Genomic DNA, 72,089 nt, shown 5'->3' on the forward strand with positions numbered 1-72,089 from the left:
TGTCGCTGTGATGCCGCACAACCCGCCCCCTTAGAAAGGAGGCGGTTAGCCGGCCAGAGCGATGTCGCAGGGCAGGTAAGTGCGTGTGACACTGCCGTAGCAATAATGTTTGCTACGGCAGCGATCACCACATATCGGCCGTACGATGGGGGCGGGTGCTATCGCGCTCGACATCGCTAGCAATTGCTAGCTATGTCACAGCGTGTAAAGCCCGCTTTAGTAGGCGTCATGACAGTGGCTTTGAAGAAGAAGAAAAAATGTTTTATGTATCAGGCTGTATTTTTAGCTTTGTGACACTTCTTCATTGTTTTGCTCAGCTTTCTTCAGGCCCCACAGTTAATCTGTGACTTATTTTGCTTTTACAGCTACGAGATGAAGAACTTTCTAAAGAGAGTCAAGAATCAAACTGGTTTTCTGCTCCTTCTGCGCTGAGAGTTTATGGTGAGTTCAGTTTACTTAAATGATGAATACAAATTCCAAGAAAAAGAAGAATAAAGTCATGAACGAAGTGCAAATCTGTAATAACTGGCAAACAAATTGCTGCCATCGCAACGTCCATAACATCAGAATAGTCGGCTTAGTTACAGTACAGACCAAAAGTTTGGACACACCTTCTCATCTCTAGAACAACTGTTAAGAGAAGACTTTGTGCAGCAGCCTTCATGGTAAAATAGCTGCTAGGAAACCACTGCTAAGGACAGGCAACAAGCAGAAGAGACTTGTTTAGGCTAAAGAACACAAGGAATGGACATTAGACCCGTGGAAATCTGTGCTTTGTTCTGATGAGGAGATAAGGTATGCAACACCAGTGACTATGTAAGGGGAATACATGGAATAGCAGAAACTGCTGTGTGAATACTGACTTGAAAAATCCAATAGCTACATGTAAGAGTGAAAATGTGAAAAATGGAATCTGCATTACTGCCATGAACATATGAATAAAGAGAAATTTAGCTACTGAATTGATCAATGCAATAGAGCCCCAACACTACGCCAAAGTATTTCTCTACGTTGGGGTCCCTAGCTTGTGTGTGTCCTCTCATGCAGTTAAAAAACTTACCGTGTATGGGAAGCTGAGACCCAGGCTATATATGCGTATAATGTGGATTGGCAATAGGTGTGTGGGGAGGGTTCACAAACGAAAAAACGAAAAAACTTAGAATGGTGTTCCAAACGTTATTCCTTATTGTTCTGATGAGTCCAAATTTGAGATCTTTGGATCCAACCACCGTGTCTTTGTAGAAAAGGTGAACGGATGGACTATACATGGCTGGTTCCCACCGTGAAGCATGGAGGAGGAGGTGTGATGGTGTGGGGGGGCTTTGCTGGTGACACTGTCGGGGATTTATTCAAAATTGAAGGCATACAGAACCAGCATGGCTACCACAGCATCTTGCAGTGGCGTGCTATTCCATCCGATTTGCGTTTAGTTGGACCATCATTTATTTTTCAACAGGACAATGACCCCAAACAGACCTCCAGGCTGTGTAAGGGCTATTTGACTAAGAAGGAGAGTGATGGAGTGCTACGCCAGATGACCTGGTCTCCACAGTCACCAGACCTGAACCCAATCGAGATGGTTTGGGGTGAGCTGGACCGCAGAGTGAAGGAAAAAGGGCCAACAAGTGCTAAGCATCTCTGGGAACTCCTTCAAGACTGTTGGGAAACCATTTCCGGTGACTACCTCATGAATCTCATCAAGAGAATGCCAAGAGTGTGCAAAGCAGCAATCACAGCAAAAGGTGGCTACTGTGAAGAACCTAGAATATAAGACATATTTTCAGTTGTTTCACACTTTTTAACTATTTCATTCCACATGTGTTAATTCATAGTTTTGATGCCTTCAATGTGAATCTACAATTTTTAGAGTCACGAAAATAAAAAAAAAATCTTTGAATGAAAAGGTGTGTCCAAACTTTTGGTCTGTACTGTATGTGGTGAGAAAATCCAAGATGGCCGTGTGGCAAATATAACCGAGAAATGGCTTTTTAAGAGTCTGCGAGAAGTAAAAGGTTCAGTTTATTAACAGTCATATTTTACGCTGCAAATATCTAGGTCAGTACCTGAATCTTGATAAGGACCACAATGGGATGCTAAGCAAGGAAGAGCTGTCCCGGTACGGAACGGGAACCTTGACCAGCGTCTTCTTAGATCGGGTGTTCCAGGAATGCTTGACCTATGACGGTGAGATGGTAAGTGCCTTGTGACACCAGACTTCAGGGAGGTCCATGCCAGATTCCTAGGTGTAGTTTATAGGAAACGTGTATGTCACATGCCAGGTACCAGTGTATAGAGTGAGCTCAGGAGCGGAGCACCACCATATTTCACAAATACAGGTTGCGTTAAACAGCCGGCATTTGCATGTAACAAAACACGTTAAGTGACGCTGCCCGTGGCATTTAAAGCACGCATTGTGGGGGCTGACCATTCTAGGCGGCCATTGTTCCCTGAGCGACTTGGCTGCCATGTCTGTACCCTTGTGAAGCCCAGATGATAAGACGTTCAAGTGCCCTAAAAGGAGACTACTTCATATTTTGTACATTAAAATACATAAAACATAATTTCTAATTATCCCACCTCATTTTTCCATTAAAAATAAAGACATTAGCTAGATCCCGACCATGCAATTACTATGCTCAAAATCTGGAGCCGGTGCTGATTGGGTTTAGGAATAAGATCGATGCCTGGTGTCGACTCCCGCCGTCTCTTATTAGCCGTACTAATCTACTAAAAATGGTGCTGATGCCCAAACCTTTATATATCCTTCACAACGCCCCAATATGGATTCACTGTAAATTTTTTCGTAAAATTAACACTCTGTTCTGGGAGCTCTTGTGGAAAAAGCAGAATTCGTCTTGAGACTCTGCAGAGAGGGAAGGAGGTGGGGGGGGTCTGGCAATCCCCAACCCATGGATTTATTATGTTGCGGCTCAGATACAGCACTTTAGGGGATGGGAAATGCAGGTGCTTCTTATAATCCGGATATAGCTTACCGAGTGGCACTGCAGCGGTGGAGCAGTGTCACAGCTGAAGGATGGTGGCAGGAGTGGGGCAATGCTGCGGGCCCAGGGCTTGGAGGAGGGGGTGTTGCGTGGATGCTATGCTGGCGCCATTGATCTCCGGGCAGTGGATGCAATGAGTTTCAGGAGAAGGACTGCGGAGGCAGCGCATGCGCAGATTGGGTTCTTGGCTCTGTGATATCTCAGTCTGTGCATGTGCTGCCTCCGCAGCCAATCTCCATCCACTGCCTGGATATATATGGTGTCCACATTGCACCACCGTGACGCCCCCTCCTCCCAGCCCTGAGCCATCGTGACACCACCGCTGCACCACCGCTGTGCCCCCAAAACCCACAGAGTTATATCTGAATTATAAAACAGACTCTTGGATTATAACACTGACATTTTTTTTAACATTACAATTTTTTTTTTCCTTTTTTCTTTCTCTAAATTTTGGGGTGCGTCATATAATCTGAAAATATGGTAAATTCTGGAGAAATGGGATTATCGTGGTGTGCAGATGCTGCAAATCGTCTTCCAGTACGAGCCCTTCATGCACTTATTGACCCAACGACCAGGGTGACCTGTGACATTGAGATATGGAATCACCGATATACTGGATCTGTTTTCCCCTCTTTTTAGGATTATAAAACCTATTTAGATTTCGTCTTGGCACTGGAGAACAGGAAAGAGCCGGCCGCTCTGCAGTATATATTCAAGCTTCTGGACATTGAGAACAAAGGCAGCCTGAATGTGTTTTCTCTCAACTATTTCTTTAGGGTAAGATGCCGGTTCTACTTGGCCTTTGACTTGAGTCTGGTGACTGTAACATCTATATACATATACTAGCTGTAGTACCCGGCGGTGCCCAGGATAGTAACTGTCTCTCTGTCTCTCTCCCAGTCTCTGTCTGTGGGTCGCTGTCTGTCTGTCTCTTTCCTTGTCTATTTATCTCTGTGTCTGTCTCTATATGTGTGTCTGTCTGTTTTGTCTCTTTGCCCGTCTATCTCTCTGTCTCCTTCCCCGTCTGTCTGTGTCTCGGTCTCTCTGTCTGTCTGTCTGTCTGTCTTTTTCTGTCTCTCTTTATCAGTCTCCCCACCGACATCATGTTACCTCACACATAAGCTTCTTATACTAAGTTTATTTTGTTTCTATAGCAACCATTGACAGTTGCTATTTATAGCCTGTAGCTCCCACTTCCATTCAGTTTAATAGAGGCAGGATTTTTGGAGAGTAAGTGCGGATTCCTTTAGCGGACACACACACACACACACACACACACACACACACACACACACACACACACACACACACACACACACACACACACACACACACACACACACCTTTATATATTAGATTTATACTTAATAATTCCATATCTTTACTCAATAGGCCATTCAGGAACAAATGAAGATTCATGGGCAAGATCCTGTCGCTTTTCACGATGTACAGGTAAATCCATAAATCCTTTATGCTGCAGATAGATCCATATTACGCAGAATGATCTACAAATGTACAGAATGTGTGACACTCTGTGATGATAAATAAAAGCACATAATAGAACATATCCACATACAGATGATATAACAAAAAGACTGACCCGCACATCCAACAGGTGTGAACAGCTGCTAGCTGAAAACACAATATAACTACAAAACACATACAGCTGCACTCTAGAATGCTAACAATGAATAAGGGAACTCTGGTATTGCATTACTGCTATAGGAATATTTTAAAAAAAGAGATACTTGCTGTATTTTTCATTTTATAAGACGCACTGGATTATAAGACGCATCCTAAATTTAGAGATATAAATGGGGTTAGTCTTATACTCCGGTGTTGTCTTACCGGAGGGGGGTGGCAGCGGTGGTGGAGCGGGGTCACAGGAGGCAGAGGCTGTGATGGCGGCAGGTCTGTGTTGGAAGCGGAAGCTGCGGTGGTTGTGTGGTGGAGCAGGCCGGTGCAGCGAATGTCCCAGATGCTCCGTCGGCGTTTCGGGCTTCAAAGAAATGGCAACCAGAGCGGCATGTGCGCTGACTGAGCTCTCATACAAGATCTCCATCTCTGCACGTGCTGACTCCGGGCACCATAATTTGAAGCCCGGACCGCGGACAGACCATCTGGGACACCCGCCGCACAGCTTACACTGCCAGCACAGCCACCACAGCCAGCCGACCACCCACACAGTGTGGCAGGCCGCCCGCCCGCCGGCACAGTGAGACAGCCGCCTGCCCACCTGCACAGACAGGCACCTGGCCGCCCGCACAGAGAGCCACACAGACAGCCCCTGCCAACTCTCACCTCCCGGTAAGTTATATTTGGATTTTAAGACGCACCCCTCATTTTCCTCCCAAATTTTTGGGAGGAAAAGTGCATCTTATATAATCCGAAAAATACGGTAACTTATTTATTGGTTAAGGCATGTGAGCCATACAGATAACACTACTTAATTTGTGACTATTTATTACAATTTTTAGGATGAAATCTTTGACATGGTCAAACCAAGAGATCCCTTTCGCATTACACTCCAAGATCTTATCCAAAGCAGCCAGGGGGACACCGTGTGCAGTATACTCATAGATCTTAATGGCTTCTGGACCTATGAAAATCGAGAAGTCCTGGTAGCCGCAGATGGAGAAAGCCCTGCAGACATTGAAGATACATAGCCATTTGTCGAAGAGACTACTTGGTCTTCATTATATTGTCCTTTTATTATTCATGGGCTTTTGTATGAATTCTATAAGACACCACTTGGGTGATCTCATACTCTTAAGGGTGCTTTACACGCTGCGATCGTCGGGGTCACGTCGTTAGTGACGCACATCCGGCGTCGTTAGCGACATCGCAGCGTGTGACACCAAGGAGCGACGATCAACGATCGCAAAAACGTCAAAACTCGTTGATCGTTGACACGTCGCTCCTTTTCCTAATATTGTTGGTGGGGCATGCCGCAGGTTGTTCGTCGTTCCTGCGGCATCACACATCACTATGTGTGACACCGCAGGAGCGACGAACATCTCCTTACTTGCGTCCACCGGCAATGAGGAAGGAAGGAGGAGGGCGGCATGTTCTGGCCGCTCATCTCCGCCCCTCCTCTGCTATTGGACTGCTGCCGTGTGACGTCGCTGTGACGCCGCACGAACTGCCCCCTTAGAAAGGAGGCGGATCGCCGGCCACAGCGACGTCGCAGGGAAGGTAAGTCCGTGTGATGGGTGTAGGCGATGTTGTGCGCCACGGGCAGCGATTTGCCCGTGACGCACAACCGATGGCAGGTACGCACGCTAACTATATCGGTACCGATATCGCAGCGTGTAAAGTGGGCTTTAGGGTGTAGAAACACGCAGGCTGCAGCTTTGTAATTGCATTTTTGGTTAATAGAGGCAAAACCCATAAAAAGAATTTGGTTGTAAACTTGGGAGAATGAACAGCAGAAGATAATGTTATGTTCCTATTTATTTTGTCTTTTTAAATATAGAAGTATAAATATTTTTTCCCCAATTGTGTTTCTCAGTTTTTGGGTATTTATAATCCTTTTAAATGGTTAAAAACACTTATATTAAAAATTAGTACAAATATGTGACCAAGCCTATATACATAGGTGAAGATCGGCTGAATGAGCATTTGAAGATTTCGGTCCCAATTAAAGTGCGTATCATCTCCGCTGTGGATATCTTTGCAAAAGAAAAAAAGCTCAGTAGACATGGACATTTCAACTTTTGCAATGGAATATGGGATGACATCCGCCGAATACATGGATACGCTGTGATATTCAGATCCGCAGCATGGGCTTATTTTTATACTGCAGATATCTTGAACAATGTGTGCAAGTTATACCGTATCTTTAAATTGCACACACAATGCTGGGCCTCTAAAATGCATTAGATTTTTTGCAAGCAAGTTTTGTTACGTGCTATTGTGTCTTTACAGGGGTTGCCTCCTGTTCTAGTCTTCACTAGGACATCGCTCCCCTGCTTCCTTGGTGGGGATTAAAAGTTTGGGTCAGCTACACAGCTGAGCTGTTTGTCGGTACTATGTGGCCTTCCTGTAGGATTATGAGGGACAGGGGCTCTGATGCTGTACCTCACGCTAAGGGACCCTAGGCTATCCCTAACTTCAGGGTTACCCCTAATGGTGGAGATGCCAGAGTCTTGTGCCTGGTTAGTTCTGGTCAGAAGCATAATCTAATTCCTCATCCCGGAGAAGGAAGGTGCAGCAGTGAAATGGAAACACAGATAAAGACAGACAGGGGGAAACCAAAACTCTGACACACTGCAAACTGACAGGAACTAACAATGAGAGACTCAGTAGAAGAGCAAGAGTAGGAAAGTAGCAACAAAATACAACAAGGGTTAACTGCACAACCACACTGAGCAACAGACAGTCTGGATCACAACACATCACTAGACCAGCTAAGATAAACTATAGCTGGCATAGAAAGAAGGATCTAGCCGGCAAATATAGGAGGGGAGCAGATGTGATTGGCTCCCCTACAACATGTGATCAAAAGAGACTAACAAGCAGAGATTAACTCAAGTAGCCTGCCTATGAACTACCACTCTGTTGGTCGACACCAGAGTCTGCCTGCACTGATTACAGACATCAGAGTAGTTATCAGGCGGAGTGTCAGAATCTGTAATCTGAACAGATCCCGTGGCCGCCATGACCGACTGCAATGTGTGTAAAAATCTCCGCTTGCTGAGGCAGCTTCTCCTCTGCACCTTAAGGCCCCGTTACACGCAACGACGTATCTAACGATCTATCGCCGGGGTCATGGATTCCATGACGCTCATCCGGCATAGTTAGCGACGTCGTTGCGTGCGACACCAACGAGCGGCCATTAACGATGGAAAATACTCACCTAATCGTCCATCATTGACACGTCGTTCATTTTTAAAAAATCGTTGATTGTTGAGGACGCAGGTTGTTCGTCGTTCCCGAGGCAGCACACATCGTTACGTGTGACACCTCAGGAACGACGAACTACAGCTTACCTGCGGCTGCCGACAATGAGGAAGGAATTAGGTGGGCGGGATGTTACGGCCACTCATCTCCGCCCTTCCGCTTCTATTGGGCGGTCGCTTAGTGATGCCGCTGTGACGCCGCACAAACCGCCTCCCTTAGAAAGGAGGCGGTCCGCCGGCCGCAGCGACGTCGCTAGGCAGGTAAGTCCGTGTGATGGCTCCGAACGATATTGTGCACCAGGGGCAGCGATTTGCCCGTGACGTACAAACGACGGGGGTGGGTACGCTCGCTAGCGATATCGCTGTGTGTAAAGCCCCCTTTACAGGGACGCTCTCAGATGGGCCAGCAATTCTGCCAGCGTCAGAGCAGAGATTGCGAGCTGTATAGCAAATATCTTGCGATTATGTGACCCTTCCCAAGTAGACTGGCCACCTCTGCCATGAGCAGCACACTACAGAAGTAGCTAATCCCCGAACAGAGGGAGTTTTATAATTTTTCTCTACATTCTGTGAATGACAACTCCATGTAAATGTACGAAAAGTAGTAACAATGACAGGCAGATAACATTTTAATGGATCTTTACCTTTTAGTGCCAAAGCAAATGTTAGCATCCTGCAGCCGGCTACCACAGCGGCTTCCACCTTTTCTCTAGTCTCCTATTTTATAAGTCTCCTCCTGAGTCGGTATCCGTGCCAATTCTATCTTTCACTTTAATTGGCCTTTGTTCTCATGCCATTATTAATGTGCATCTTCCATCACTGGATAGATTGGTTTTTGGTTTTTTTATGCACACTCAGACTTCATCAGACATATGGAAGAAACCAGTGCATGCTGCATTTTTATTTTCATGTGCAGATTTGATCCGATCATCCAATTGAATAAGATTCGCCTCAGTGCAACCAGTTTTTTCAAGAACAGAACTCAGACCGGAACTACAGTGTTGTGAACTTGGCCATTTACGGCACGGAGAAAATCAGTTTTATCATAGTGTCAGTAGGAGGCAGTCACAGGGCTGCACTCAGCTGTGTCTCTACCCTTAGGTTTGTTGTTATTTTTTTTTATTATTAATATCCCTTTTTCTTTCAGCTTCAGATTGTGATTGGGTAAGAGAGTGGAGTGGTGTCACTCTGTCATCCCACCTATAGACCCAGAGCACAGTGTGGGGTTGTCACTACTGTATCCTCCCTGGTCTGTCCGGCATGACCTTAACCCCCTTAACATATTCAAGACTGTTTTGGGCGCTCCATGTGATGGTTGTTGCCACCATTTCACTGCCTGCTTGCTCCCCAGAGCCTGACGGTGCAGGGACGAAAGCCAGAACCGGTACCTCACAGCTGTCTGACAGCCAACGTTCGTAAGGTCTGATGGCCATCTTCCACCTCCATTCTGTGAAGAGGATTCTGGGGTCTTCAGTACAGGTATTCCATTTTACCTATGTTTCAGCAGACAGTGGGGGCTCCTTTGTTAACCCCTTCATGACATATGACATACAGGGTTTGGACAAAATAATGGAAACACCCAACGTTTTGGCATCATAATCTTCGAACATGTTATAAACATGCAAACCGTGACATATGTTAAGGTTTTGTAGTGGATTATTTCTGTTATGTGATGTGCATGTAAATTAACTGTTTGTTTTGCAGAATTGGAAGAACATTGATGAGAGCCTGATACCAATGGCAGACCTCTCAAATTTTCAAAGAGGCCAAATTGTTGGTGCTCGTATGGCAGGGTCTAGAGTAACAGAAAGTGCCCGAATGCTTGGTGTGTCAAGAGGTACGGTCTCCAAAGTAATGACTGTGTTTGAAAGAGAAGGAAAAACGTCCGCAGCAAAGCACAGGTCCGGCCGAAAGTCGAAGTTGACAGAGAGACCGTCTGACTCTAAAGCAAATTGTGAGAGGGCATCGCAAGACCATGGCTCCGAAAATCATCGCTGAGCTCAATGAACACCTACAGAACCCAGTTTCCACGAAAACTGTTAGTTGGGAGCTGCACAAATCTGGATTCCACGGAAGAGCTGCAATTAGGAAAACGCTGCTCTCAATGACAAATGTGTCCAAGCGTTTAGAGTGGTGTAGAAACCTCCAGAATTGGTCCCTCAAGCAGTGGAAACGTGATATTCTCAGACGAATCATCGTTTACCATATTTCCGACCTGCGGCCGAGTGTACTTTTGGAGACAGCCGAAAGAAGCATTCCATCCAGACTGCCTTCTCCCAACCGTAAAACATGGCGGAGGTTCTGTGATGATCTGGGGTGCTATTTCCAGGAGATCCGCCAGGCCAATGATATCCTTTCATGGAAGAGTTAACAGCAGAGATTATTTAGGCATTTTGGGCGACCAAGTGCATCCCATGGTTCAAGCACTGTTCCCGGAGGGGAACGCCATCTTTCAGGATGATAATGCACCAATTCATACAGCTAGAATTGTTAAAGCATGGCACGAGGAACAGTCTAATGAAGTTGAGCATCTCATCTGCCCCCACAATCCCCAAACCTCAACATTATTGAGCATTTATGGTCCATTTTAGAGATTCAAGTTAGATGTCGAGTTCCACCACCATCGTCGCTCAAAGAACTGGAGGGTGTTTTAACTGCAGAATGGGCTAAAATATACAAATTCACACCTTGTATGAATCCATACCTCGAAGAATGTAGGCTGTAATCACCGCAAAAGGTGGACCTACACCATATTACACTAACTTTCTTTGGCGCTCCATTGGGAGACCCAGACAATTGGGTGTATAGCTATGCCTCCGGAGGCCACACAAAGTATTACACTAAAAGTGTAAAGCCCCTCCCCTTCAGCCTATACACCCCCCGTGCTGCCACGGGCTCCTCAGTTTTTATGCTTTGTGCGAAGGAGGCAGACATCCACGCATAGCTCCACAGATTAGTCAGCAGCAGCTGCTGACTATGTCGGATGGAAGAAAAGAGGGCCCATAACAGGGCCCCCAGCATGCTCCCTTCTCACCCCACTCTTGTCGGCGGTGTTGTTAAGGTTGAGGTATCCATTGCGGGTACGGAGGCTGGAGCCCACATGCTGCTTTCCTTCCCCATCCCCCTTAGGGCTCTGGGTGAAGTGGGATCCTATCGGTCTCCAGGCACATGAGACCGTGCTCCATCCACAGCTCCTGAGGACTCTGCTGGATAGGAGCCGAGTATCGTTCAGGGACATGGCCCTGCTACTTTGAGGTACTCTGTGTCCCCGTGGGGACCGCGCACAGCAACACTCCAGCATTGCTGGGTGTGCTAGTGCACCGGGGACCGCGGCGCTGACTGCGTTTGTGCCTTTACACACTGCAGCGTCGCTGAGTGTGTTAGTGTATGGGGATTGCCGCGCTGACCGCCGCTGCCATTGTTATCACTGCGGCGCGGCTGGGACTGTTAGTGCGCCGGGGACTTCCGCGCCGACCGCGCTTATACGGCGGCCGCGCTTATAACTTTAGTCCCCGGCTTTTGCGGCCTAGTCTCATTCTTTTCCCGCCCCCAGGCCTGCCAGTCAGGGGAAGGGCGGGACGCTGTAAAGGACGTCAGCAACTGAGGCTGGAGCATGCTTTGTATACTCCACCCCCCTCACTGTGCACAGTGGGGCACCAGATTCCCGCACTTTCTAGGGCACGCCCACGGCCCCCTCCTCTCCTCAGGACGCCGGCAGCCATTCCTGTCAGCTCTGCTAACGCTGGAGAAGGGAGACAAGCTCAGGGAGACCCAGGCAGGAATTCTGGTGACCACACAACCGCATTGCGCGGGCGGTAAGCAGCACCTAGGTGCTGGCCCCACTGGTGCAGAAGTGTACTTATAGATTATATGATTATAGGCTATACTTTACACTGTATGGTGCACGGTTGTTTTTGGCTATATACCCTCCTGTATTGCTCAGAGGAGACAACAGCATGTCGTCCACAAATAGCAAGGGTGCCAAAGCACAGACTTACTATGCTGCCTGTGCAGCATGTACGGCTATACTGCCGGCAGGTTCCACTGACCCTCATTGTGTGCAATGCTCGGCCCCTGTGGCACTTACTCAGCCGGAGCCTCTGCTAAGGGTGGCCCAGGGAGAACCACCTGTTAACACTGTCCAGGTGACAGGGACGGAGTTTGCAGTTTTTACTGAAAGACTTTCTGAGACTATGGCTAAGATATTAGAAGCCTTGCAGTCCAGGCCGGCATCTCAAGCCATGGGCACTGTGGAATCATTGCCCCCTGGTCCCCCTCAGTGGGAACAACAATGTTCTCCCGGGGTGTCTCATAGATCCTAGGGTGAGGTCTCTGACATGGAACGCAGTCCCAGACCGCCTAAGCGAGCTCGCTATGAAATCCCCTCGACATCATCACACTGTTCAGGGTCTCAGAGGGAGGACTCTCTGTATGATGAAGCGGAGCTAGCTGATCAGGATTCTGATCCTGAAGCCGCTCTCAACCTTGATACTCCTGATGGGGACGCCATAGTGAATGATCTTATTGCGTCCATCAATCAAATGTTGGATATTTCTCCCTCAGCTCCTCCAGTGGAGGAGTCAGCTTCTCAGCAGGAGAAATTCCGTTTCAGGTTTCCTAAGCGTACAACGAGTATGTTTCTGGACCACTCTGACTTCAGAGAGGCAGTCCAGAAACACCGAGCTTGTCCAGATAAGCGTTTTTCCAAGCGCCTTAAGGATACACGTTACCCCTTCCCCCCTGACGTGGTCAAGGGCTGGACTCAGTGTCCCAAGGTGGATCCTCCAATCTCCAGACTGGCGGCTAGATCCATAGTTGCAGTGGAAGATGGAGCTTCACTCAAGGATGCCACTGACAGACAGATGGAGCTCTGGTTGAAATCCATCTATGAAGCTATCGGCGCGTCTTTTGCTCCAGCATTCGCAGCCGTATGGGCACTCCAAGCTATCTCAGCTGGTCAGGCGCAAATTGACGCACTCACACGTACGTCTGCGCCGGAGGTGGCGTCCATAACCTCTCAAACGTCGGCATTTGCGTCCTACGCTATTAATGCCATCCTGGACTCTGCGAGCCGTACGGCGGTTGCAGCCGACAATTCGGTGGCAATACGCAGGGCCTTGTGGCTACGGGAATGGAAGGCAGATTCGGCTTCCAAAAAGTGCTTAACTGGTTTGCCATTTTCTGGCAACCGCTTGTTTGGTGAGAGATTGGATGAAATCATCAAACAATCCAAGGGAAAGGAAACATCCTTACCCCAGGCCAAACCAAAAACACCCCAACAGAGGAGGGGACAGTCGAGGTTTCGGTCCTTTCGGGGGGCGGGCAGGTCCCAATTCTCGTCCAAAAGGCCTCAGAAGGATCAGAGGAACTCCGACGCATGGCGGTCCAAATCACGCCCTAAAAAGACCGCCGGAGGTGCCGCTACCAAGGCGGCTTCCTCATGACTTACGGCCTCCACACACCGCATCCTCGGTCGGTGGCAGGCTCTCCCGCTTTTGCGACACCTGGCTGCCACAAGTAAAAGACCGTTGGGTGAGATACATTTTGTCTCACGGTTACAGGATAGAGTTCAGCTCTCGTCCTCCGACTCGATTCTTCAGAACATCTCCGCCTCCCGAGCGAGCCGAGGCTCTTCTGCAGGCGGTGGGCATTCTGAAGGCAGAAGGAGTGGTGGTCCCGGTTCCTCTTCAGCAACAGGGTCTTTCCGTCCTGTTTTGGATCTAAAACTGCTCAACAAACACGTAATGACCAGGCGGTTCCGGATGGAATCCCTCCGCTCCGTCATCGCCTCAATGTCCCAAGGAGATTTCCTAGCATCGATCGATATCAAAGATGCTTATCTCCACGTACCGATTGCTCCAGAGCATCAGCGCTTCCTGCGCTTCGCCATAGGAGACAAACACCTTCAGTTCGCGGCACTGCCGTTCGGCCTGGCGACAGCCCCAAGGGTTTTCACCAAGGTCATGGCTACAGTAGTTGCGGTCCTCCACTCTCAGGGTCACTCAGTGATACCTTACTTAGACGATCTGCTGGTCAAGGCACCCTCTCAAGAGGCATGCCAACACAGCCTCAACGTTACTCTGGAGACTCTCCAGAGTTTCGGGTGGATCATCAATTTTCCAAAGTCAAATCTGACACCGGTCCAATCGCTGACATATCTTGGCATGGAGTTTCATACTCTTCCAGCGATAGTGAAGCTTCCGCTGGACAAACAGCGTTCACTACAGACAGGGGTGCAATCTCTCCTTCAAGGTCGGTCACACCCCTTGAGGCGCCTCATGCACTTCCTGGGGAAGATGGTGGCAGCAATGGAGGCAGTTCCTTTCGCGCAGTTTCACCTGCGTCCTCTTCAATGGGACATCCTACGCAAATGGGACAGGATGCCGACGTCCCTAGACAGGAACGTCTCCCTCTCTCAGGCAACCAAAGCTTCCCTTCGGTGGTGGCTTCTTCCCACCTCATTATCGAAGGGGAAATCCTTCCTACCCCCATCCTGGGCGGTGGTCACGACGGACGCGAGTCTGTCAGGGTGGGGAGCAGTCTTTCTCCACCACAGGGCTCAGGGTACGTGGACTCAGCAAGAGTCCTCACTTCAGATCAATGTTCTGGAGATCAGGGCAGTGTATCTTGCCCTAAAAGCGTTCCAGCAGTGGCTGGAAGGCAAGCAGATCCGAATTCAGTCGGACAACTCCACAGCGGTGGCTTACATCAACCACCAAGGTGGAACACGCAGTCGGCAAGCCTTCCAAGAAGTCCGGCGGATTTTGATGTGGGTGGAAGCCACGGCCTCCACCATCTCCGCAGTTCAAGGTCATTGCCACCATGAGACAGGCTAGGAAACCAACGTCCGCCAAGATCTACCACAGGACGTGGAAAATATTCCTGTCGTGGTGCTCTGCTCAGGGTTTCTCTCCCTGGCCATTTGCCTTGCCCACTTTTCTGTCCTTTCTTCAATCCGGATTGGAAAAGGGGTTGTCGCTAGGCTCCCTTAAGGGACAAGTCTCTGCGCTCTCTGTGTTTTTTCAGAAGCGCCTGGCCAGACTCCCACAGGTACGCACGTTCCTGCAAGGGGTTTGTCACATCGTCCCTCCTTACAAGCGTCCGTTAGAACCCTGGGATCTGAACAGGGTGCTGATGGTTCTTCAGAAACCACTGTTCGAGCCAATGAGGGATATTTCGCTCGCACGCCTTTCGCAGAAAGTGGTTTTTCTAGTAGCAGTCACTTCACTTCGGAGAGTGTCTGAGCTAGCAGCGTTGTCATGCAAAGCTCCTTTCCTGGTGTTTCACCAGGACAAGGTGGTTCTGCGTCCGGTTCCGGAATTCCTCCCTAAGGTGGTATCCCCCTTTCATCTCAATCAGGATATCTCCTTACCTTCTTTTTGCCCTCATCCAGTTCACCAGTGTGAAAAGGATTTGCACTTGTTAGATCTGGTGAGAGCACTCAGAGTCTACATTTCTCGTACGGCGCCCCTGCGCCGCTCGGATGCACTCTTTGTCCTTGTCGCTGGCCAGCGTAAAGGGACACAAGCTTCCAAATCAACCCTGGCTCGGTGGATCAAGGAACCAATTCTCGAAGCTTATCGTTCCTCGGGGCTTCCGGTTCCCTCAGGGCTGAAGGCCCATTCTACCAGGGCCGTGGGAGCGTCCTGGGCCTTGCAACACCAGGCTACGGCTCAGCAGGTGTGTCAGGCAGCTACCTGGTCGAGCCTGCACACTTTCACGAAACACTATCAGGTGCATACCTATGCTTCGGCAGATGCCAGCCTAGGTAGGAAAGTCCTTCAGGCGGCGGTTGCCCACCTGTAGGACGGAGCCGTTACGGCTCTATTATGAGGTATTATTTACCCACCCAGGGACTGCTTTTGGACGTCCCAATTGTCTGGGTCTCCCAATGGAGCGCCAAAGAAGAAGGGAATTTTGTTTACTTACCGTAAATTCCTTTTCTTCTAGCTCCAATTGGGAGACCCAGCACCCGCCCCTGTTTTTGTGTACACATGTTCTTCACGTTGAATGGTTTCAGTTCTCCGATATTCCTTCGGATTGAATTTACTTTAAACCAGTTTATAATTTTTTCCTCCTTCTTGCTTTTGCACCAAAACTGAGGAGCCCGTGGCAGCACGGGGGGTGTATAGGCTGAAGGGGAGGGGCTTTACACTTTTAGTGTAATACTTTGTGTGGCCTCCGGAGGCATAGCTATACACCCAATTGTCTGGGTCTCCCAATTGGAGCTAGAAGAAAAGGAATTTACGGTAAGTAAACAAAATTCCCTTCTTTGTTGATGTTTCCAGGTGTTTTCATTATTTTGTCCAACCCCTGTATACGTTGTGTTGTGTCTCTGCCTTTGATGCGAACTCACACACTGAGCCCACATCTTTCCCTGCATGCCTTTAACAGCCATGAGTGGATCAGTGGAAATCCACTTGCCGATGTTAACAGTCTCTGCAATCTCTGATAGAAGGGTTTAACATGCACCGGCAGGGAAGCAGGTCATTTCCTCCTCCCGTGGCGGCAATGGGTTGCCATGACCACCAGAGGTACGTTCATAGCGTCATGACATCAGCATAACGAAAAAAAAAAAAAAATGAAAACCGCCAGACTCGTTTATTTTGATACCGCAACATTTCAGTAAAATACAATATGAGGTGATTTAAAAACATTGTAAAATGGTGTGAAAAGCGATATTTTTTTTCCTTTCTTTGTCGCTCCATTGGGAGACCCAGACAATTGGGTGTATAGCTTCTGCCTCCGGAGGCCACACAAAGTATTACACTCAAAAGTGTAACCCCTCCCCTCTGCCTATACACCCCCCCGTGCATCACGGGCTCCTCAGTTTTATGCTTTGTGTGGAAGGAGGAGTTATCGAGGTATTCTTTTACCCACCCAGGGACTGCTTTTGGACGTCCCAATTGTCTGGGTCTCCCAATGGAGCGACAAAGAAGAAGGGAATTTTGTTTACTTACCGTAAATTCCTTTTCTTCTAGCTCCTATTGGGAGACCCAGCACCCGCCCCTGTTTTCCTTCGGGCTAGTTGTTCTTTTGTGTACACATGTTGTTCATGTTCAATTGTTTCATGGTTTTCAGTTCTCCGAACATCCTTCGGATTGAATTTACCTTAAACCAATTTATAAGTTTCCTCCTTCCTGCTTTTGCACCAAAACTGAGGAGCCCGTGATGCACGGGGGGGTGTATAGGCAGAGGGGAGGGGTTACACTTTTGAGTGTAATACTTTGTGTGGCCTCCGGAGGCAGAAGCTATACACCCAATTGTCTGGGTCTCCCAATAGGAGCTAGAAGAAAAGGAATTTACGGTAAGTAAACAAAATTCCCTTCTTTACAAACTTCAGAATTTTTTTTCACTACTTAAACCCCCCTAAACTATACATGTTTGGTATCTACATACTCGTACTGACCTGGAGAATCCTACTGACAAGTCAGTTTTAGAATGTAGCGTACATACTATATAAAACAAAAAAAAACAACAAAAACATGGAATTGCAATTTTTTTTTTTTTGTAATTTCACCACAATTTTTTTCCCCATTTTCCAGTACACTATGGTAAAATTAATGGTGTCATTGAAAAGTACAACTCGTCCTGCAAAAAAAAAAAAAAAGCCCTTAAACTGCTATATTGACAGGAAAATAAAGCCGGCCAATCAGGCTGCAGTTCTTTCACAGCTCGTCAGGATCTCACATCTCTAGGATCGGGGTAAGCCCTGCCACGTTGGGGCAGCTCTTTTCTTTTGCAGTGTTTCCTCTTTATCATGCCTAATCCCAGGGAGGCTCGTTTTTGGCCCTCTGCTATTGTTACACTTTGCTTGCTCTTTCTGCAGTAAGAAATTTCCCTCCGGTCAGCTCTCGTGCCTCTGCCCCGATTCCAGTCCACCTACCATACAATATCCCCAGGAGCCCCCCACTTTCCGCAACTACTGTATGCACTCTCCCCCCAAGTGGGCTCGGTCCCAATTGGTCACTGACCTGACCAAGGTTTCTCAGATCCTGGTGTTGGTCTTAGAGCGTCTACCTAATGCCACCACTACAGGGGCTGCGTTCCCTTCCCAGGAGTAATCAGATCCACCCGTTTCTCCACTCCAACATGGTAGGTCTTGCAAGAGATCTAAGAAGCAAGCACGTACAAAGCTCATCTTCCAGAGTAGTATTCCCTCAATCTGCGTTCTCCAACACAACTGTGATTCAGAAGTCAGACCCCTAATCCGATTTAGAGTCCAATGTATACTTTAGATAGATTTCCAAGCTTTAGATAGATTTCCAAGCTTCGGGATATGGTGGACAATCTGATACTAGGAGTAAATCAGACGATCGTTGTTAAGGACATCAAGCCAATATCGTCTGAGCAGACTGTATCTTTCAAGGAAAAAAGGCGCCCTCAAGTATTCTCCAACTATGGAATTTTTGCAAATTTATTTGAACATCGGTAAAATGTCTTCAAAGGAAGAAGTGCATGGAAGTCTTATATCCCTTTACATCTAACATTCTTCAGAGATGGGCAGAGTCTTCAGTGGATCTCTCGGCTATCCACCAATACTATAAATCACTTTAACAGATGGGGCCTCCCTGAAGGACCCCGCTGACAGTCACACAGAGACCCTGGCTAAATTGGCCTTCGAGGCTGTGGGATCAGCGCTTTGCCTGTCTTTCACCCCTACATGGATATCCAAGTCGGTTTTGACCTGGGCTAAGCTCCTTTGCCAAGACATCCTTTTCGTTGCACCATTCTTCTGAGTTAACTGATCTGGAGGACCAAATTACCCACGCAGGAAAGTACCTCTTGTCTGCTTCTGTAGATGCAGCTAGCTGCTCTGCTCTCGCCTCTGGGAACATTGCCACGATCCATAGGGCCTTGTGGCTGAAAGCATGGAACATGGATGCAGCCTCCAAGAAGTCCCTTACCTGTCTTCCCTTCCAGGGATCAACTCTTCGGAGCGAAATTAGACAAGATCATCTCGGATGCCAGATTGAAGAGCACCTCACTTCTGAAACTAAAGCGTTCCCCCTCCCAAGAGGCATACAATTCAGTTCCACTCACCAAGACGAGTCTCCAGCCTGTCAAGAAAGGAGGATACCCTCTTTCAAACTGGTACCTTCCTGGTGTCCATGAGACTAATCTTCCAGATCGAGGCCCAACAGCTTTTCCTCCACATGATGGAGCGTACCCTCCTGGGTAACCTACCAGAGTGGGCAGTTGCCTTCTATCTTTCTGGGACAAGTAGGAGACTCTCTTTCAAGCTGACACCTTCCTGGTGTCCACAAGACTAATCTTCCAGATCGAGGTCCAACAGGTTTTCCTGCACACGATGGGGCGTAACTTCGTGGGAATCCTTCCACAGTGGGCAGCTGCCTCTTATCTTTCCAGGACGAGTGACTTTTGGAAGTCGACGATGCCTGGGTCTTCCGACGCTGTCTCCTACGACTACAAAATAGAATTTTCCAAATTGCCTCACTCTTGTTTTTTTTCAGTCTCGCCCTCCAAAAAGAACTCTTTCATCTTGGCTTCTTCAAGGCTATTTGCTTCAAAAGTCACTTGTCATTCCTGTTCCTATTCAAGAATGATTTTCAGGTTTTTGTTAAACCTGTTCATTATCCCAAAGAACAGCTGCTCTATGTGCTCCATTCTGGACTTCAAATTGTTGAACAAACGTGTCAGTCTGCGTCACTTCAGGATGCAGCCCTTTGGTCCATAATAGCCTCCATAGAACCCAAAGAGTTCAAGATTTCTCCTCTTCACAGTCCAGGAATCCAGTTTTTAGTTCACAGCATTTCCTTTCACTCTTGCCACAATGCCCAGGGTTTTTACAAAGATAATGGCAGCAGTCATGACCATTCTTCGGACCAAGGAGATTCTGGTTATTCTTTGTCTGGACGACATTTTATTCAAGGCTTCATCTCACTCAGCATGCCTCAAGGGCCTATAAATTACTCTGGACAGTCTTCAGCGTCTTGGTTGGATTGTCAACTAGACGAAATCAACTCTGATCCTGGCTGAGATGGGGAACTCCCAACGTTAATCTGATGGTGCAAAGCCAAAACCACATGGTCCTCTACATTAAGAACAGAAAGCCCTAAAAAGCAGTATATAGCATCATTACAGGCAGGTGCCTGAATTGGTCACCTAACCATCAGCACAAACTCAACCAAATCAATATTGATGCAGGAGGACAGGAGTTTAAAGTGCAGAAAAATGTATTAAGTACAAAAAACTAGTGATACATACATAAAAAAGTGGACAGAGATCATAAAAACAGAACACTAATTGCAGCAGCTAGAGTATTTGGCACAATGAACTTCATCTTACTATTTAAATAGCATTAAAAAAAAGAGAGGGGTATATAGTACATCATATAAAAGGTGGTATAGAGCATATTCAGGAGATCTAAGGAACATGTTTGTTCATCGGATTAACCCATATAATGGCTCTCAAAAGTGCTAAGTGCAATATCTATTATAATTTACGCCAACCGGGTAACCCACCACAATGACATGACCTTAAAGGTCAGACCTCCTATGTAGTACCCTATTGCCATGGTCCCCTACTGTGTATCCAGATCTCACAATCCCCCAGTGATGGACTTTGACACTCTGGCGATTCCCTAGTCCAAGGTCCTTTCTTCCTTTACCTCTGATCCCAGGCTGATCAGAAAGATCAAAGCAGAAGCAAAACCCTCCTTACTCGTGTCCCCAGACTGGCCAAAAGACTAGTATGGGGAGATCAAACTTCTCTCGGTCGTCCCATAGAATCTTCCAGATCTTCTCTTGCAGGGCCCCATCTTCCACTATAATTCTTAGTCGCTCAATTTAACAGCATGGCTGTTGAAACTGTGATAGTAAGGTCATTCAGATCATGATCAAGGCAAAGAAGGCTTCTTTCTCTCACATATACTATTGTACATGGAAAGCATTAGTCCGCTGGTGCGAAGCCAAACAGGCCATCCTCAAGACTTTCTTTACCCTCCCATTTGGCCTTTTTGCAGTCAGGCCTCAAAACTGGCTTGTCTCTTAGTTCCCCCTAGGGTCAGGTTTAGACACTTTCCATTCTTTTTCAGAAACCTCTGTGGCGTCTCGTCTTCAGATGAAAACTTTCCTTCTGGGAGTTGCACATTCAGTTCTTCCTTAGCGGCCTCCAATAGAGCTTTGAGGCTTCAATCTCATTCTGGATGTTCTTCAGAACTCTCCTTTCAAATCATTACAAGAGGTTTCCCTATCCTTCCTCTCCTGGAAAAGTTGCTTTCTTTGTAGCCATCACTTCCATCAGACGAGTGTCTGAACTTCCGGCTTTCTTGCAATTCTCGCTACCTGGTATTCCACTAGGATAATGTGGTCCTGCATCCAATACTATCTTTTCTTTCTAAGGTGGTTTCCTATTTTCACCTTCGCAAAGATGTACTGCCCTCATTTTGTCCATCAACATCTTGTCCTCAGGAGCAGTCACAAAACAATCTGGATCTGGTGAGAGTGCCAAGTCTCTACCTCTCCAGGACGGCACCTTTCAGATGCGAGGTTTCCCTGTTCATGATCCCTGTCATCACAGGGGCTTTCCTGCCTCCAGAGCCACCGTCGCTTGCTGGATCTGGTCTGCTATTCTTGAAGCCTATAGGACAAAGGACAGAGCGCGCCCACTCAAAGTCACGGCTCAATCCCTCACATATTGGGGGCTTCCTGGGCTATCCACCACCAGGCTTCTGTCTCGCACCATTGTAAAGCTACACACCTATGCAACTTTACAATGCATACCTTTGCATCTGACGAAGCGTAGGTATGAAACCTGTAGAACTTTGCATACCTTTGCAAAGTTTTACAGGTTTCACACCTACGTTTCGTCAGATACGGTCCTTGGTAGAAGGGTCCTACAAGCCACATTGGCCCAAGCTCAGAATTTGAGGTGGGGGTTTTTTTGTTTGTTTTTTATCTTCTGCCCACCCCTGTGACTACTTTAGGACATCCTATGGCTTCCTGTGTTCCCCAATGAATAAAAAAAAAGAAAATAAGATTTTGGGTACTTACCGTTACATCTTTCTTAGAGCCTTCATTGGGGGATATAGCACCTGCCGTTGTATATAGTTATGGTGTTTCAACTATGTTGTTTTTAAGCTATGCTCTGGTCTTACTGTTTCTTCTTCTATTGTTTTCTCATAAAATTAATTTAACTTTGTGCCAGTTGGTGGGTTTATACTGCTAGGAAGGAGCTGACTTTCTTGTCTAGTCTCAGCCTCCTAGTGGCGGCAGCATACACCCATGGTTTCCTTTGTCACCCAATGAAGTCTCCAAGAAATAGATTTTTATGGTGAGTACCCAAAATCTTCTTTTATAGATCGGCGAGTCTCTCCGCACCTGCACACCTATGGAGATAATCTACTGATAGGTCAAAAGGTTTAATGAAAAGTTTGTTTCAGAGTCTTTTTTTCCCCACTCAAACAGAACATAAATGTGGCCATAATCTAGAGCTTGATGGCCATTGAAAGGTCTATATATATAAAAAAAAAAAAAAAAAAGTCCCAAACTCAAATGACATCTTTTCAAACTGCATCATAACTTTTATTTACAGCAGGTAGATACAGCCACCTGAATCCACTAAGCACAGACGTCCGCAGGCTTCATAGGATGTCGCAGCATCCAATTTATTAATCGATGCAATAAATAAATACATATAAAATGTAGACGACCGAGTCTAATGTCACACTGCATTGTTCACAATTGACAAAAGTAAAGTCCAGCCACATGCCAGCTATGAAAATTTTACCTTAAAAAGCAGTTTTGATATTATGTTATAGTTTTTGCCAACATCCTATTATATAATGTAAGGTTTTCAAAGACCTGTTTGTTGTTGGCGAAGCCCAAATTTTGGTGTTATTTGCTGAAAATCTTACGTTAGTGTGCCGTGCCATTGGCCATTCATTTATGGGATCTTGTTTCGTCCAATATCCTGTCATCTTTCCTTGTTTTAATAAATCATCCTCCATCTGGGGAGTCCCAGCGATCCGAGGAACTGAGTTCTGCAGCACCATTATGGATCGAGCCGAGCTGTGCATGCTCAGCATTAACTCCAGCCATTGTCAATGGGACTTCTTAAAATAGCCAAGTGCACTGTAGTTTCCAGCAGTCCCATAGACCATGAGTGCAGCAGTGGTCGAGCATGCACAACTTGGCTACATTCAAAATGGAGCTGCAGAGCCACATTCTTGGGTTAGCTGGGGGTTTTGGCCACTGAGACTCTCCACTCCTCTATCCTATGGATAGGGAATAAAACTATTTGGGGGGGGGGGGTTGGGGGGGGGAGTAACCCTTTAATAGAACTAGAAGTGCCCAGTAGACTAATATAAAACTGTGCCATAAACGCACATAATTTGCTGAGAACAGGTGCTGCGGTGGAATTTCTGCAGCAAAATCCCCAGCAGGGTTTACCACTGCACATTGTGTTGCTGTTAGAGGGAACCGGTCACCAGAATTTGCTATTAAACTAAAAGAATCCCTTTCTGCAGCTCCTGGGCTGCATTCTAGAAAGGTTCATCTTGCTACCGGCCCCCCTTTCACACCTTAATAACTTTATAAAATATTACCTTTTGCTATGGTAATGAGGTTTGCTGGCCCCGGGGGCGGGCTTTATTTCGTCCGTTATCCCCCCTCCTGCCGCTGTCCGCCGCCCCCCAGTGTTTACATAGATGAGGCTGCCTCCCTCATGTTCCGCAGTGCTCCTGAAGTCTTGCGCATGCGCAGTGGCACTATTGCGGGACTGAGCATTGTTTTCAAATCGCGAGCGCCGGAGATGTTATTGCGCAGGAGCGAGATTATGGGCGGGTACTTGGATAACGCTGGTGATGACATTCACATTCATCACCAGCATCATCCAAGTATTCGCCCATAATATCGCGCCTGCGCAATAACATCACCGGCGCTTGCGATTTGAAAACAGTGCTCAGTCCCGCAATAGTGCCACTGCGCATGCGCGAGACTTCAGGAGCACTGCGGAACATGAGGGAGGCAGCCTCATCTATGTAAACACTGGGGGACGGAGAACAGCGGCAGGAGGGGGATAACGGACGAAATACAACCCGTCCACCGGGCCTGCAAACCTCATTACCATAGCAAAAGGTAATATTTTATAAAGTTGTTATTTAGGTCTGAAAGGGGGGCCAGTAGCAAGATGAACCTTTCTAGAATGCAGCCCAGGAGCCGCAGAAGGGATTCTTTTAGTTTAATAGCGAAAATTCTGGTGACAGGTTCCCTTTAAGGTGCTGATTTGCTGAATATTTCATCCTTTGCATGGCATACCTGAATTATTTGGGTCTGATTTTTTTTTTTTTTGTCCCATCGCAATGGCCAACCTATGGTTTAGGATAGGCGAACACTAACAAATGCTGTGGCAGCGGTGTCCTATCTACCCACAATATTACAAGCGTGGGTTGCTAAACCCGAAGGCCAGAACCAGACTGTAACTGCCATGTAAGGTTTGGGTATGGCCTACTACTTCACTAAAAGACATTACACCCGATCCCACTCTGGCCACCGCTCCATTAATCCGCTGTATATCTCTGGGTACTATTAATGTTACTCTGTTGGAGACAAAAACCAGGACTGAACAACAGAGATGAGAGGGGGAAGAAAAAAAACAAACAAAAAAAACAACCTAAAATAAATGTTATATATATTACGGTATATATTTATTTTAGATCACCAATAAATGAAAGGAAACGTAGCGCCCTAAAAAAATAAATATAAATATATATATATATTTCTTTTTTTTAGGGAGCTATGTTTCCTTTCATTTATTGTTGATCTAATATGTATATATTAGAAATACATAAAAATGACATTAGTGGTGAATGTATAGAAAGCATTAAGGAGCAGTTATGAAGCAATTTTTAAAAGATTAAAGTTAAAGGGGTTATCCGAGACTTGGCTAATTTGTTGCTATTGGGCTCAGAACGTACGGGCTGGTAGATGCTAATTACCTGCCTGTTCTGCCCAGCGTCGACCTCTGCAGGCTCTCAGTGGTCACAGACCACTCCTGCCGGTAATTCTGCTGCTTCATTTGAGGTCACGTAACAGAGCAACCTTTCCTGTTCAGCTCTATTCTGTTGACAGGCCATGACTGCGAACATCATGCTGATTGACAGCTGGATCCCCGCACTAAGACAGTGGAGATCTGACTGTCAATCCACAGGACTGCTAACATCATGCTGATTGACAGCTGGATCCCCGCACTAAGACAGTGGGGATCTCTCAATCAGCATGACATTGGGAGTGATGCTCCATCAAAAGAGCAGAGCGGAGTGGAAGAGTATAATCTGCTGCTCTTTTTTGTGATCTCACCTCAAGGAAGCTGCAGAGTTGCCGGCAGGAGTGGTCCATGACCACTAAGAGCTGGTGCCGGGCACAACAGGCAGGTAAATAGCATCTACCTACTTTTAAGTTCTTAGCCCTATAGCAAAAGATAGGCAACGTCCCACCAGATAACCCCTTTAAATGACCACTCTACCCCCATATTGTTATGAAGTCTAAAATTCTGTTCTGATTAGTTTTGTAATACAGTGTTAGGATGGTCAGAGCTCCAATTTTTGCTTCATGGCTACAAATTTGTTGTGTTAGTTTGTCATCCAGCAGCCACCACTAGAGGGAGCTACTGCATCCGGTGTTATTAAACTAAATGTGTAAATCGCATGAAGAAAGCTCCCTCTAGTGGTGGCTGCAGGAAGCCAGAATGTTAAGCACATAGGGATTTGGTGCTCTGCATCAGAAAAATAAAACTCCAGCTTTTACAAATGAAAGTAATCTGTTCAGAATTTAGAATTTTTTAAAAACAAACCAAACATATTTAATGGTGAACACTTACAGTGGGTCATGAGGAAGTCACATGAAGACATATACACGTGTTTAATTGGATGTTAAATATATAACACCGTAACAATGAGTACACTAAAATTTCACAAATGGCTGACGAGCCCCGACAACTTGTGTGGTCCCTTGAAATATTTCAATAATAGTAAGCAAGAAGCAACAACCCTGCGAATGTGACGGCTCCGGGAGGCTGAGGGCTATGATTTACCAGACGTTTGGGACTGAAGTAACATAGAAAGGCACAGTTTTGATTTTGGCAGGTGTTGCTTTTCCCCAAGACATCCAATCTCATGCTCCTAAGTCGGGACAGCGGATAGTTCCTGCTTCTGGGCCAAGTTTACAGAGTCATCTCCTTCCATTACAAAACTGATATTTACAAAGGAGCTGGCGGCTTCCGGCTGCTCTGACTGAGGGCTGGTCTCCTGCCCCTGCTGCTCCTGGTACTGCTTCTCCGCCTGCTCCGACATCTCATTCTCTTCTTCCTCCTCTTCAACCTACAAACCATAGCAATTAATTTTGGTATTAAACAGTAAGGCGAATTCTTTTATTCTTTGCATAAAGTTTATTTTACTATTCAGTGCATGTCCATATATCAATCTGCCCTGCATGGTTTATTAGTCGTCCTTCCTTAGAAGACATTAGGCAGGTACCAACTGCCGCATTCTCCGATCACCCTATAGATCCCGCTATTTTGGAGAAGCTCTGACCAGTCCTGCTCTTCTGACTGTTTTGCCTCCTAATACAGTGAGCTTTGGTGCAGGGGTCCACCCTAGATACTATTTTATGTGACTCCCCAAGTTAATCCCGCTAATTTGTGATCTCCAAAAAGGAACAGGTGAGATGGAGAGGTGTAATATTGAATTACCGTATTTTTCGGATTATAAGACGCACTTTTCCTCCCCAAAATTTGGGAGGAAAATGAGGGGTGTGTCTTAAAATCGAATGTAGCTTACCGGGTGCTGCTGGCGCACGTCAGTACGGCACTGTTGTGTGCATCGGCTCCACTCTGTTCAGCTCTCTTCTGTGCGCGGCTGCTATGTGCTGCTCGGCCGGCGGGCGGTCATTCTGACGATATCGGCGGTCAGGGATTCAAATAATGGCGGCTAGAGTCAGCGCCTGCGCAGACGGAGCTCTCAGCTCAAGCTGTCATCTGCGCACGCGCCGACTATGACCGCCATTATTTAAAGTCCTCACTGTAGACATCTTCAGAATGGCCCCGCACAGAGCGGCGGCACCGGCCCCCGCACAGAGCGGCGGCACCGGCCCCCGCACAGAGCGGCGGCACCGGCTCCCGCACAGAGCAGAGACTGCAGTGAGTATCTGGGCTGCATCACCCCGCTCCGCTGCTGCCCCCTCTCCCTGGTAAGACACCACCAGATTATAAAACAGACCCCATTTTTTTTTTTCTCCAAATTTGGGGTGCGTCTTATAATCCGATGCGTCTTAAAAAAAAACCCCAAAAAATACTGTATATAGGATTCCTCAATGTACAAATGGATGACTCAGTTTCTCCCTAAATGTCCCTCATTGTCGTCAAACTACTGAACTTAAAGGAGTTGTCCACTACTTTAACAATGATGGCCTATCCTTTGGATAGGTCATCAATGTCTGATCAGCTAGTTTATGATACCTGGCACCCCAGCCGACCAGCTGCTCTATGTTCCCGAGATGCTCAGTTCTGGAAGTGCCACGTCAACTGATAGCGGCCAGGTACTGCACATCTGCCTCTCATACAAAGCAATAGGTGGTGGATGTGCAGTACCCGGTCGCTATCAGAAGACGGGGCAGCTCCAGAACCGAGCATCGGGTCCAGATGATCGGCAGGGGTGCGGGGTGTCGGACCCTGGCAAATCAGACATTGATGACTTAAAAGCCATAAGTGGTAAAGTAGTGGACAACCTCTTTAATTTCAAGCAGGCCAATATATCTTACATTTTAAACATTTCGAACTTTCCCTAAGGCCCACGTGATTTATTTTTCGGGCTGTGCTTAATACAATCTATAAGTGACAAATAATTGTGATACCTTTTAATCCAATTTTAAAACAAATTTAGGAAATTTCAGTTAATTTCTCGCAAATTACCTATTTTCCCAGCTCCCTGAACCCTGCAGACTATTTTCACGGCATGTGCCTATGATTATTATTTCATACACATTAGATGTTCTTTTTTTCCTTTCTAATTCAATTATTCGTGTTCTTGTTCTGATTTCTTACATCACATTTTGGCAAATGTCAGTGGATCCTTCGGGGTTTCTGTCTGAACCCTGAAAAATAGTATTCGTCCAGATCTGCCAACTGGGTCATTGACTTTAGTGAAGCAGATGGAGTCGCTCTGCTGTGCCTAACCTCATTTTTGGCAACGTCCGCCTTTTTCAGGCAGGCACCCCCACCAAAAAAAAAAAAAACAAACAAAACTTTATGGTGGATTGCATTTTTGTTCTCACCCAAAAAAGGCGGATGCTGCCGAAAATGAGATGAAACTGAGCACAGAGTGACTCCATCTGCTTCATGAAAGTCAATGGATGCGTCAAAAAAACGAAATCCATTTTTTCAGGACTTCAGATGGAGCCATGAACGTGTGACTAAAACATGATGTGAACAGCCACACCCTCGGCCCGGCGGCCGCCACACCCTCGACCCGGCGGTCACATGCAGATGCAATATTAAGGGTGCTGCAGCAAAGAAAAGCAGCACGGTGGCTCAGTGGTTAGCACTGCAGTCTTTTGGCGGCTCAGTGGTTAGCACTGCAGTCTTGCGGCGGCTCAGTGGTTAGCACTGCAGTCTTGCGGCGGCTCAGTGGTTAGCACTGCAGTCTTGCGGCGGCTCAGTGGTTAGCACTGCAGTCTTGCGGCGGCTCAGTGGTTAGCACTGCAGTCTTGCGGCGGCTCAGTGGTTAGCACTGCAGTCTTGCGGCGGCTCAGTGGTTAGCACTGCAGTCTTGCGGCGGCTCAGTGGTTAGCACTGCAGTCTTGCGGCGGCTCAGTGGTTAGCACTGCAGTCTTGCGGCGACTCAGTGGTTAGCACTGCAGTCTTGCGGCGACTCAGTGGTTAGCACTGCAGTCTTGTGGCGACTCAGTGGTTAGCACTGCAGTCTTGCAGCGCTGGGGTCCTGGGTTTGAATCCCACCAAGGACACCATCTGCAAGGAGTTTGTATGTTCTCCCCGTGTTTGCGTGGGTTTCCTCCGGGTACTCCGGTTTCCTCCCACACTCCAAAAACATACTGATAGGGACTCTAGATTGTGAGCCCCAATGGGGACAGTGTTGCTAATGTATTGAAAGCGCTGTGGAATTAATAGCGCTATATAAATTAATACAATTATTATTATGGGAGTGGCACTGCTAAGTACAGCTGTATTTGGCTTTTTATATAAAAATGCCAAATGGAAAAAAAAAAAATTAATATGAATGTCTGCATTTGTGTTTCCTGCTATGATCACTAACTAATTGCTACAATCATTAATAATTCACATTACAAGATTCAATCATGATTCTTCATTTTCTCTCGACCGGGTCACTAATTTTTATATCTATGACCAACTTTAAATTCACAGCCTGAGGGTGACACGATTTATCACGTTACCTGTACAGTGGCCATCTAGGGCGGGGTGATTGGCTTTACATATTCCAGGAGTCACGATGTGTTTATGGACAGTAATAGACAGCAGGTGACAGTATGCGCTCATGTTCTGTTCCCATCCCCTCACAAGATCTCCTTCTCTACTCCCCTCTCATCTCCTCTTCCCACAATCGCATCCAAGATTTCTCCCGCGCCTCCCCCATACTCTGGAATGCTCTACCACAACACATCAGACTCTCGCCTACCTTGACAAGCTTCAAAAGGAACCTGAAGACCCACCTCTTCCGACAAGCCTACAACCTGCCGTAACCCTCAGTCTGATACAGCGCCGCACAATCAGCTCTACCCTCACCTACTGTATCCTCACCTATCCCTTGTAGACTGTGAGCCCTCGCGGGCAGGGACCTCTCTCCTCCTGTATCCTCACCTATCCCTTGTAGACTGTGAGCCCTCGCGGGCAGGGACCTCTCTCCTCCTGTATCCTCACCTATCCCTTGTAGACTGTGAGCCCTCGCGGGCAGCGACCTCTCTCCTCCTGTATCCTCACCTATCCCTTGTAGACTGTGAGCCCTCGCGGGCAGGGACCTCTCTCCTCCTGTATCCTCACCTATCCCTTGTAGACTGTGAGCCCTCGCGGGCAGGGACCTCTCTCCTCCTGTATCCTCACCTATCCCTTGTAGACTGTGAGCCCTCGCGGGCAGGGACCTCTCTCCTCCTGTACCAGTCTGTGCCATGTATGGTTTATGATTATTGTACTTGTCCCTATTATGTATACCCCTTTCACATGTAAAGCGCCATGGAATTGATGGCGCTATAATAATAATCTATACCCAGAAGAAATGATGGCTCTGAGCGGAGGAGACGCCCAGCACTTACCTCCTTCTGCATTCTGTAATATTCGTCAATCGCATACTGGTACTTCGGTGTACTAACACCCAAAACCGATGCTATTTTTTCTCCTAGAAAGTCGCAAACTGAGAGAATACAATTATATTTAAGAATGGGAAAAAAAAAAAAAAATAAACCCAAAAAGTCAGTATTACAGCAGCAAGTCTTACCCTATGGCTCGACATGAACATAACGCAGGGCAGGGGTCACCTCCAAAATGTACATGGAAAGCCTTAAAGGGGTTGGAAGAAGATGGAAACTTATCCTAAGGAGAGAGAACTGCCCCTTTAAGGCTCCGTTCACACGTCCCAGTCTGACGTGCAGGTTCTATCCTCTTATTTCTTTTGCAGATAGGACATCCATTATCGTACTTATGACCCTTTTTATACTCCCTTTTGGGGCAGGGGAGACCATCAGAGGACGTATGATTGTGATCAGATTTGTGAATCTATATCCACCTCTGTAATGTATTACTGTATGGCGATGCGGTCATGTGTAACACCGGGGGAAGGATGACTACAGCGGGGGGCCATGACAGTGGGATACCCCATCAGATGATAATGGTTATCCCACCCCATGGATAAATGAGCAGTGAAAATCGCGGCTACAGTGAATCAATGGCTCCAACCACGACTCTGCGCCTATAAATCCCAAGGTGACATCCGTGCCCGTTGTACACTTTGTAGGAGTGGCCAGCGCTCGTCAGGTTGCCCTGCACACGGGTCATGCACAAAGCACAGGAAGAAATTAAAGATTAAAACAATGGGCTCCTCTCGGCATTTCTCTGTAAGGTGTGTCTCTACAGACGTGAATGCTGCGAATGTGCCGGAAACATGAGAAGTAACAGGAGCAGCGGGAGTGACACTTACAGGGCCTCTGTCAGCACAGAATGACTGTACAAACCAAGCACAAGCGCTTGGTGCATCACGGCAGAGCTAATCATTTATATACTCCTTCCCACCTGCTTGTTTTCCCATCTATCTCCACCCTACCCTTATAAAGATGGATCCATCAATCAAAGAAGAGGGAGGTGGAAATATATGAAAAACAAGAACGGGGGGAGTTGCATTTTAACGATTAGCCTTGCCATGATACACCAAGCGCCTGTGCTTGGTTTGTACAGTCATTCTGTGCTGACAGAGTCCCTTTAATATCCTACGCTTACAATAGGATTGATTAGGAGGGGTCCTGAGGGCTGGACCCCTACTATCAAACACCGATTGTATGATTAAAGAATGAAGGCGAAGAACAAAAGGGACTGAGCTGTAGTACAGGACACAAACATACAGACACGCTCCTCAGACTGTGCGGTGTGTGTCCAGAATACCGCAATAAGTTCATTATTGGGTGTCTAATGGATGTATATTCACTCATGGTCAGCCGATAAATCCCTCATGGGTATGGACTGCCCTGTGCTGAGCTTTTGGTATAGGAATAAGACTTGCTTCCGGGTGAGAACTTATAGTCATTCGAAAGCACATGCTGCCGAGTAGCGCGTCGAGTCTCCAGCGCGTCGAGTCTCCAGCGCGTCGAGTCTCCAGCGCGTCGAGTCTCCAGCGCGTCGAGTCTCCAGCGCGTCGAGTCTCCAGCGCGTCGAGTCTCCAGCGCGTCGAGAGCCCAGCGCGTCGAGAGCCCAGCGCGTCGAATCTCCAGCGCGTCGAGAGCCCAGCGCGTCGAGAGCCCAGCGCGTCGAGAGCCCAGCGCGTCGAGAGCCCAGCGCGTCGAGAGCCCAGCGCGTCGAGAGCCCAGCGCGTCGAATCTCCAGCGCGTCGAGAGCCCAGCGCGTCGAGAGCCCAGCGCGTCGAGTCTCCAGCGCGTCGAATCTCCAGCGCGTCGAATCTCCAGCGCGTCGAATCTCCAGCGCGTCGAATCTCCAGCGCGTCGAGAGCCCAGCGCGTCGAGAGCCCAGCGCGTCGAGAGCCCAGCGCGTCGAGAGCCCAGCGCGTCGAGAGCCCAGCGCGTCGAGAGCCCAGCGCGTCGAGAGCCCAGCGCGTCGAGAGCCCAGCGCGTCGAGAGCCCAGCGCGTCGAGTGCCCAGCGCGTCGAGAGCCCAGCGCGTCGAGTGCCCAGCGCGTAGTGCCCAGCGCGTCGAGTGTCTGCTCCATTACAGTCAATGGCCCTGTCAGCGCATGCGTCTGAAACACGTTTTGCGGGGTGGGGGAGGGGCGGTTCGGACGAATGCCCCGACGGGACCACTGAACGTAAGTAAAAGTGCAATGTGAAAGGGGCCTTAGATTTAAAGTGCCTCTACCCTCGAGTGGAGCTGTGATGGCGCTACAAGCGAGTGTGACTACTAAAACTGCTGCGCTAAAGTTACCTATTAGTAGTAACCACCCCTCAGGAGGGGCACATTAGCTTTGAGGAGGAATACTTTCTATAATCCAGTGTGTACTGGTGAATGGGTGACATACCTGAAAGTGTGGAGGTGGCAACTCTCAGCATATAGAACCAGAGATATGGTCCCCATGTTAACTTTGCCTGCAAGAACCATAGAAAGAAAATAGAAGGTTGTGGGTTCAACAGCGATTTATATAATCCACTAAGGCTAGGTTCACATTTCCGTTAAATTGTATCAGTCACAATCTGCAGCTATGGTAAACAAAGGAATCCGTTTAGCGGATTCCGTTGTGTCCTATAGACTTGTATTAGTGGCGCATTGCGACTGATGACCTTGCATTGCATCCGCTGCGCCGCGGTCAGTCGTTTTTGGACTGACCGCTTAGCTGGAGAAACGCAGAATGTAACGTTTTTCGGGCTGTCAAAATTAACGCACCGCGCAGGAATCTGACAAGCTTGTAACGTTTGTCTATGGTGCTGGATTCCGTCGTAATCCGTCTTACAACGGAATCCAGCGCTGGATTCCGTCATGTTTGGCACACCCACTGGGCTGTCCCAAACACAAACGGATCATGACTGATCCGTCAAAAAACGGACGCACAGCGGATGTAAAGGACGCGACGGATCAGTTTTTCACAGGATTCCTGTGTAAAACACATCCGTTGCATCGGTTGACATCTAAAAAACAACTGATCCGTCACTGACGGACCTGACGGATTTAAAACAACAGAAATATGAACCTAGCCTAACAAGGAGGGCAGAGAACTGAAGACACAAGCCCGTCCCATCTTCTAAGCTTTGAATGATTTTGCAGAGAAGAAGCTGAACGTGCACAACTATTATAAAGACTATGGGACAAATTCATTAAAGGGAACCTGTCGCCTGATTCATGGTGCCCAAACCGCGGGCAGCAGGAGCCAGATCCTGACTGCAGAATTGTAGGACAGTATATAATCCTCTGAAGCGCTCCGTCATTTAAGAGAACATATACCTTAAAGATCTGGCCGAGGAACAGAGCTGGAGACGAGACTAATCCCGCGCCGCTCCGCCCTGGCCAGATTCTCCCAGCTCTGCTAAAAGTCATCGCAATAGACCGGTCAATCGCTTCACGCTGGAAAGAGTCGGCTGAAGAAGGAGCTGGACTATTTCTTCTGAAACGCCACAGACCCCTTGCTCCAATTTGTGCTGCCAGGCTCTAAATTAATGCTGCCCATGGTTCCCATTATGGATGTGCAGGTCAGTCTTAAAGGCTCGAGACCGCTGGAATAAGATGCCCCCCTAATGGGCGCAGGGTGCATAATTCAGCGCATCCTACAGCTGCAGGGCACCCCAGCCAGAAATGCTACTCTAGTCAGGGACTGGAGTACACTTCTGGTGACACGCCTCTAACGTAGCGGAAATATTTGTTAGAACTTCACCATGACCTGTTCATACTCTGGCCACTTTGGCAGAGCTGGCATCATAAATGGCAAACAGTGCAGCATTTTTGTAACAAATGAAGGGGTTTTAAGCCAGAAACAGCTTGAAAGCCCCTTCATAATCGGGGGCCATGGTGTTTTGTTTAGACTATAGTGGAATATGAACATATAAGTAACCGGCTCTCTGCTCTGTTCCTGTAATTGGTGGCCACCCTGGTAATAAGGCCCTGAATAATATGAGCATCTACGAGGGGCTGCTGATAAGTCTTTAGCTTTGTGATTTTTTTCTGTTTCTATGGTAACGAATGTTACATCACATGAAAGCCTTATGTGTCTAATATATGTTTTCAAAATTTTGTGTTTGTTGCTTATGGCAACAGTGTTCTACGCACGCGGGAAAACAAAATGGCGGAGTCTAATGCGATATTCACAGCAACTGAGAGCAGAGGAGGGTTAAAATTCTTGTTTCTGCAAGGAAAGTCCGCAAAGGACATTCATGGTGATCTGTCGCAGACATTGGGGGATCAATGCCCTTCATATTCCACAGTTAAGAACTGGGTTGCCAAATTTAGAACGGGTGACTTCAGCCCCAATGACGAGGAACGTCCTGGACGACCGAGAGTGGTTGTTGTTCTGGAGATCGTCGATGCTGCGCACAACCTCATACTGGAGAATCCACGAATTTCAGCTAAAGCAATAGCAGACATCATGGGGATTTCCCGTGAACGCGTTTGTGTCATTATCCATGAACAATTGGACATGAGGAAGCTTTTGCAAAGAGGGTCCGCAAATGTCTGACAACAGATCAGAGAAGCAGCGAGTGACAACTTCCCAGTCCATTTGTCAGCGTTTCCAAACTGGATGGACTGGTCACTATGGATGAGACCTGGATTTATTTGTATGACCCTGAAAACAAGTCAGAAGAATGGAGGTACAGGGGTTCTCCTCATCCAAAAAAGTTCAGGGTGCAAAATCAGCCACTAAGGTGATGGCGTCTGTGTTCTGGGATAAGGAGGGTGTGCTGCTAGTGGACTACCTTCAAAAGGGTTCCACCATCAATGCAAGGTATGACATTGAACTTTGGACCAATTGAAGGCACCTCTGAAGGCCAAAAGGTGCGGCAAGCTGTCCAAAGGAATCTTGTTCCTGCAAAACAACGCCTCCGCTCACACTGCACAAGCGACCACAGCAAAACTGGCAGAGCTTGGCTTCCAGCTGGTTCATCACCCACCTTATTCACCAGATCTAGCTCTCTCTGACCATCATCTGTTTCCAAACCTGAAGAAACATCTCAAGGGTACCTCACCTCATGGCTGCTACCGATGCCTGGTTTGAGGCACAACTGAAACCCTTCTTTTTGCTAGGCTTCCAGAACTTGGAATACCGATGTAAGAAGTGTGTGACATCAGTGGAGAGTATGTGGAATAAATGTAAAATTTCATCATCTAATCTCGTTTCTGGGTAAAGCCAAAGATTTAGCAGCAGCCCCTTGTATACTATTAGTAAACGAGCACAAGGATCCGACGTCATTGTCACTTACTGGGTCAACACTTGGTAGAAGGTCTCTTTTCTCCTGCAACTCTTCTTCCTCGTCCGTACTATACTCCTCCATGGTTTCACCACTAGCAAAGTGAATTATTCTTCGAGGAATCTTTTTCTTTTTCCGTACATCTCCGAGCTCCACACTTTCAAACTCTCGGTCTCCATTAACGACAACCTGCGTGAACAAAAAGACATTGTTGAAGCAGCACCATGCTATGAGACGGCACACGACACTACGGGGTCATCACAGGAGACGATCTGTTAAACACGGATCTCAAAAGCCCCTGTGACCGCAGTCGGAGCGTTACACTGCGGAAGAGGAACAATACCGGGATTACATCATCCAATAACCTCAATGAAGCCATTGTGGTAAAAGCAGCAACAAATGTGTCCAGTGTGAACTGCACATTCCAGTGATGGTTTGTTTGATGGTGACCGAACTGCGGGCCCACACTACCCCTGGGTGGCAGCACCGCGGGCCCACACTACCCCTGAGCGGCAGCGAACACTACCCCTGGGCGGCGGCAATAGCACTGCGGGCCCACACTATCCATGGTCGACGGAGACAGCGCAGCGGGCCCACGCTACCCCTGGGCGGTGGCGATAGCACTGCGGGCCCACGCTATCCATGGTCGGCGGAGACAGCGCAGCGGGCCCACGCTACCCCTGGGCGGCGGAGACAGCGCCGCGGGCCCACGCTACCCCTGGGCGGCGGAGACAGCGCCGCGGGCCCACGCTACCCCTGGGCGGCGGAGACAGCGCCGCGGGCCCACGCTACCCCTGGGCGGCGGAGACAGCGCCGCGGGCCCACGCTACCCCTGGGCGGCGGAGACAGCGCCGCGGGCCCACGCTACCCCTGGGCGGCGGAGACAGCGCCGCGGGCCCACGCTACCCCTGGGCGGCGGAGACAGCGCCGCGGGCCCACGCTACCCCTGGGCGGCGGAGACAGCGCCGCGGGCCCACGCTACCCCTGGGCGGCGGAGACAGCGCCGCGGGCCCACGCTACCCCTGGGCGGCGGAGACAGCGCCGCGGGCCCACGCTACCCCTGGGCGGCGGAGACAGTGCCGCGGGCCCACGCTACCCCTGGGCGGCGGAGACAGCGCCGCGGGCCCACGCTACCCCTGGATGGAAAGCGATAACTACAGTGCTGGGATCTACAGGTGATTGTGACTGACATATTCTGCACAGCACCAACAATCACTACAGACGTAGATGTAGCAGAGCTGAAGCGGTTGTCAGGGGTGACAGTGAGACAGTGCGCAGCAGGTGCACCACTATATACTATCACCACATAGCTGTACATAGATCCGCAGGTCCTGTATGGATCAGCTACAGTCACAGCACAGAGTCCAGATAGTAAGAGCAAACATGACGAGTCAGTGACAGCAAAAAACAGCTATATTCCCTCTAAAACCACGCACCTCCCCAGTAGCCATATTCAGGTCCAAACTGCAGCTCCCACCGCGGGTAACAACACCACGACGAGATGCAACGGCGCCTCCCTGGTGCGTCTATGTATGCGCTTCACGCCTCGTTTTCTCAGTTCAAACATTTCCTTGCGTTCCACGCCTCGTTGTATTACCTAAACTACTTCCGTGTATTCCAGGCCTCATTCTCATAGCCCAGGCACTTCAGTGCGTTCCACGCCTCGTTGGATTACCTAAACTACTTCCGTGTATTCCAGGCCTCATTCTCATAGCCCAGGCACTTCAGTGCGTTCCACGCCTCGTTGTATTACCTAAACTACTTCCGTGTATTCCAGGCCTCATTCTCACAGCCCAAGCACTTCAGTGCGCTTCACGCCTCGTTCTAGCACCGAAACAACTTCCTTGTCTTCCAGGCCTCGTTCTCATAGCCCAGGTACTTCAGTGCGTTCCACGCCTCGAAGTTTCTTATACATTCCAAGCCTCTTTCTCTCCGCTCCAAATCATCCGTGCGTTTCATGCCTCATCCGTGCGTTTCATGCCTCATCCGTGCGTTTCATGCCTCGGTGTCTCACGTCAAACGCTTTTGTGAGTTCCAAACTTCAATGTAACAGCTCAGCCACTCCCTCCCATGCGTTCCACACCTAGCATAACGCTTTCTGTTCACTGCCACCTCCATGGCTCTCTGTTAAAACGCTTCTCGGTGCTGTGTACAGAAATGCAGGTTCCTCAAAGAAAGGAAGGCGAGTTTGTATGGCCCTGTGCACACGCTGCGTTTTTTAGTGCAGTTTGTTGCCCTAACCTGCATGTCTTTCTTTCCCTAACAAAGTCTATGAGAATTTAGAAAGGCTGTGCACATTGCCTCTGTTTTCCTCGCAGGGTGCAGAAGAAAGAAGCAGCATGTCAATTCTTTCTGCGTTTTTGACCAGCGTTTTAGTGATTTGAGGACTCGCAGATACCCGCGATTGGTGGGTGTAACCGGGTTAAAATAAAAAACAAAACAGCTCGGCCCAGAATTGATCCCAGGTATGTGGCTGAACGACGGTCCCCATATAAGTCAATGGGGGCCAGAACCCGGTGCTTAAAAATGGTGGTGAAAGGGATAAGGGGATAGGAGGAAGTGCGTCATACTTACCGAGACTCCGGAGCGGCTCTAACTGCTCCTTCGGCCGCTCATTTCACTTGCGGGGCCCCTCATTAGCCTCATACATATTCACTGCTTTCCCCGCCCACCGGCGTCTAAATGGCTGCAGTCAGACAGCGTCCGCACTGTGATTGACAGTGTGTCTGACTGCTTGGAATCACAGATACTGTGTGCTGTGACACTGTGTGCTATTGTACTGTAAAAATAAATAAAAAAATTGGCGGAGGGTACCCCGTATTATGATACCCAGCACAGGTAAAGCATATGGTTACAGGCTGCAGCCCCCAGCCAGGCGCATTTCTTGGTTGTGTATCAAAACCGCATGCAGCTTTTTTTAAACATTTTTTAAATAATTTAAAAAACAATGTGCGCTCCCCTCCAATTTTGATACCCAGCCATGAAAATCCAGCTGGGGGCTGGTATTCTCAGGCTGAGGAGACCCGTGCTTATTAGTCCCCCCCAGCCTAAAACTAGCATCCTCCCAGAATTTCCATATCCATTAGATGTGACATTCCCGACACTTTACCCGACACTTTACCCGGCTCTTCCTGATTGCCCTGGTGCGGTGTTAGTTGGTGGTAATAAGGGGTTAATCACAGCTGCTACTAAGCCCTAGATTAGTAATATGAGACCCCCCCACTACTAATCTGTAAGTGAAAAGAAGTAAAGACAAACACTGAAAAAATCCTTTATTTGCAATAAAAGACAAAAGAGCAACCTCTTTTACCAATTTATTAACCCAAAACACCCCTTAAAGTCCATTGTAATCCACATGGGGTCCCACAACGGTCGCAGTTATCTGTGCTGGGTATCAATATACATTTTTTTATTTTATTTATTTTTACAGTACGATATAGACTCACATAGCGATTGCAGTCAGTCAGACACGCTTCCACTCAGGGCGGGGGCGCTGTCTGACTGCAACGAATCACAGACACCAGTGGGCAGGGTAAGCATTGAATAGGTATGCGGTTAATGAGCGGCCCCGGAAGTAAAATGAGCAGTCGAGGGAGTAGTTACAGCCGTGCTGGAGACTCTGTAAGTATAAGGCCTAAGACACACGGCGAGAAAAATGTTGCGAGTGGAGTGCGATAAATAATCGCATTCCACTATTCCAATATTAGCCTGTGTGCCCACACCCATGAGCGATTATTTTCTCAGCCCTAATCGGGCCAAGAAAACAATCGCACCATGCTGCAACTGTAATGCGATCATCGTTTCTTTCGCACCCATTCAAGTCATTAGGGCGAGAGAAAAATTTCACTGCACTCGCAGTACACCTGTGTACCGCGAGTGCACTGCGAGAATGGCAATGGGATAAATCCCTCCCTCCCCTCCTCTGTGCCGGCCCGCCCCTCCTCAGCGCTGGCCCACCCCTCCTCACAGCCGGCCCGCCCCCCGCAGCTGAGGTCCGCTCGCATGATCGGACCTCAGTCGCAGGGACACTCGCATGACACTCAGCTCTGCTGTACTGCCAGCGTGAGCTGAGTGTCATGCGAGGGGATCACAGTAATCCCCGTGTGGCCCCAGCCTAACGTGCTTGCTTCTATCCCTCTATTACTTCTACCACAATTTTTAAACGCCGTATTCTGGTACCTATAGACTTATATGGGGACCAGTGTCAGCCCAGATATCTGGAATCAATTACAGGGAAGAACTGGGTTTTTTTCCCAAACCTATCTAGACCTGTCGACCCTAGGCATCTGTGAGTCTGCCCATCACTATAATTACTAAAAAAAACCCGCGTAGGATAAAAAAAGTGCAAAAAACGCATGAAAATATGCAAAAAAAATAAGCGTTATTGGATGCATTGTATGACACAAGGCGTATTTTTCTGCTAGAGGGTGCATTTTTCAGGTAAGGCACAAAACTGCAAGGTGTGCACGTAGCCTAAGTCCATCCCTACAAGAGTGATTTGCCCAACAGGGACTTTATCAAGAAGACACTAGAGGGCGCTGTAGGGTCCTGTGACGTCAGAGCTGATGTCGCTGACTGAACTAGAAAGCTATTTCCTTCAGCAGACACCAGATGGGGCTGCGAATCTCGATGACATCCCCGCTTCTGCAGCATCAAGTCAATAGGTGGAGCACCAGACAATTGCTGGGTGTAGTGGCGCACACCTGTGATCCCAGCTTCCTGGGCGGCTGAGGCTGGCGAATCGCTTGAGTCCAGGAGTTCTGTGCTATGTAGATCGGGTGTCCACACTAAATTCGGTGTCAATATGGTGACTTTGAGGGAGCTCAGAGCTACCAGGTTGTCTTAAGGAGGGGTGAATCGGCCCAGGTCGGAAACGGAGCAGGTCAAAACCCCCGTGCCGATCAGTAGTGGGATCGCGCCTGTGAATAACCAGTGTAGAACAGCCTGGACAACACAGCGAAACACAGACTTTTTCTACACACAGCAAATAGTTATTAAGATATTTTTATTATTATGAAAATTATTAGATTGTTCATTGGAAACTCAAAATAATAAACTGTATAAAATGTGTAATTTCTATTTTTCAGCAAATATTTATCCTTCCATGTATTTGTACATTCTCATTATTTCCCCATAGTCTGCTTTTCGGTATCCTGGTCTCTCTGTGATGCGGTTACACTGAGTGCTACTGACACCTACTGGGAGAACTACTAAAATGCTTCCATCTGTGGTGCAGTACTGAGTGTTAGGCCCTGTGCGCACTGGAAAACGTGTCTGAAAGATTACCGCACCCGCGTTAAAAAAAACGCGGCAAACCGCACCCGAAAACCGCATGCAGTTTGCTGCGGGTTTACCGCGGTACTATTCGCAGTATTGCCGCGGTTTTGCTGCGTGCGGGTTGGTACATGTGCTTTAATGCATTCAATGCAATAAAGCACATTGAAAAAAAAAAAAGCCATTTCCTAGATAGCAGATAGAAGAATAGATAGAGAGATAGCTAGATAGTTAGATAGAGGGATAGATAGATAGAGTCCCTGTGAGCACATGCTGCATTTCTCACGGTCGGTAGTGAGTTCACATTACCGGCCGTGGGAAATGACCGGTAAATACCTCTCTGCTGTCTCGTTGCGAGGCTGCATTGAGTTCTGTGTCAGTCGCGGCTGGATGCAAGCATCGCAGGACGTGGATTACGCCGGAGCTGTGTGTTTCAGGGGTGTTTAATAAACGGGTGAGCGAGGAGCTTTTTTGTGTTTTATTTAAAATAAAGGATTTTTCGGTGTGTGTCTTTATTCACTTTACTTACGGGTTGATCATGTAAGCTGTCTCATAGACTCTGCCATGATCAAGCCTGGACTTAGTAGCGGCGATTCGCCGCCATTAACTCCTTATTACCTGGATTGCCACCGCATCATGGCATCTGGAAGAGCCAGGGACACTCCGGTACTGCCGCATAATGCATGCGACAGTCCCGGGGCAGCTGCAGCTGATATTCTCGGCTGCGGGAGGAGGAGGGAGGCGGGGGACATTAACCCTGCCCCTCACCCTCCCCAGCCTGAGAATACCAGGCCACCGCTGTGTGCTTACTTCGTCTGGAAGGTAAAAATACGGCGGAGCCCATGTGTTTTTTTTTCTGTATGTCCGTTTGATTTGTATGTGTATTTTATATATCTGTGTCTGTGTGTGAGTGTGATCTGTGTGTATTCTGTCTGTGTCTGTGATGTGCGTGTTTACTCTGCTCTGCTTCCTCTTCCTGTCATAATGACATCACTTCCCTGCAAACCGCAGGCAGCGATGTACATTACCGGAGGTAAACCGCGAAATACCGGAGGGAATAACGCAGGAAAACGCAATGAACCACACAGAATTTGCGGCCTACGTTATTCCCTGCGGGATTTCACAATTACGATTACATTGCAGTCAATGGAGTGAAATGCCGCAGCTACCTGCGGAAAAGAAGTGACATGCAATTGTTTTTGCTGCGGGAATCCCACAGCAAAACATGCAGCTGTCAAATTCCGCATAGTGCGCACAGCATTTTTTTTCCATAGGTTTTGCTGGTGAATCATTGCAGAGATGTTATGAACATTTTCTGCAGCGAAACATGCAGCAAAACCGCAGGAAATCCACGGGGAAAAACGGTAAGTGCGCACAGGGCCTAAGGCTGGAATCAAACTTGCGAGAGACTCGCGCGAGTCTCGCATTGCATAACCAGGCACGTTCACACACTCTCCTGACAGGAACAGGAATGCTGCATGTATTTCTATACAGCTGAGATGCTCCAGTCCTGAGAGCTGCAGGCCGTTCCGGGTGATGCGATGCGAGACTCACGCAGGACTCTCACAGGTGTGACTCCGGCCTTACCAGGAGACGCTGCTTCAACCTTCAGAGCAGAACATGAGTTACTGATATTGAGCAAAGGGCCAAGTTTCTCTTTGTACTGAGGGACATAGACTAGTAGAGTTGGAAGGGGCCTCAAGGGCCATCGGATCCAATCCTCTGCGAGCTCACTACCTCCTGTGCCCGCCTATTCCACTCTCTGACTGCCCTCACTACCTCTCGTGGTTGCCTGTTCCACTCTCTGACTGCCCACACCGTCAGAAAGTTTTTCCTAATGTCTAATCTGAATCTCCTTCCTTTTAGTTTCATCCCATTGCTTCTTACACTTCCTTGTGCTAATGAGAATAGGGTGGTTCCCTCTGCTCTGTGACTACCTTTCAGATATTTGTAGACCACTATTAAGTCTGCTCTCAGCCTTCTCTTTTACAAACTAAACATCCCTAGTTCTTTTAGCCGTTCTTCATATGACATGGTTTGCAGACTTTCTACCATCTTGGTTGCGCTCCTCTGGACTTGCTCCAATATATTGATGTCTTTCTTGAATTGGGGCGCCCAGAACTGTACACAGTATTCCAGGTGGGGTCTGACCAGGGCAAAGTATAGGGGAGTAATTACCTCTCTTGACTAGAGTTGAGCGGATTGCTAATAATCCGGGTACAGCGGATAAGTGTCGGGTTGACATAGAAGTCCGAGATCCGATCCGGAATCCGGCCAATATATGTCTATGAGGAGCGGAAATCGGGACGAGAGAGAGAGAAAGAGGAGAGAGAGAGAAAAAAAACTTGCCGAATCCGGATCGTGTACCCGGGATCCCGCGTCCGGGTTGGACTCGGATCTGCCGCTCAAATTGCGCGGATCCGGATTTTTACAGTCCGAGTCCGCTGAACACTACTCTTGACCTAGATCCAATGTTTGTCTTCATACATCCCAGAATTTAGTTGGCCTTTTTAGCTGCAGCTCCACATTGTTGGCTCATGTTGAATCTGGGATCTACTATTATGCCCAAGTCCTTTTCCCCGGTGCTATCACCCAGTTTTATTCCCCCCATACTATATATGCTTTTTACATTTCTTTTACTCAGATGTAGGACTTTGCATTTGTCCCTGTTAAACACCATCCTGTTCTCCTTGGCCTATTGTTCGAGTGTGTCTAGATCCTATGATCTCTTTCCTCTGTAGTGTTGGCTACTCCTCCTATCTTAAGGTGGTGTCACACACAGCGACAACGACAACGACGTCGCTGTTACGTCACCATTTTCTGTGACGTTGCAGCGACGTCCCGTCGCTGTCACTGTGTGTGACATCCAGCAACGAGCTGGCCCCTGCTGTGAGGTCGCTCGTTGCTGAATGTCCAGCTTCATTTTTTGGTCGTCGCTCTCCCGCTGTGACGCACAGATCGCTGTGTGTGACAGCGAGAGAGCGACGAAATGAAGCGAGCAGGGAGCAGGAGCCAGCATCTGGCAGCTGCGGTAAGCTGTAACAAAGGTAAACATCGGGTAACCAAGGTGGTTACCCGATATTTGCCTTCGTTACCAGCCTCCGCCGCTCTCACGCTGCCAGTGCCGGCTCCTGCTCTCTGCACACGTAGCTGCAGTACACATCGTGTAATTAACCCGATGTGTACTGTAGCTAGGAGAGCAAGGAGCCAGCGCTAAGCAGTGTGCGCGGCTCTCTGCACATGTAGCTGCAGTACACATCGTGTAATTAACCCGATGTGTACTGTAGCTAGGAGAGCAGGGAGCCAGCGCTCAGTGTGCGCGGCTCCCTGCTCTCTGCACATGTTGCAGCACAGCGACGCGTGTCGTTATGATCGCTGCTTCGGCTGCTGTGTTTGACAGCTAAGCAGCGATCATAACAGCGACTTACAAGGTCGCTGCTACGTCACAGAAAATGGTGACATAACAGCGACGTCGTTGTCGCTGTTGTTTAGTGTGACCCCAGCTTTAGTCTCATCTGTGAATTTTATGAGTTCCCCAATAATTCCGTTATCCAGATCATTTATAAAGATAGTAAACAGCACTGGCCTCAGGACAGAGCCTTGCGGCCCCCGCTTTTAACTTTCCTCCAGGTTGATGTGTAGCCATTTAATATTACTCGTTGTGCCCGATCATTAAGCCAGTTGTGAATCCATCAATCAACCAACATTTTTTTGTCAATTCTGTACTTGATCGTTTTTTTCAATGAGGATGTTATGTGATACTTTATCAAATGCCTTACTAAAGTCAAGGTAATATACTATATCGACAGCTTTCCCCTGGTCCAACATTTCAGTGACTTTGTTGTAGAAGGAAATTAGGTTGGTCTGACAAGATTTATTGGTTATAAAGCCATGCTGGCTTTGGGTGATTAATGCCTTCCCATCCAGGTACCTAAGTAAATGTTCTTTAACAATTTGCTCCTGTTATAGAGGTCAGGCTTACTGGCTTGTAATTCCCTGGATCCTCCTTTCCTATTTTCCCCTATTTGTAGATAGGAGCCACATTTGCCCTTTTCCAATCTAGAGGGACCTCTTCTGTTTCCCATGACTTATTGAAGCTTATGGCAAGCAGTACGATTACTTCCTCACTTATCTCTGTAAGGACTCTAGGGTGTAAATCGTCTGAACCTGGGGACTTGGTTTCCTTTAACTTGGCTAAGTGTTCTAATATCAATTCTTTGTTTATTGTCAACTTAGACTCCTCCTGACCGTCACTTCTATCATGATTATTATTGAAGCTTGCATTAGTTGTTTGGGAGAAGACAGATACGAAATACGAATTTAGTATCTCCACCTGCTGTTCCACCTTGTTGCCTGTTTAATCCCTTCAGCCCCCGGGCACTTTCCGTTTTTGCGTTTTTGTTTTTTGCTCCTTTTCTTCCGAGAGCTGTAACTTTTTTATTATTCCGTCAATCTTGCCATATCAGGGCTTGTTTTTTGCGGGACGAGTTGTACTTTTAAATGAAACTATAGGTTTTACCATATATTGTACTGGAAAACAGCTAAAAAATTCCAAGTGTGGAAAAACTGCAAAAAAAGTGTGATCGCACAATAGTTTTTGGGATGTTTTATTCACCGTGTTCACTATATGGTAAAACTGATGTATCTATGTGATGCCTCAGGTCGGTGCGAGTTTGCAGACACCAAACATGTATAGGTTTACTTGTATCTAAGAGGTTAAAAAAAATTCACAAGTTTGACCATAAAAGTGGCTCACGTTTTGCGCCATTTTCCGAAACACGTAGCGTTCTCAATTTTTGGGATCTATGGCTCAGTGATGGCTTATTTTTTGCGTCTCGAGCTAACATTTTTAATGGTACCATTTTTGCGCAGATGCTACGTTTTGATCGCCTGTTTTTGCATTTTGCGTAACACATGCAGCGACCAAAAAACGTAATTTTGGCGTTTGGAATTTTTTTGCCACTACGCCGTTTACCAATCAGATTAATTGATCTTATATTTTGATAGATCGGGTATTTCTGAACACGGCGATACCAAATATGTGTATATTTATTTATTTTTTAACCCTTTAATTTTCAATGGGGTGAAAGGGTGGTGATTTGAACATTTAGGTTTTTTTTATTTTTTTTTATGTTTTAAAACTTTTTTTTACTTTTTTTTTTTTATTTTACTAGTCCCCCTGGGGGGCAATAGTGATCAGCAATCCGATAGCTCTTATCTATCTGCTGATCACAGCTATACAGCTGTAAACAGCAGATTCAGTCACTTCCGGTTTCCCTCTGCTCCGTGGCGAGGAAAAACAAAAGTGAAACTTCGTAGCTGCAGGCGTCATCACATGACCCTGTGCTACGATGGCAACCACCGAACGTCACGTGATCACTCACGTGACTTCCGGTGGGGGCGGCGGTAAGTAAACATGGCCGCGCGCATATAGATCTCGCTGCCAGACTTTGGCAGCGAGATTTAAGGGGTTAAATGTTGCGAGTGGAAGCGATTCCACTCGCAACATGCAGGCACACATGTCAGCTGTTGAAAACAGCTGATATGTGTGCTGACCGCCGCCGCCTGCCCGCGGCAGGGGGCGGGGCTTAATGGGACACGATCCTTGACGGATAGATCCGTCCAAGGTCGTGAAGGGGTTAACCTTTTAGGTTCTGCAGGATTCCAATGGTCTCTTCAATTTTCTTTTAACATACCCCCCAAAATCCTTTTACTTTACTCCTGGCCTCTTTTGCAAGTCTCAATTTGTGTTCGGCCTTAGCTCCATTGACGCTTGTCTTGCAGAGTCTGCAAACTGCCATGTATTCTTCCCTAGAGATAATCTCCATCTTCCACTTCTTGTATGTTTCCTTTTTCTTTTTAAGCAGGTGATGTAATTTTTTGTTCATCCATCCTGGTTTCCTTAGGGCTTTCCCATTTTTCTTCCTGTTAGTTCTTATGCATTAAGGAGTTCCTTACAGACGATTTCCCATCCTTTGTGTGCAGTTTTGTGCTTAAGAACTATGTGCCATGGAATTCTACCAACCCTTGTCTTTGAGCCCTTGAAGTCCGCTCTGCTAAAGTCATGCCTTGAAGTCTGTGTCTTCTAAGGTGTTCCCCCTCTTGCAACCCCAAATTCAAGGATAGCACGATCGCTAAGTCTCAGTGTTCCTGTTAAAGGGAACCTTTCACCACTTTATTGGCGTATAAGCTGTGGCCACCACCACCGGGCTCTTATATTAAGCATTCTAACATGCTGTATATAAGAGCCCAGGCCGCTGTGAGAACATAAAAAGCACTTTATAATACTTACCTAAGGGTCACGCTGTGGGCCTTATGGGCGTCTCCGTTCTCCGGTTCCGGCACCGCCTCTTTCGGCCATCTTCCTCCTCCTTCTTCTCTAGCCACGGTGCATGACGGGTCCGACGTCATACACATTCGCCAGCATTCAGGTCCTGAGCAGGGCAGATCAAAGTATTGTAGTGCGCCTGTGCTGGACCGGCGAGTGTGTATGACGTAGACGCGTCATGCACACAGGCTTCAGTAAGAGGATGAAGATGGCCAAAAGAGGCGGTAGCGGCACCGGAGAACGGAGACGCCCATATGGCCAACCGCGCGACTGTTAGGTAAATATTATAAAGTGTTTTTTATGTTGTCACAGCGGCCTGGGCTCTTATATACGGGCATGTTAGAATGCTATAGATAAGAGCCCGGTGGTGGTGGCCGCAGCTTATACGCCAAAAAAGTGGTGACAGGTTCCCTTTAACCTTAGTCCCTTAACTATATCCTCGTTGTTTGTTAAGACTAAGTCCAAGATGGCTGTTCCCCACATATTTTCTTCTACCATTTATTAAATGAAGTTATGTGCAAGGCAGGAAAAAATTTTTGAAGGAGCCTTTACTCTTACTTGTGAGGGTTTCCCAATGAATGTCTGGGTAGTTAAAATCTCCCATGATCACTTTTTCATGTTTTTTTTGAGAATGTGACCATTTGATGTGAAAAAATCTCATCCACATCCTCTGTTTGACCCGCTGGTCTATAATAATAACATTTATTCATTTATATAGCGCTATTAATTCCACAGTGCTTTACATACATCAGCAACACTGTCCCCATTGGGGCTCACAATCTAAGGTCCCTATCTGTATGTCTTTGGAGTGTGGGAGGAAACTGGAGTACCTGGAGGAAACCCATGCAAACATGGGGAGAACATACAAACTCCTTGCAGATGGTGTCCTTGGTGGGTTTTGAACTGAGAATCCCAACGCTGCAAGGTTGCAGTGCTAACCACTGAGCCACTGTGCTGCCGCTATAATAAACACCTATTATAATGTCCTTTGCTTTGTTTACTCCATTAATTCTTAACCAATATTTTCTAAAAGATTCTCATTCTCTGAAACTTTAATTTCTGTGGAGATGTGTTCTTTTTTGACGTACAATGCAACTCCACCTTCTCTTTTGTTAGTTCTATTCTTTTTGAATAAGTTGCATCCTTCCATCTGTATGTTCCAATCGTGAGTGTCACTCCACCAGGATTCTGTGATGCCGATGACATTATAATTTTCCTTCTGTATTACTAGCTCTACTTCTTGTTTGTTTCGCATGCTTTGTGCATTTGTGTAAAAAAAAAATAGTTTGTGCTCTGATGCTCCCCTTTTCTTAGATTGCTTCTGAGAATCCTGTCCTCTGTCTTCTTTACCACATCTAGTATCCTTGTTTAGTACGTCCCTTAACAGCATGTTCTTCTTTGGCATTTTTCTTCCCATCCCTTTTTCTTCCCATCCCTTTTTCTTATAGTTTAACCCTCCGTCACATACAATAGGCCTGACAGGCACATCTCTTTTACTTTCATTTCTCCTTCCTCACCAGATTGTGAGGAAATCCCCTCCCTCCAGGTAGTCTCCTGTCTCTAGCAGCTCTGTGAAACCTCATATCACAGTTGGATTGCAGAGCTTCAGGAGGACAGATATAACTGCGCTAATCTCTCAGGCTCATTGTATGTGAACACGTCACACTCAATAAGGTTGTTATTTTATGTTTTTATTCATCACATGCTCTGCAAGTGTAATTTTTCTGGGGAAACTTCAGGATCTAATTCTGATTGAATATGTGTTTAATAGTACTTAAGGTACCTTAAAATTAAGTTTGTTTCCATAAATTTTCTTTGTAGAGTTTTTTGACAGAGTCGAACTAGGGACTGTTTGGCAGGAGTTTTGAAATGTTTGTATTTCAGAGTTATTAGTTTTAAGTTAAGTAAATGGGTTTTTTTTGCACCTGATTATGTGTAGTCTCTTTTATTACATCCCTATGAAGGTCACTGATCACTTTTAGAGCACTGAAATTGCAAACATTAGATATTATAGGTATTTTTCTAGCCTGCGCCTGACAGTCACATTGTATGTGAACTCGTTACAACCGATATTGTATGTGACGGAGGGATAAAGCCCTCCTGATGAGTGTGGCAAGTCTTCTATTTTCTAGGTTTTGTGAGGTGTAATTCGTCTCTAGCGAGGAAGTAAGTCACAACATGGTCCAAAAATCTGAATCTTTGCTGTCTGGATCACCATCTTAGCCATTTGTTCACTTCTAGAATTCTATTCCATGTCCTGAATCCATGACCATCAACTAGGATTTGATGAGAAAACTACCTGCACATCCAATTCCTTCACTTTCTCCCCCAGAATTTCAAAATTTTTGTAGACAGTTGGTAGGTAGAGTTGAGCGGATTGCTAATAATCCGGGTCCGGCGGATCAGTGTCGGGTTGACATGGAAGTCCGAGATCCGATCCGGAATCCGGGCAATATATGTCAATGAGGAGCGGAATCCGGGACGAGAGAGAGAGAGAAAAAAAACAATAACGAATCCTGATCGTGCATGCAGAATCCTGCGTCCGGGTCGGACTCGGATCTGCCGCTCAAACCACGCGGATCCGGATTTTTCCGGTCTGGGTCCGCTCAACACTATTGGTAGGTCATTTTTTTTTCTGTGTCATTTCTACTTACATGTATCAAATTGTCTTTGGAACTTAGAAGGTTTGGGATTCTGTTGGTCACATCACTGATTTTTGCTGCTGAGAGACAGGATACTTCTCGGACGGATAAGTCCGGCCTGCAGACAGCTGCCTCTGTGCTTCTAAGTAATGAGTCGCCCAGAACTACTACTCTTCTTTTCTTCCAATGGTAGGCACAATATTTTTTGGAGCTCTTGAGTGTTTCTCTCTGACTTTTGTTTCTTCTTTTGTTGGAATAGTCTATTCTTGTGTTGTGCCATTTTCGTCATTCTACATGAGGGTTTGATGACGGTTCCTAAGATGTGTGAGCTGTGATGGCTTTGTGATCCGCCAAATCTTTTTGGTCACATGTATCCATTTTTCTGCCTCTGTAGATGCTCTAAAGCTTTTCTCCCTTTCTGTGTCATGAAGGGTTGCTTATGTTTCGTCCAAGAAATCCTCACCTTTAGGCCCGTTTCACACGTCAGTGATAAACAGTGACGTTTTTCACTGGCGTGTAAAACACGCACATGTCCCTGCGTGTGCCGTGAATCACGGCACACGTGGGTTGTCTAAGTGCAATCCGGGCTCCGTTCTCCGTGGCCCGTGATTTCACTTAGAAATCAACTCACATGTGCCCGCTCCCGCTCTCTGTGGTGCTGAATCCTCCCGCGGTGCAGCATCCGGCCGGCGCTGACCCCTGCAGCAGCTGCTTCCGGGTCGGCTGTGTCGTGCATCATTAAGATGCGCGACAGTAATCAGCCGGCTTAGAAGCAGCAGGGAGAACGGGCTGCAGAGGACATCGCTGGACGCCGGGTGAGTTAAAATGTTTATTATTTTAAATGCAAGTTTTTTTCTGGCACATGTTTCACGGACTACACCACTGCGTGGTCCGTGGAACATCAGTGATGCCAGAAAAAAATGGACATGTCTCCGTGCAGCAATCACGCACACGCGGGTACGCCGCACGGAGACACGTGCAGTGAAAAATCACTGACGTGTGAGCAGACCCATTCATTATAATGTGTCTGCGTATGTCAGTGATTCTGGTACGTTTAAAAAAAAGCACAAACGTACCAGAATCAATGATGTGTGAAAGGGGCCTAAATGAGTTTCAGTGTCGCTATTCTTTCTTCCAACCGCTTCTGTTCTGAAAGGGCCACAAGTTTGCATTTGTGCAAGGTAAAGTTGTACTTTTTGTCCAGTACATCCATGAATGTGTACCATATGTTGCGGCTTACTATGTTGGTTTTCACCTCTTCCATATTTCTGTTAAATTCAAATGAATATTCCTGTGTGTATGTTTTTTTTCTTTTACGTTACCTGTGTGTTTACTGTTCCAGTGTACGAGGCACACAAATTCGGTTTTGTGATGTCCTCAAAGCAGCGATCGTTCAGCTTAAGGAGACTCTTCTTTCTCCCGTGCAGACCGCGCCTGTGAATAACCAGTGTAGAGCAGCCTGGACAACACAGTGAAACACAGACTTTTTCCTATTGGATGTGACAATCCTAACAGTGGATATCGACCCTTGCCACATGACTTAGGATAAGAAGCCAAACCAGAAACTCCATTTGCACATACATGTTCATATTCATCGTCCAGAAAAAGTTTAGTACTGGAAAATTTTATCACGTTGTCCAACAGACAGTAAATGGCGCTGTATGCATGGATGAATCCAGAGCTGATGGGGCGCCGCCAATTAGAAGCTATTTCCTTCAGCAGACACCAGATGGGGCTGCGAATCTCGATGACATCCCCGCTTCTGCAGCATCAAGTCAATAGGTGGAGCACCAGACAATTGCTGGGTGTAGTGGCGCACACCTGTGATCCCAGCTTCCTGGGAGGCTGAGGCTGGTGGATTGCTTGAGTCCAGGAGTTCTGGGCTACCCTGTGCTATGTAGATCGGGTGTCCACACTAAGTTCCGTGTCAATATGGTGACTTTGAGGGAGCTCAGAGCTACCAGGTTGTCTTAAGGAGGGGTGAATCGGCCCAGGTCGGAAACGGAGCAGGTCAAAACTCCCGTGCAGATCAGTAGTGGGACTGCGCCTGTGAATAACCAGTGTAGAGCAGCCTGGACAACACAGCGAAACACAGACTTTTTCCTATTGGATGTGACAATCCTAACAGTGGATATCGACCCTTGCCACATGACTTAGGATAAGAAGCCAAACCAGAAACTCCATTTGCACATACATGTTCATATTCATCGTCCAGAAAAAGTTTAGTACTGGAAAATTTTATCACGTTGTCCAACAGACAGTAAATGGCGCTGTATGCATGGATGAATCCAGAGCTGATGGGGCGCCGCCAATTAGAAGCTATTTCCTTCAGCAGACACCAGATGGGGCTGCGAATCTCGATGACATCCCCGCTTCTGCAGCATCAAGTCAATAGGTGGAGCACCAGACAATTGCTGGGTGTAGTGGCGCGCACCTGTGATCCCAGCTTCCTGGGAAGCTGAGGCTGGTGGATTGCTTGAGCCCAGGAGTTCTGGGCTACCCTGTGCTATGTAGATCGGGTGTCCACACTAAGTTCCGTGTCAATATTGTGACTTTGAGGGAGCTCAGAGCTACCAGATTGTCTTAAGGAGGGGTGAATCGGCCCAGGTCGGAAACGGAGCAGGTCAAAACTCCCGTGCAGATCAGTAGTGTGACTGCGCCTGTGAATAACCAGTGTAGAGCAGCCTGGACAACACAGCGAAACACAGACTTTTTCCTATTGGATGTGACAATCCTAACAGTGGATATCGACCCTTGCCACATGACTTAGGATAAGAAGCCAAACCAGAAACTCCATTTGCACATACATGTTCATATTCATCGTCCAGAAAAAGTTTAGTACTGGAAAATTTTATCACGTTGTCCAACAGACAGTAAATGGCGCTGTATGCATGGATGAATCCAGAGCTGATGGGGCGCCGCCAATTAGAAGCTATTTCCTTCAGCAGACACCAGATGGGGCTGCGAATCTCGATGACATCCCCGCTTCTGCAGCATCAAGTCAATAGGTGGAGCACCAGACAATTGCTGGGTGTAGTGGTGTGCACCTGTGATCCCAGCTTCCTGGGAGGCTGAGACTGGTGGATTGCTTGAGTCCAGGAGTTCTGGGCTACCCTGTGCTATGTAGATCGGGTGTCCACACTAAGTTTCGTGTCAATATGGTGACTTTGAGGGAGCTCAGAGCTACCAGGTTGTCTTAAGGAGGGGTGAATCGGCCCAGGTCGGAAACGGAGCAGGTCAAAACTCCCGTGCAGATCAGTAGTGTGACTGCGCCTGTGAATAACCAGTGTAGAGCAGCCTGGACAACACAGCGAAACACAGACTTTTTCCTATTGGATGTGACAATCCTAACAGTGGATATCGACCCTTGCCACATGACTTAGGATAAGAAGCCAAACCAGAAACTCCATTTGCACATACATGTTCATATTCATCGTCCAGAAAAAGTTTAGTACTGGAAAATTTTATCACGTTGTCCAACAGACAGTAAATGGCGCTGTATGCATGGATGAATCCAGAGCTGATGGGGCGCCGCCAATTAGAAGCTATTTCCTTCAGCAGACACCAGATGGGGCTGCGAATCTCGATGACATCCCCGCTTCTGCAGCATCAAGTCAATAGGTGGAGCACCAGACAATTGCTGGGTGTAGAGGCGCACACCTGTGACCCCAGCTTCCTGGGAGGCTGAGGCTGGTGGATTGCTTGAGTCCAGGAGTTCTGGGCTACCCTGTGCGTGTAGATCGGGTGTCCACGCTAAGTTCCGTGTCAATATGGTGACTTTGAGGGAGCTCAGAGCTACCAGGTTGTCTTAAGGAGGGGTGAATCGGCCCAGGTCGGAAACGGAGCAGGTCAAAACTCCCGTGCAGATCAGTAGTGGGACTGCGCCTGTGAATAACCAGTGTAGAGCAGCCTGGACAACACAGCGAAACACAGACTTTTTCCTATTGGATGTGACAATCCTAACAGTGGATATCGACCCTTGCCACATGACTTAGGATAAGAAGCCAAACCAGAAACTCCATTTGCACATACATGTTCATATTCATCGTCCAGAAAAAGTTTAGTACTGGAAAATTTTATCACGTTGTCCAACAGACAGTAAATGGCGCTGTATGCATGGATGAATCCAGAGCTGATGGGGCGCCGCCAATTAGAAGCTATTTCCTTCAGCAGACACCAGATGGGGCTGCGAATCTCGATGACATCCCCGCTTCTGCAGCATCAAGTCAATAGGTGGAGCACCAGACAATTGCTGGGTGTAGTGGCGCACACCTGTGATCCCAGCTTGCTGGGAGGCTGAGGCTGGTGGATTGCTTGAGTCTGGGAGTTCTGGGCTACCCTGTACTATGTAGATCGGGTGTCCACACTAAGTTTCGTGTCAATATGGTGACTTTGAGGGAGCTCAGAGCTACCAGGTTGTCTTAAGGAGGGGTGAATCGGCCCAGGTCGGAAACGGAGCAGGTCAAAACTCCCGTGCAGATCAGTAGTGGGACTGCGCCTGTGAATAACCAGTGTAGAGCAACCTGGACAACACAGCGAAACACAGACTTTTTCCTATTGGATGTGACAATCCTAACAGTGGATATCGACCCTTGCCACATGACTTAGGATAAGAAGCCAAACCAGAAACTCCATTTGCACATACATGTTAATATTCATCGTCCAGAAAAAGTTTAGTACTGGAAAATTTTATCACGTTGTCCAACAGACAGTAAATGGCGCTGTATGCATGGATGAATCCAGAGCTGATGGGGCGCCGCCAATTAGAAGCTATTTCCTTCAGCAGACACCAGATGGGGCTGCGAGTCTCGATGACATCCCCGCTTCTGCAGCATCAAGTCAATAGGTGGAGCACCAGACAATTGCTGGGTGTAGTGGCGCGCACCTGTGATCCCAGCTTCCTGGGAGGCTGAGGCTGGTGGATTGCTTGAGTCCAGGAGTTCTGGGCTACCCTGTGCTATGTAGATCGGGTGTCCACACTAAGTTCCGTGTCAATATGGTGACTTTGAGGGAGCTCAGAGCTACCAGGTTGTCTTAAGGAGGGGTGAATCGGCCCAGGTCGGAAACGGAGCAGGTCAAAACTCCCGTGCAGATCAGTAGTGGTACTGTTCCTGTGAATAACCAGTGTATAGCAGCCTCGACAACACAGCGAAACACAGACTTTTTCCTATTGGATGTGACAATCCTAACAGTGGATATCGACCCTTGCCACATGACTTAGGATAAGAAGCCAAACCAGAAACTCCATTTGCACATACATGTTCATATTCATCGTCCAGAAAAAGTTTAGTACTGGAAAATTTTATCACGTTGTCCAACAGACAGTAAATGGCGCTGTATGCATGGATGAATCCAGAGCTGATGGGGCGCCGCCAATTAGAAGCTATTTCCTTCAGCAGACACCAGATGGGGCTGCGAATCTCGATGACATCCCCGCTTCTGCAGCATCAAGTCAATAGGTGGAGCACCAAACTATTGCTGGGTGTAGTGGCGCGCACCTGTGATCCCAGCTTCTTGGGAGGCTGAGGCTGGTGGATTGCTTGAGTCCAGGAGTTCTGGGCTACCCTGTACTATGTAGATCGGGTGTCCACACTAAGTTCGGTGTCAATATGGTGACTTTGAGGGAGCTCAGAGCTACCAGGTTGTCTTAAGGAGGGGTGAATCGGCCCAGGTCGGAAACGGAGCAGGTCAAAACTCCCGTGCAGATCAGTAGTGGGACTGTGCCTGTGAATAACCAGTGTAGAGCAGCCTGGACAACACAGCGAAACACAGACTTTTTCCTATTGGATGTGACAATCCTAACAGTGGATATCGACCCTTGCCACATGACTTAGGATAAGAAGCCAAACCAGAAACTCCATTTGCACATACATGTTCATATTCATCGTCCAGAAAAAGTTTAGTACTGGAAAATTTTATCACGTTGTCCAACAGACAGTAAATGGCGCTGTATGCATGGATGAATCCAGAGCTGATGGGGCGCCGCCAATTAGAAGCTATTTCCTTCAGCAGACACCAGATGGGGCTGCGAATCTCGATGACATCCCCGCTTCTGCAGCATCAAGTCAATAGGTGGAGCACCAGACAATTGCTGGGTGTAGTGGTGTGCACCTGTGATCCCAGCTTCCTTGGAGGCTGAGACTGGTGGATTGCTTGAGTCCAGGAGTTCTGGGCTACCCTGTGCTATGTAGATCGGGTGTCCACACTAAGTTTCGTGTCAATATGGTGACTTTGAGGGAACTCAGAGCTACCAGGTTGTCTTAAGGAGGGGTGAATCGGCCCAGGTCGGAAACGGAGCAGGTCAAAACTCCCGTGCAGATCAGTAGTGGGACTGCGCCTGTGAATAACCAATGTAGAGCAGCCTGGACAACACAGCGAAACACAGACTTTTTCCTATTGGATGTGACAATCCTAACAGTGGATATCGACCCTTGCCACATGACTTAGGATAAGAAGCCAAACCAGAAACTCCATTTGCACATACATGTTCATATTCATCGTCCAGAAAAAGTTTAGTACTGGAAAATTTTATCACGTTGTCCAACAGACAGTAAATGGCGCTGTATGCATGGATGAATCCAGAGCTGATGGGGCGCCGCCAATCAGAAGCTATTTCCTTCAGCAGACACCAGATGGGGCTGCGAATCTCGATGACATCCCCGCTTCTGCAGCATCAAGTCAATAGGTGGAGCACCAGACAATTGCTGGGTGTAGTGGCGCACACCTGTGATCCCAGCTTCCTGGGAGGCTGAGGCTGGTGGATTGCTTGAGTCCAGGAGTTCTCGGCTACCCTGTGCTATGTAGATCGGGTGTCCACGCTAAGTTCCGTGTCAATATGGTGACTTTGAGGGAGCTCAGAGCTACCAGGTTGTCTTAAGGAGGGGTGAATCGGCCCAGGTCGGAAACGGAGCAGGTCAAAACTCCCGTGCAGATCAGTAGTGGGACTGCGCCTGTGAATAACCAGTGTAGAGCAGCCTGGACAACACAGCGAAACACAGACTTTTTCCTATTGGATGTGACAATCCTAACAGTGGATATCGACCCTTGCCACATGACTTAGGATAAGAAGCCAAACCAGAAACTCCATTTGCACATACATGTTAATATTCATCGTCCAGAAAAAGTTTAGTACTGGAAAATTTTATCACGTTGTCCAACAGACAGTAAATGGCGCTGTATGCATGGATGAATCTAGAGCTGATGGGGCGCCGCCAATTAGAAGCTATTTCCTTCAGCAGACACCAGATGGGGCTGCGAATCTCGATGACATCCCCGCTTCTGCAGCATCAAGTCAATAGGTGGAGCACCAGACAATTGCTGGGTGTAGTGGCGCGCACCTGTGATCCCAGCTTCCTGGGAGGCTGAGGCTGGTGGATTGCTTGAGTCTAGGAGTTCTGGGCTACCCTGTACTATGTAGATCGGGTGTCCATACTAAGTTCCGTGTCAATATGGTGACTTTGAGGGAGCTCAGAGCTACCAGGTTGTCTTAAGGAGGGGTGAATCGGCCCAGGTCGGAAACGGAGCAGGTCAAAACTCCCGTGCAGATCAGTAGTGGGACTGCGCCTGTGAATAACCAGTGTAGAGCAGCCTGGACAACACAGCGAAACACAGACTTTTTCCTATTGGATGTGACAATCCTAACAGTGGATATCGACCCTTGCCACATGACTTAGGATAAGAAGCCAAACCAGAAACTACATTTGCATATACATGTTCATATTCATCGTCCAGAAAAAGTTTAGTACTGGAAAATTTTATCACGTTGTCCAACAGACAGTAAATGGCGCTGTATGCATGGATGAATCCAGAGCTGATGGGGCGCCGCCAATTAGAAGCTATTTCCTTCAGCAGACACCAGATGGGGCTGCGAATCTCGATGACATCCCCGCTTCTGCAGCATCAAGTCAATAGGTGGAGCACCAGACAATTGCTGGGTGTAGTGGCGCGCACCTGTGATCCCAGCTTCCTGGGAGGCTGAGGCTGGTGGATTGCTTGAGTCCAGGAGTTCTGGGCTACCCTGTGCTATGTAGATCGGGTGTCCACACTAAGTTCCGTGTCAATATGGTGACTTTGAGGGAGCTCAGAGCTACCAGGTTGTCTTAAGGAGGGGTAAATCGGCCCAGGTCGGAAACGGAGCAGGTCAAAACTCCCGTGCAGATCAGTAGTGGGACTGCGTCTGTGAATAACCAGTGTAGAGCAACCTGGACAACACAGCGAAACACAGACTTTTTCCTATTGGATGTGACAATCCTAACAGTGGATATCGACCCTTGCCACATGACTTAGGATAAGAAGCCAAACCAGAAACTCCATTTGCACATACATGTTCATATTCATCGTCCAGAAAAAGTTTAGTACTGGAAAATTTTATCACGTTGTCCAACAGACAGTAAATGGCGCTGTATGCATGGATGAATCCAGAGCTGATGGGGCGCCGCCAATTAGAAGCTATTTCCTTCAGCAGACACCAGATGGGGCTGCGAATCTCGATGACATCCCCGCTTCTGCAGCATCAAGTCAATAGGTGGAGCACCAGACAATTGCTGGGTGTAGTGGCGCGCACCTGTGATCCCAGCTCCCTGGGAGGCTGAGGCTGGTGGATTGCTTGAGTCCAGGAGTTCTGGGCTACCCTGTGCTATGTAGATTGGGTGTCCACACTAAGTTCCGTGTCAATATGGTGACTTTGATTGAGCTCAGAGCTACCAGGTTGCCTTAAGGAGGGGTGAATCGGCCCAGGTCGGAAACGGAGCAGGTCAAAACTCCCGTGCAGATCAGTAGTGGGACTGCGCCTGTGAATAACCAGTGTAGAGCAGCCTGGACAACACAGCGAAACACAGACTTTTTCCTATTGGATGTGACAATCCTAACAGTGGATATCGACCCTTGCCACATGACTTAGGATAAGAAGCCAAACCAGAAACTCCATTTGCACATACATGTTCATATTCATCGTCCAGAAAAAGTTTAGTACTGCAAAATGTTATCACGTTGTCCAACAGACAGTAAATGGCGCTGTATGCATGGATGAATCCAGAGCTGATGGGGCGCCGCCAATTAGAAGCTATTTCCTTCAGCAGACACCAGATGGGGCTGCGAATCTCGATGACATCCCCGCTTCTGCAGCATCAAGTCAATAGGTGGAGCACCAGACAATTGCTGGGTGTAGTGGCGCACACCTGTGATCCTAGCTTCCTGGGAGGCTGAGGCTGGTGGAATTGCTTGAGTCTAGGAGTTCTGGGCTACCCTGTGCTATGTAGATCGTGTGTCCACACTAAGTTTCGCGTCAATATGGTGACTTTGAGGGAGCTCAGAGCTACCAGGTTGTCTTAAGGAGGGGTGAATCAGCCCAGGTCGGAAACGGAGCAGGTCAAAACTCCCGTGCAGATCAGTAGTGGGACTGCGCCTGTGAATAACCAGTGTAGAGCAGCCTGGACAACACAGCGAAACACAGACTTTTTCCTATTGGATGTGACAATCCTAACAGTGGATATCGACCCTTGCCACATGACTTAGGATAAGAAGAAAAACCAGAAACTCCATTTGCACATACATGTTCATATTCATCGTCCAGAAAAAGTTTAGTACTGGAAAATTTTATCACGTTGTCCAACAGACAGTAAATGGCGCTGTATGCATGGATGAATCCAGAGCTGATGGGGCGCCGCCAATTAGAAGCTATTTCCTTCAGCAGACACCAGATGGGGCTACGAATCTCGATGACATCCCCGCTTCTGCAGCATCAAGTCAATAGGTGGAGCACCAGACAATTGCTGGGTGTAGTGGCGCACACCTGTGATCCCAGCTTCCTGGGAGGCTGAGGCTGGTGGATTGCTTGAGTCTAGGAGTTCTGGGCTACCCTGTGCTATGTAGATCGGGTGTCCACATTAAGTTTCGTGTCAATATGGTGACTTTGAGGGAGCTCAGAGCTACCAGGTTGTCTTAAGGAGGGGTGAATCGGCCCAGGTCAGAAACGGAGCAGGTCAAAACTCCCGTGCAGATCATTAGTGGGACTGTGCCTGTGAATAACCAGTGTAGAGCAGCCTGGACAACACAGCGAAACACAGACTTTTTCCTATTGGATGTGACAATCCTAACAGTGGATATCGACCCTTGCCACATGACTTAGGATAAGAAGCCAAACCAGAAACTCCATTTGCACATACATGTTCATATTCATCGTCCAGAAAAAGTTTAGTACTGGAAAATTTTATCACGTTGTCCAACAGACAGTAAATGGCGCTGTATGCATGGATGAATCCAGAGCTGATGGGGCGCCGCCAATTAGAAGCTATTTCCTTCAGCAGACACCAGATGGGGCTGCGAATCTCGATGACATCCCCGCTTCTGCAGCATCAAGTCAATAGGTGGAGCACCAAACAATTGCTGGGTGTAGTGGCGCGCACCTGTGATACCAGCTTCCTGGGAGGCTGAGGCTGGTGGATTGCTTGAGTCCAGGAGTTCTGGGCTACCCTGTGCTATGTAGATCAGGTGTCCACACTAAGTTCCGTGTCAATATGGTGACTTTGAGGGAACTCAGAGCTACCAGGTTGCCTGAAGGAGGGGTGAATCGGCCCAGGTCGGAAACGGAGCAGGTCAAAACTCCCGTGCAGATCAGTAGTGGGACTGCGCCTGTGAATAACCAGTGTAGAGCAGCCTGGACAACACAGCGAAACACAGACTTTTTCCTATTGGATGTGACAATCCTAACAGTGGATATCGACCCTTGCCACATGACTTAGGATAAGAAGCCAAACCAGAAACTCCATTTGCACATACATGTTCATATTCATCGTCCAGAAAAAGTTTAGTACTGGAAAATTTTATCACGTTGTCCAACAGACAGTAAATGGCGCTGTATGCATGGATGAATCCAGAGCTGATGGGGCGCCGCCAATTAGAAGCTATTTCCTTCAGCAGACACCAGATGGGGCTGCGAATCTCGATGACATCCTCGCTTCTGCAGCATCAAGTCAATAGGTGGAGCACCAGACAATTGCTGGGTGTAGTGGCGCACACCTGTGATCCCAGCTTCCTGGGAGGCTGAGGCTGGTGGATTGCTTGAGTCTAGGCGTTCTGGGCTACCCTGTGCTATGTAGATCGGGTGTCCACACTAAGTTCCGTGTCAATATGGTGACTTTGAGGGAGCTCAGAGCTACCAGGTTGTCTTAAGGAGGGGTGAATCGGCCCAGGTCGGAAACGGAGCAGGTCATAACTCCCGTGCAGATCAGTAGTGGGACTGCGCCTGTGAATAACCAGTGTAGAGCAGCCTGGACAACACAGCGAAACACAGACTTTTTCCTATTGGATGTGACAATCCTAACAGTGGATATCGACCCTTGCCACATGACTTAGGATAAGAAGCCAAACCAGAAACTCCATTTGCACATACATGTTCATATTCATCGTCCAGAAAAAGTTTAGTACTGGAAAATTTTATCACGTTGTCCAACAGACAGTAAATGGCGCTGTATGCATGGATGAATCCAGAGCTGATGGGGCGCCGCCAATTAGAAGCTATTTCCTTCAGCAGACACCAGATGGTGCTGCGAATCTCGATGACATCCTCGCTTCTGCAGCATCAAGTCAATAGGTGGAGCACCAGACAATCGCTGGGTGTAGTGGTGCGCACCTGTGATCCCAGCTCCCTGGGAGGCTGAGGCTGGTGGATTGCTTGAGTCCAGGAATTCTGGGCTACCCTGTGCTATGTAGATCGGGTGTCCACACTAAGATCCGTGTCAATATGGTGACTTTGAGGGAGCTCAGAGCTACCAGATTGTCTTAAGGAGGGGTGAATCGGCCCAGGTCGGAAATGGAGCAGGTCAAAACTCCTGTGCAGATCAGTAGTGGGACTGCGCCTGTGAATAACCAGTGTAGAGCAGCCTGGACAACACAGCGAAACACAGACTTTTTCCTATTGGATGTGACAATCCTAACAGTGGATATCGACCCTTGCCACATGACTTAGGATAAGAAGCCAAACCAGAAACTCCATTTGCACATACATGTTCATATTCATCGTCCAGAAAAAGTTTAGTACTGGAAAATTTTATCACGTTGTCCAACAGACAGTAAATGGCGCTGTATGCATGGATGAATCCAGAGCTGATGGGGCGCCGCCAATTAGAAGCTATTTCCTTCAGCAGACACCAGATGGGGCTGCGAATCTCGATGACATCCCCGCTTCTGCAGCATCAAGTCAATGGGTGGAGCACCAGACAATTGCTGGGTGTAGTGGCGCGCACCTGTGATCCCAGCTTCCTGGGAGGCTGAGGCTGGAGATTGCTTGAGTCCAGGAGTTCTGGGCTACCCTGTGCTATGTAGATCGGGTGTCCACACTAAGTTCCATGTTAATATGGTGACTTTGAGGGAGCTCAGAGCTACCAGGTTGTCTTAAGGAGGGGTGAATCAGCCCAGGTCGGAAACAGAGCAGGTCAAAACTCCCGTGCAGATCAGTAGTGGGACTGCGCCTGTGAATAACCAGTGTAGAGCAGCCTGGACAACACAGCGAAACACAGACACTTTTTCCTATTGGATGTGACAATCCTAACAGTGGATATCGACCCTTGCCACATGACTTAGGATAAGAAGCCAAACCAGAAACTCCATTTGCACATACATGTTCATATTCATCGTCCAGAAAAAGTTTAGTACTGGAAAATTTTATCACGTTGTCCAACAGACAGTAAATGGTGCTGTATGCATGGATGAATCCAGAGCTGATGGGGCGCCGCCAATTAGAAGCTATTTCCTTCAGCAGACACCAGATGGGGCTGCGAATCTCGATGACATCCCCGCTTCTGCAGCATCAAGTCAATAGGTGGAGCACCAGACAATTGCTGGGTGTAGTGGCGCACACCTGTGATCCCAGCTTCCTGGGAGGCTGAGACTGGTGGATTGCTTGAGTCCAGGAGTTCTGGGCTACCCTGTGCTATGTAGATCGGGTGTCCACACTAAGTTCCGTGTCAATATGGTGACTTTGAGGGAGCTCAGAGCTACCAGGTTGTCTTAAGGAGGGGTAAATCGGCCCAGGTCGGAAACGGAGCAGGTCAAAACTCCCGTGCAGATCAGTAGTGGGACTGCGTCTGTGAATAACCAGTGTAGAGCAACCTGGACAACACAGCGAAACACAGACTTTTTCCTATTGGATGTGACAATCCTAACAGTGGATATCGACCCTTGCCACATGACTTAGGATAAGAAGCCAAACCAGAAACTCCATTTGCACATACATGTTCATATTCATCGTCCAGAAAAAGTTTAGTACTGGAAAATTTTATCACGTTGTCCAACAGACAGTAAATGGCGCTGTATGCATGGATGAATCCAGAGCTGATGGGGCGCCGCCAATTAGAAGCTGTTTCCTTCAGCAGACACCAGATGGGGCTGCGAATCTCGATGACATCCCCGCTTCTGCAGCATCAAGTCAATAGGTGGAGCACCAGACAATTGCTGGGTGTAGTGGCGCGCACCTGTGATCCCAGTTCCCTGGGAGGCTGAGGCTGGTGGATTGCTTGAGTCCAGGAGTTCTGGGCTACCCTGTGCTATGTAGATCGGGTGTCCACACTAAGTTCCGTGTCAATATGGTGACTTTGAGGGAGCTCAGAGCTACCAGGTTGTCTTAAGGAGGGGTGAATCGGCCCAGGTCGGAAACGGAGCAGGTCAAAACTCCCGTGCAGATCAGTAGTGGGACTGCGCCTGTGAATAACCAGTGTAGAGCAACCTGGACAACACAGCGAAACACAGACTTTTTCCTATTGGATGTGACAATCCTAACAGTGGATATCGACTCTTGCCACATGACTTAGGATAAGAAGCCGAACCAGAAACTCCATTTGCACATACATGTTCATATTCATCGTCCAGAAAAAGTTTAGTACTGGAAAATTTTATCACGTTGTCCAACAGACAGTAAATGGCGCTGTATGCATGGATGAATCCAGAGCTGATGGGGCGCCGCCAATTAGAAGCTATTTCCTTCAGCAGACACCAGATGGGGCTGCGAATCTCGATGACATCCCCGCTTCTGCAGCATCAAGTCAATAGGTGGAGCACCAGACAATTGCTGGGTGTAGTGGCGCACACCTGTGATCCCAGCTTCCTGGGAGGCTGAGGCTGGTGGATTGCTAGAGTCCAGGAGTTCTGTGCTATGTAGATCGGGTGTCCACACTAAGTTCCGTGTCAATATGGTGACTTTGAGGGAGCTCAGAGCTACCAGGTTGTCTTAAGGAGGGGTGAATCGGCCCAGGTCGGAAACGGAGCAGGTCAAAACTCCCGTGCAGATCAGTAGTGGGACTGCGCCTGTGAATAACCAGTGTAGAGCAGCCTGGACAACACAGCGAAACACAGACTTTTTCCTATTGGATGTGACAATCCTAACAGTGGATATCGACCCTTGCCACATGACTTAGGATAAGAAGCCAAACCAGAAACTCCATTTGCACATACATGTTCATATTCATCGTCCAGAAAAAGTTTAGTACTGCAAAATTTTATCACGTTGTCCAACAGACAGTAAATGGCGCTGTATGCATGGATGAATCCAGAGCTGATGGGGCGCCGCCAATTAGAAGCTATTTCCTTCAGCAGACACCAGATGGGGCTGCGAATCTCAATGACATCCCCGCTTCTGCAGCATCAAGTCAATAGGTGGAGCACCATACAATTGCTGGGTGTAGTGGCGCACACCTGTGATCCCAGCTTCCTGGGAGGCTGAGACTGGTGGATTGCTTGAGTCTAGGAGTTCTGGGCTACCCTGTGCTATGTAGATCGGGTGTCCACACTAAGTTCCGTGTCAATATGGTGACTTTGAGGGAGCTCAGAGCTACCAGGTTGTCTTAAGGAGGGGTAAATCGGCCCAGGTCGGAAACGGAGCAGGTCAAAACTCCTGTGCAGATCAGTAGTGGGACTGCGTCTGTGAATAACCAGTGTAGAGCAACCTGGACAACACAGCGAAACACAGACTTTTTCCTATTGGATGTGACAATCCTAACAGTGGATATCGACCCTTGCCACATGACTTAGGATAAGAAGCCAAACCAGAAACTCCATTTGCACATACATGTTCATATTCATCGTCCAGAAAAAGTTTAGTACTGGAAAATTTTATCACGTTGTCCAACAGACAGTAAATGGCGCTGTATGCATGGATGAATCCAGAGCTGATGGGGCACCGCCAATTAGAAGCTATTTCCTTCAGCAGACACCAGATGGGGCTGCGAATCTCGATGACATCCCCGCTTCTGCAGCATCAAGTCAATAGGTGGAGCACCAGACAATTGCTGGGTGTAGTGGCGCGCACCTGTGATCCCAGCTCCCTGGGAGGCTGAGGCTGGTGGATTGCTTGAGTCCAGGAGTTCTGGGCTACCCTGTGCTATGTAGATCGGGTGTCCACACTAAGTTCCGTGTCAATATGGTGACTTTGAGGGAGCTCAGAGCTACCAGGTTGTCTTAAGGAGGGGTGAATCAGCCCAGGTCGGAAACGGAGCAGGTCAAAACTCCCGTGCAGATCAGTAGTGGGACTGCGCCTGTGAATAACCAGTGTAGAGCAGCCTGGACAACACAGCGAAACACAGCCTTTTTCCTATTGGATGTGACAATCCTAACAGTGGATATCGACCCTTGCCACATGACTTAGGATAAGAAGCCAAACCAGAAACTCCATTTGCACATACATGTTCATATTCATCGTCCAGAAAAAGTTTAGTACTGCAAAATTTTATCACGTTGTCCAACAGACAGTAAATGGCGCTGTATGTATGGATGAATCCAGAGCTGATGGGGCGCCGCCAATTAGAAGCTATTTCATTCAGCAGACACCAGATGGGGCTGCGAATCTCGATGACATCCCCGCTTCTGCAGCATCAAGTCAATAGGTGGAGCACCAGACAATTGCTGGGTGTAGTGGCGCACACCTGTGATCCCAGCTTCCTGGGAGGCTGAGGCTGGTGGATTGCTTGAGTCTAGGAGTTCTGGGCTACCCTGTGCTATGTAGATCAGGTGTCCACACTAAGTTTCGTGTCAATATGGTGACTTTGAGGGAGCTCAGAGCTACCAGGTTGTCTTAAGGAGGGGTGAATCGGCCCAGGTCGGAAACGGAGCAGGTCAAAACTCCCGTGCAGATCAGTAGTGGGACTGCGCCTGTGAATAACCAGTGTAGAGCAGCCTGGACAACACAGCGAAACACAGACTTTTTCCTATTGGATGTGACAATCCTAACAGTGGATATCGACCCTTGCCACATGACTTAGGATAAGAAGAAAAACCAGAAACTCCATTTGCACATACATGTTCATATTCATCGTCCAGAAAAAGTTTAGTACTGGAAAATTTTATCACGTTGTCCAACAGACAGTAAATGGCGCTGTATGCATGGATGAATCCAGAGCTGATGGTGCGCCGCCAATTAGAAGCTATTTCCTTCAGCAGACACCAGATGGGGCTACGAATCTCGATGACATCCCCGCTTCTGCAGCATCAAGTCAATAGGTGGAGCACCAGACAATTGCTGGGTGTAGTGGCGCACACCTGTGATCCCAGCTTCCTGGGAGGCTGAGGCTGGTGGATTGCTTGAGTCTAGGAGTTCTGGGCTACCCTGTGCTATGTAGATCGCGTGTCCACATTAAGTTTCGTGTCAATATGGTGACTTTGAGGGAGCTCAGAGCTACCAGGTTGTCTTAAGGAGGGGTGAATCGGCCCAGGTCGGAAACGGAGCAGGTCAAAACTCCCGTGCAGATCAGTAGTGGGACTGCGCCTGTGAATAACCAGTGTAGAGCAGCCTGGACAATACAGCGAAACACAGACTTTTTCCTATTGGATGTGACAATCCTAACAGTGGATATCGACCCTTACCACATGACTTAGGATAAGAAGAAAAACCAGAAACTCCATTTGCACATACATGTTCATATTCATCGTCCAGAAAAAGTTTAGTACTGGAAAATTTTATCACGTTGTCCAATAGACAGTAAATGGCGCTGTATGCATGGATGAATCCAGAGCTGATGGGGCGCCGCCAATTAGAAGCTATTTCCTTCAGCAGACACCAGATGGTGCTGCGAATCTCGATGACATCCCCGCTTCTGCAGCATCAAGTCAATAGGTGGAGCACCAGACAATCGCTGGGTGTAGTGGTGCGCACCTGTGATCCCAGCTCCCTGGGAGGCTGAGGTTGGTGGATTGCTTGAGTCCAGGAATTCTGGGCTACCCTGTGCTATGTAGATCGGGTGTCCACACTAAGTTCCGTGTCAATATGGTGACTTTGAGGGAGCTCAGAGCTACCAGGTTGTCTTAAGGAGGGGTGAATCGGCCCAGGTCGGAAACGGAGCAGGTGAAAACTCCCGTGCAGATCAGTAGTGGGACTGCGCCTGTGAATAACCAGTGTAGAGCAGCCTGGACAACACAGCGAAACACAGACTTTTTCCTATTGGATGTGACAATCCTAACAGTGGATATCGACCCTTGCCACATGACTTAGGATAAGAAGCCAAACCAGAAACTCCATTTGCACATACATGTTCATATTCATCGTCCAAAAAAGTTTAGTACTGGAAAATTTTATCACGTTGTCCAACAGACAGTAAATGGCGCTGTATGCATGGATGAATCCAGAGCTGATGGGGCGCCGCCAATTAGAAGCTATTTCCTTCAGCAGACACCAGATGGGGCTGCGAATCTCGATGACATCCCCGATTCTGCAGCATCAAGTCAATAGGTGGAGCACCAGACAATTGCTGGGTGTAGTGGCGCGCACCTGTGATCCCAGCTTCCTGAGAGGCTGAGGCTGGTGGATTGCTTGAGTCCAGGAGTTCTGGGCTACCCTGTGCTATGTAGATCGGGTGTCCACACTAAGTTCCGTGTCAATATGGTGACTTTGAGGGAGCTCAGAGCTACCAGGTTGCCTTAAGGAGGGGTGAATCGGCCCAGGTCGGAAATGGAGCAGGTCAAAACTCCCGTGCAGATCAGTAGTGGGACTGCGCCTGTGAATAACCAGTGTAGAGCAGCCTGGACAACACAGCGAAACACAGACTTTTTCCTATTGGATGTGACAATCCTAACAGTGGATATCGACCCTTGCCACATGACTTAGGATAAGAAGCCAAACCAGAAACTCCATTTGCACATACATGTTCATATTCATCGTCCAGAAAAAGTTTAGTACTGGAAAATTTTATCACGTTGTCCAACAGACAGTAAATGGCGCTGTATGCATGGATGAATCCAGAGCTGATGGGGCGCCGCCAATTAGAAGCTATTTCCTTCAGCAGACACCAGATGGGGCTGCGAATCTCGATGACATCCCCGATTCTGCAGCATCAAGTCAATAGGTGGAGCACCAGACAATTGCTGGGTGTAGTGGCGCACACCTGTGATCCCAGCTTCCTGGGAGGCTGAGGCTGGTGGATTGCTTGAGTCTAGGAGTTCTGGGCTACCCTGTGCTATGTAGATCGGGTGTCCACACTAAGTTCCGTGTCAATATGGTGACTTTGAGGGAGCTCAGAGCTACCAGGTTGTCTTAAGGAGGGGTGAATCGGCCCAGGTCGGAAACGGAGCAGGTCAAAACTCCCGTGCAGATCAGTAGTGGGACTGCGCCTGTGAATAACCAGTGTAGAGCAGCCTGGACAACACAGCGAAACACAGACTTTTTCCTATTGGATGTGACAATCCTAACAGTGGATATCGATCCTTGCCACATGACTTAGGATAAGAAGCCAAACCAGAAACTCCATTTGCACATACATGTTCATATTCATCGTCCAGAAAAAGTTTAGTACTGGAAAATTTTATCACGTTGTCCAACAGACAGTAAATGGCGCTGTATGCATGGATGAATCCAGAGCTGATGGGGCGCCGCCAATTAGAAGCTATTTCCTTCAGCAGACACCAGATGGGGCTGCGAATCTCGATGACATCCCCGCTTCTGCAGCATCAAGTCAATAGGTGGAGCACCAGACAATTGCTGGGTGTAGTGGCGCACACCTGTGATCCCAGCTTCCTGGGAGGCTGAGGCTGGTGGATTGCTTGAGTCTAGGAGTTCTGGGCTACCCTGTGCTATGTAGATCGGGTGTCCACACTAAGTTTCGTGTCAATATGGTGACTTTGAGGGAGCTCAGAGCTACCAGGTTGTCTTAAGGAGGGGTGAATCGGCCCAGGTCGGAAACGGAGCAGGTCAAAACTCCCGTGCAGATCAGTAGTGGGACTGCGCCTGTGAATAACCAGTGTAGAGCAGCCTGGACAACACAGCGAAACACAGACTTTTTCCTATTGGATGTGACAATCCTAACAGTGGATATCGACCCTTGCCACATGACTTAGGATAAGAAGAAAAACCAGAAACTCCATTTGCACATACATGTTCATATTCATCGTCCAGAAAAAGTTTAGTACTGGAAAATTTTATCACGTTGTCCAACAGACAGTAAATGGCGCTGTATGCATGGATGAATCCAGAGCTGATGGTGCGCCGCCAATTAGAAGCTATTTCCTTCAGCAGACACCAGATGGGGCTACGAATCTCGATGACATCCCCGCTTCTGCAGCATCAAGTCAATAGGTGGAGCACCAGACAATTGCTGGGTGTAGTGGCGCACACCTGTGATCCCAGCTTCCTGGGAGGCTGAGGCTGGTGGATTGCTTGAGTCTAGGAGTTCTGGGCTACCCTGTGCTATGTAGATCGGGTGTCCACATTAAGTTTCGTGTCAATATGGTGACTTTGAGGGAGCTCAGAGCTACCAGGTTGTCTTAAGAAGGGGTGAATCGGCCCAGGTCGGAAACGGAGCAGGTCAAAACTCCCGTGCAGATCAGTAGTGGGACTGCGCCTGTGAATAACCAGTGTAGAGCAGCCTGGACAATACAGCGAAACACAGACTTTTTCCTATTGGATGTGACAATCCTAACAGTGGATATCGACCCTTACCACATGACTTAGGATAAGAAGAAAAACCAGAAACTCCATTTGCACATACATGTTCATATTCATCGTCCAGAAAAAGTTTAGTACTGGAAAATTTTATCACGTTGTCCAATAGACAGTAAATGGCGCTGTATGCATGGATGAATCCAGAGCTGATGGGGCGCCGCCAATTAGAAGCTATTTCCTTCAGCAGACACCAGATGGTGCTGCGAATCTCGATGACATCCCCGCTTCTGCAGCATCAAGTCAATAGGTGGAGCACCAGACAATCGCTGGGTGTAGTGGTGCGCACCTGTGATCCCAGCTCCCTGGGAGGCTGAGGCTGGTGGATTGCTTGAGTCCAGGAATTCTGGGCTACCCTGTGCTATGTAGATCGGGTGTCCACACTAAGTTCCGTGTCAATATGGTGACTTTGAGGGAGCTCAGAGCTACCAGGTTGTCTTAAGGAGGGGTGAATCGGCCCAGGTCGGAAACGGAGCAGGTGAAAACTCCCGTGCAGATCAGTAGTGGGACTGCGCCTGTGAATAACCAGTGTAGAGCAGCCTGGACAACACAGCGAAACACAGACTTTTTCCTATTGGATGTGACAATCCTAACAGTGGATATCGACCCTTGCCACATGACTTAGGATAAGAAGCCAAACCAGAAACTCCATTTGCACATACATGTTCATATTCATCGTCCAAAAAAGTTTAGTACTGGAAAATTTTATCACGTTGTCCAACAGACAGTAAATGGCGCTGTATGCATGGATGAATCCAGAGCTGATGGGGCGCCGCCAATTAGAAGCTATTTCCTTCAGCAGACACCAGATGGGGCTGCGAATCTCGATGACATCCCCGATTCTGCAGCATCAAGTCAATAGGTGGAGCACCAGACAATTGCTGGGTGTAGTGGCGCGCACCTGTGATCCCAGCTTCCTGGGAGGCTGAGGCTGGTGGATTGCTTGAGTCCAGGAGTTCTGGGCTACCCTGTGCTATGTAGATCGGGTGTCCACACTAAGTTCCGTGTCAATATGGTGACTTTGAGGGAGCTCAGAGCTACCAGGTTGCCTTAAGGAGGGGTGAATCGGCCCAGGTCGGAAATGGAGCAGGTCAAAACTCCTGTGCAGATCAGTAGTGGGACTGCGCCTGTGAATAACCAGTGTAGAGCAGCCTGGACAACACAGCGAAACACAGACTTTTTCCTATTGGATGTGACAATCCTAACAGTGGATATCGACCCTTGCCACATGACTTAGGATAAGAAGCCAAACCAGAAACTCCATTTGCACATACATGTTCATATTCATCGTCCAGAAAAAGTTTAGTACTGGAAAATTTTATCACGTTGTCCAACAGACAGTAAATGGCTCTGTATGCATGGATGAATCCAGAGCTGATGGGGCGCCGCCAATTAGAAGCTATTTCCTTCAGCAGACACCAGATGGGGCTGCGAATCTCGATGACATCCCCGCTTCTGCAGCATCAAGTCAATGGGTGGAGCACCAGACAATTGCTGGGTGTAGTGGCGCGCACCTGTGATCCCAGCTTCCTGGGAGGCTGAGGCTGGAGATTGCTTGAGTCCAGGAGTTCTGGGCTACCCTGTGCTATGTAGATCGGGTGTCCACACTAAGTTCCGTGTCAATATGGTGACTTTGAGGGAGCTCAGAGCTACCAGGTTGTCTTAAGGAGGGGTGAATCAGCCCAGGTCGGAAACAGAGCAGGTCAAAACTCCCGTGCAGATCAGTAGTGGGACTGCGCCTGTGAATAACCAGTGTAGAGCAGCCTGGACAACACAGCGAAACACAGACTTTTTCCTATTGGATGTGACAATCCTAACAGTGGATATCGACCCTTGCCACATGACTTAGGATAAGAAGCCAAACCAGAAACTCCATTTGCACATACATGTTCATATTCATCGTCCAGAAAAAGTTTAGTACTGGAAAATTTTATCACGTTGTCCAACAGACAGTAAATGGCGCTGTATGCATGGATGAATCCAGAGCTGATGGGGCGCCGCCAATTAGAAGCTATTTCCTTCAGCAGACACCAGATGGGGCTGCGAATCTCGATGACATCCCCGATTCTGCAGCATCAAGTCAATAGGTGGAGCACCAGACAATTGCTGGGTGTAGTGGCGCACACCTGTGATCCCAGCTTCCTGGGAGCCTGAGGCTGGTGGATTGCTTGAGTCTAGGAGTTCTGGGCTACCCTGTGCTATGTAGATCGGGTGTCCACACTAAGTTCCGTGTCAATATGGTGACTTTGAGGGAGCTCAGAGCTACCAGGTTGTCTTAAGGAGGGGTGAATCGGCCCAGGTCGGAAACGGAGCAGGTCAAAACTCCCGTGCAGATCAGTAGTGGGACTGCGCCTGTGAATAACCAGTGTAGAGCAGCCTGGACAACACAGCGAAACACAGACTTTTTCCTATTGGATGTGACAATCCTAACAGTG

General features: G+C 48.0%; 2 protein-coding genes across 3 annotated transcripts in view; one reads left to right on the forward strand and one right to left on the reverse strand.

The window, feature by feature from the left end:
* The window catches only part of PPP2R3C (protein phosphatase 2 regulatory subunit B''gamma), a 29,375-nt gene extending 22,875 nt beyond the window's left edge, over positions 1-6,500 (forward strand). The window contains exons 10-14 of the mRNA XM_075330798.1: positions 366-441; positions 2,056-2,192; positions 3,642-3,779; positions 4,395-4,454; positions 5,480-6,500. Of these exons, the coding sequence (XP_075186913.1) occupies positions 366-441; positions 2,056-2,192; positions 3,642-3,779; positions 4,395-4,454; positions 5,480-5,668 (600 nt within the window). The 3' untranslated portion in view covers positions 5,669-6,500. The remainder of the gene's footprint in view (positions 1-365; positions 442-2,055; positions 2,193-3,641; positions 3,780-4,394; positions 4,455-5,479) is intronic.
* Positions 6,501-24,079: 17,579 nt separating this feature from the next.
* Positions 24,080-37,048, reverse strand: FAM177A1 (family with sequence similarity 177 member A1). 2 transcript variants are annotated; one of them, XM_075329613.1, is made up of 5 exons: positions 36,935-37,048; positions 35,511-35,687; positions 32,627-32,693; positions 30,205-30,302; positions 24,080-26,243 (listed from the first exon to the last, which is right to left on the reverse strand). In XM_075329613.1, the coding sequence occupies exons 1-5, from the start codon at positions 36,947-36,949 to the stop codon at positions 26,046-26,048; spliced, it is 555 nt and encodes a 184-aa protein (XP_075185728.1). In that variant the 5' UTR covers positions 36,950-37,048; the 3' UTR covers positions 24,080-26,045. The 2 variants fall into 2 exon arrangements, with proteins under 2 accessions (XP_075185728.1, XP_075185726.1); XM_075329611.1 differs by having other exon boundaries at positions 32,627-32,702.
* Positions 37,049-72,089: the final 35,041 nt, after the last annotated feature.

Source organism: Anomaloglossus baeobatrachus, chromosome 12, assembly GCF_048569485.1.
Source record: "Anomaloglossus baeobatrachus isolate aAnoBae1 chromosome 12, aAnoBae1.hap1, whole genome shotgun sequence".
In the NCBI taxonomy this organism is placed as follows: domain Eukaryota; kingdom Metazoa; phylum Chordata; class Amphibia; order Anura; family Aromobatidae; genus Anomaloglossus; species Anomaloglossus baeobatrachus.

Coding starts and splice junctions, on each gene's coding strand:
- FAM177A1 (XM_075329611.1), bottom strand. Junction 32,703..35,510: donor TTCTACCAAGTGTTGACCCA/GTAAGTGACAAT, acceptor TTCTTTCTATGG/TTCTTGCAGGCAAAGTTAAC. Junction 30,303..32,626: donor TGCCACCTCCACACTTTCAG/GTATGTCACCCA, acceptor GTATTCTCTCAG/TTTGCGACTTTCTAGGAGAA.